The sequence below is a fragment of the Corvus hawaiiensis genome, chromosome Z (genome assembly GCF_020740725.1).
Source record: "Corvus hawaiiensis isolate bCorHaw1 chromosome Z, bCorHaw1.pri.cur, whole genome shotgun sequence".
NCBI lineage: Eukaryota > Metazoa > Chordata > Aves > Passeriformes > Corvidae > Corvus > Corvus hawaiiensis.
Window position 1 is genome coordinate 24,356,850 of NC_063255.1, and position 65,218 is coordinate 24,422,067.

Here is a 65,218-nt window from a genome sequence, read left to right on the forward strand (position 1 = left end):
ATCTTTTAACTACAAATTCACATGACTTAGCTTTATTACATAGCTCTATGACAAGCTTCTGTGGATTAGACTCACATTTTTAAGGAACTTACTCTAGCTGCTTGTACTTCCCTTCATTTTACTGCTAGGATATATTGTTATAGCTGTTAATATTAGGTTTTTAGATACTCTGTTGTCATTCCTAAAGATCTCAATTGTGTTTTAGGCATTACGTGGAACTTTTTTCAAAACCTAGGAAGACTTTAGCATGTAAAGCATGAGTATAGCAGTATGGAGGATCTTCCCTCCTCTGGTTATTGCACTCTGGTTTTTTGGGAAATCTGAAGATGCTGTAGCTTCTTACTCCTTTTAGCCAGATCTTAAGCAAAGGGATAAAGTTTTCTTGGTATCTACCAAAAATAGAGTTTAGTACTGGAGCAAGTAACTAGCATGCAACGTGCTCAGGGGTGGTAAAAGGCTAGGTGCTCTCTCTCTGACCCCTTGCTCTTTCAATATAAGACAAAGACACAGCACCTGTTTACACTATGAAAATGGACATCTAAACTAGGCAAAATCTCTACAAAGGAAGAATTTCAAGACAGTTCATAAGCCAGGCCAGTAGTCAAACATATCCATTTGCAGTAAACGCACTGGAGCTGGACAGCTAGAAAGAACTTGCCTCTCTCCAACAGTCTCTATAGAGAATTGGTTTTTTTAAATAAGCAAAACAAGGAGTTGTTATCTTTTTCCATACAGAACATTATATTATCTGCCATACTAATGTTTTGCCTGTTCATAAGATTCCTACCCTTTATTCAGATGCATGGCCAGGTCTCATGCGACTGCTCAGGATGCACCATAAAAAGGGAGAAAGAGTCTTATCCTTGATGCAGCCACCACCTAAAACAATGCTGAAGGAGAATAGCTATTCAGTCAGTCCAAGCATCCATTCATATTGCATAGGGCTTGTTGTTCTGCAGTCTCTCATCTCTCCATTAATTAATGGTGAAAATGCGTATAACTAGGAAAACAGCAAACATAAGCAGGGAATTAATTTATTTTTCATAAATAGAGATTGCCTCATCAGTAGAAAAGCAAAGACTTGAAGTGTCTCTTCATGTTCCAATTTTTGTTCTGAAGCTGCCTGTTCCATTGCTTTCTCATCTCTTCTATTTAAACTGAACAACAATCAATTGATTATGACATTAAAAAAATATTGTGGCTGAGGAAGAAAGTACTTTTGAGAGAGATTCAGGTTCAGCAGCTGGAAATGAGGGAGAAAAATTGGGACTACACCAGTCTAATTGGTTTTGTTATAGAACAAAATTAGCTGAAGCCAAAGAGCAGTAAAATGCACTCACCTTTATTGTAAGCATTTGAAGCTGCACTAAATGGAATGGGGGAAAAATATCTGCTCTTTGCTCATGGCACAAGGCATATATTAGAAAATAAAAATAATTAGTTGTTGAAACAACAATTGAATTGTGCAAAGTGTTTTGCCTGAATTCCAGGAATGGTGGCGTTAATGAGGCCCTACACTTCACAAATGCTAAAGCCATTCTTAAATTAGGTTTAATAGGATATTTTCACTTTCTTTCAGCTCTTTGTCCTCGAACACATAGGTACCCCAGAGTGTGCACATATTATTGAAGCAAGTTTTACGCAATTCATCTCCTCTACCTGATGAATATGCTACTAAACATACAATATCTCCCTATCAGATCCTCACACAAGAAATCAGTGGCCTTCAAATCAAATCAGAGGTCTATTTACTTCTTCTGCTCTGCATTACAAAAAAATATTTTAATTAGCCAAGAGACACAGTTCCCATTGCCTGTGAAATGAAACTGGAATCCTAATTTCTTAGCTACACCTAGGAGTAATTAACTTCTGGGAAACAATGTTCAACAAGCCACTGCTGACTGGAGTTAGGAATATGACCTGTCACCACGCAGGACCTATACGATGGGCTTTATGCTTTGGGTTGTGAAGATGTGTCCCTTGAAAAGGAGGGAACAAATTCAACTGTGCCAGAGCATTGTCTCTTTCGGAGAATCATTGAACCTTCAGGATTACTCTGCTTTGCTCGTCTTGAGGGACAATAGGGCAAACTTGAGGTGCAGATGGGCCATCACCTCAACAGGTACCAAAAATGTGAAGTCTACCGTTAGAGTAGTGCTGTCATAACCCTCCTAGTACCAGCATTGGGTCCTAATGCTTCAGGCCTCCTTGATCTTGTATAGGTAAGCAAAAATGCACAAAAAATAACCTCTGTTAGATTTTGATCCACTTAGAAAGCATAACAGAAATAATTTTTTTAACACCTGAAAACAGAGTGTGGGAAGAAGGATGCTGGTGTTGGTGTGGCATTATTCTTTCATTTTTTCTTGCTTAACAATGTTATTGGTTGTTTTTGTTCTTTCTAAAACAAGAGATGAGGATAAAATGACAGGAAAATAATTTCATGGTCTAATATCCTGTCAATTTCTGGAACAGTTTGCCCTGAGCTGAAATCCAGGAGGACGTTCACACCTTTTTAAAAAATCCTTTCAAGAAGTTCATATGGATCTGTGTGTGTGTGTGTTTGAAGTGGCTTGAGGGGTTTTGTGGTAAATTTTTAGATGCTTTACTTTTCCAACACCATTACTGTCTTTTCTGTTTGGGGAACACAAAAAAAATCTTCCTTCCAGCTGTCTTCTACCTTTTTGTTGTAACTATGATAACTTTCTTAAATTCTTCCTAGCATTACAGGAATATTTCTGCTTGTCAGCACATCAGAACACAAAATCAGCAGAATGGAAGGTACACAGTTAACACTTTTAAATTTTTTCTATGTTAAAACTGCAGGCAAGGGCTGAAATACTCTGTGGGTTGAATGGAGACTTCCAAAGAGTCTGTAGAATTTCCAGACTGCCAGCAGGCAACTGCTAGCCTTCTCTGCTGCTACCATTCCCTCAGCTGATAAAAAGGAGTGGTGGCCTCTTCCAAACTATTTGAAGTACCATTTCAGTTTCCAGTGGAGCAATTGCCCACTCTGTAAGAAACAATTACCAGACTGCATAGTAATTTAGAGAGGACACAGAATGGAAATGGAGACAGGGTGATGAAACAAAACGTGTCATCCTTCAGCTCAGAGCTGAGGTCTGTTAAGAGTGCTTTTGTTACTGGAGTCCACTGTGCTTGTGAATACAAAGAGGAATTTGATTATGAAGGATCTAAAGATTTTGAATTGAAGGAACTTTTAGACTGGATAAGCAACTAACACCTTGGAAGTAGATTCTCAAACTGCCTGTTCTTTGACTCATGCAAAAATGGTGTACAAACATCTCAACCACAACTCTTAATGGAAAATATTATATAAGTGATGTATCTGAATAATAGATGAAACAAGCATATAAACATCCAGACAGAGTGCTACATTCACTCAACTTTGGCTGTCAGGAAAACCTATATAAAAATTGTAAAGGTAGCTGTTTATTCCTTAATAGGTAACTGAACCAAAAGGGAAAGTACATTCTCTTATTTTAGAGCAAATCTGTAAAACAGCTACATACTTCAATATACTGCCTAATGAAAAGTCTTCTGGGTTCTGGTACAGATAGTGTGTCACTCACAGCAATGATGCCATAAAAAATGAAAATAAGAAATGTTTCACAGTTGAATATCCAGAAAAATCATGTACCTGCATTCTGACAGCAAATACACTTTGTTAGAATACTGTTGCTATTTTAAAGAAGAGGGGGAATTAAGATCTGAGGGGCAAAATTATTATATTTCTTATATTGTCCATCTGCTCTAAATCCAGATCAGCTGGTCAAATGTCAGCCAAGGCAACATATGTCTTGTCCATTTATTTACTTAGAATCAGAGAAGGGAAAAATACGTAATTGGATCCCTAACAGAAGCGCACTGTTACACTGATTATTGAATCCATAAATGAAATCTGAATGCTCTGTTACTCAAAGCTAAATAAATATTTACTGTTTTGCAACCATCACTTATGATAAAAACAGGTTAAGAACTGAGACTGGAGCTTAAATATGTATCTAACAGTGTCAGAAATACATACCATTTGAATGCAGGTGTATTTTTATCAGGAGGCAACTGGAAAGCAGCACAGCAAATGATGAAAGAGCCAACAAGATAAACAGCCGAAACACATTGTTGATTATGACATAAATACTCAAATGCAGTAATAAGATCTGGAAGTGAAATTATGTTTGTTTTCATTGGAGAACTGGAATAACAATGAGAAGGCTGTAGTAACATATCATCTATCTCTCCAGAGTGGCATGCACAGTATTTGGTTTATGTGGGTAAAATAAAGGAAAGGTTAGGTACACTCAAATACTCTAAAACTATTATATTTATCATGTATGTCATATTTGTAAAAGACACAAGAATAAAGAAGATTTCTTACATAGAGAATAAACTAATAACTTAGTAATTATCCTTTGCAGAACAAAGACATAATTTTATACAAAAGAACCTAAGGCTTTTATTTGTTGTCTCACTAAAACACTAAAATGTTGAGAACATAAAACATTACACTTTCTATCTGCTAATGTACTGAGCTTTGTGATGAGCACACTATATATATTTTATGATAGGGAGTTAGGGTCCACATGAAAACTTTGAGATTTACATTTTTATCCTGCATTGACCTTTTGGCTTCACTCCCTAATTAAGCAAGGCATGGTAAAGAAAGAGGTTATTATGAGGTGGCTGGGTCCCCAGGGTGTTATGAGGTACCACACACAGTTAAGCTATCTCAAGACAACCATGTTCTCTAGAGTTACTTTATTGCTATTATAAAAAATCTTTATTATGGGGAAAAATATGTATTTTTATGCTAGAAGAAGATGAAGATGACAGTTCAGGATGTTGAATGGTAGTTTCAGCTGAGCTTTGTGCCCACAGAGACTGTAAAACATTGAAGACTGGGCAGCCTTTGATTGGCTCCTTTGGATCCTAAAGGGGTAGATTAATCTTTGTAAAATTCATAGTTGGAACATTGTACCATTAACTGGCACTTTCCAGTTATCAAGATACTTTATGAAACTGAAAAAGTCCTATTACACTTTCTAAAAAGGCAACTTCGGGGGTGTGGCTCTCATGAAACCGTTTCATCTCTGGAGTATTAGGTACTTTCCTCTCTGCCCTGTGCTTGATAAAGCCACAGGATGTAGACCTTCATCTGATAACCTATATTAGTTTCTTCTCTGTTAGTCACACCCTATCTAAACCCACAATCATATAACATGAGCTTCCTCGAGGTCCTCTATTTTTCTGTCAGAATTGAGAACATATTTAAGACTTTGTGAGACCGGGCCTTACTCCTCATTTTTTAAATCACACCTCTGGTTTTAATCATGATGTCTTTTTTTTAACCTCTGCAACAAATATCTAGTGCACACACAGGAGCTTGTATCTTTTTTGCATCTGAGGAGAGTAAATATACCATGCTCCTGTTGCTTTTAAGACTTCTGCAATATTCCTCACATCAAAACAGTTGTGCAGGTACCCTCTGCACTCTGGGTAGAATATCAGAAATACCAGTGGGTATCAGAAAATATGCATGTATTTACAGAATTTTGAGGCTAGTCTTACTTGGAAGAGGTATTCCAGGAATACAGTGATTACACTATGAAACTTGGGCTCATTAATTGCTCTTTGTAGTAAAACAGTGTGTATGCCTCATGGATCAAAGAAAGATACAGAACAGACATATGTCTTTAAGACTAGATATGGCCTGCTTGACAACACATTGATTTATGCCCACCACTTTTCTAAGGCTGGCTTAGAGATATTTGATTTACAGTGGATAGATTGCCTCCTGCTAAATAAAGTCCTGTGTCATTGTTCATAAACCTGAACTGCATAGAGCAATCTCAGTGCTTTGTTAAAATACCACAGCCAAGTTCATAGTGCCTTATTAAGCTCTGTAGTTCAAAGATTAATTGTTGAAAGGATAAAAACCTTTGTGCAAACATCTAACAAGCTTCTTAAGTCGATGACAATTAGCCCTGTGAAGTACTTAAGAGCTGTCTGTCAAGAAGCTCAAACAAAAGTGACACGACTTGGTCAGAAAGAGCACCAGTTGCTCCCATCCCCGTGCCTGGTGGGATAATAGATAAGCCCTCAGAGACAGTGCTTGGCCATCCCCCAACTAACAATTCTGCTTGCCAAGGTCAGACATCACAGCTAATAAACGAAAGGGGTCCTAAGGAAGAACAAACCACCTATAAATGAAAACCAGTAAAAATTCTAATTAGTGCTCTAATTTTTCAGACAATCCAGAATGCTGGCGACACTTTTCAGGTGAGCCCAGGTGTTATGAGAGGTGATGCTGTTGCAGTAGGTGGCACTATTCCCCTCCTCCAGCCACAACAGCACCACCAAACACCGGGAAGTGCCATCTTTGGGATGAGACATAAAACTGAGGCCTTGACCAGTTGCAGTTATTAAAGGTCCCATTGCACTTTCCACAAGATTAACTGTGTTAACCTCAGTGTCCTGGCTGATTGCATTCTGTCTTCCTAAATTCCCCCTGTAGTTTCAACTGGACAAGTTAATCTGCACTTCCTGTTTTAGATATCCGTGCAACTGTTGCTGTGCTCGGACACACAGCTGCTGTGCTTCATCCTGTGACATGCTCCAGTGACAGCCAGTGCAGGCACACTGAACGTCGCATGGCCACACTGATTCCCCAAGGAGACTGGAAGAAGAGGGCGTAGTTGTGACCTTCATTTTCAACAAAATGACATGACATCCTGGAGAGGGAATGCACTCTTCAAAATAGATCAATCATTGCAACACCAGCAAATGGCAATAGTAGTTACTTGGTGGGACATCCTGCTGAGTCATGTAACTCCATCTTTCCCAGGCACAATGCCTTAAGGACCATCCCCTGGTGAAGGTGGTTGTTCCTGTTCACCTCACTCCAGGCCTCTTGCTTGGCCAAACCCATTCCTCGGTTTTTATCTCTGGACTGGAGAGGCTGAGCAGGAGCATGAGCGATTTTGGCATGGTTCTAGATTATACCGTTTAGGCCCTATTTCTGAAATTCTTCTTGTACAAGTGGCCCTTTCCAAAAGAGATGGGAATGAAGCTCCATGTGAACTAAACAGTCCTCTTACAATGAGAAATTTGCAGCAAGGGAACCTGCTATGTCAATCACCCTAGCTCATGCATGGCTTTCACTTTTCTCACAGTTTTGAGGTTTGCTAGCTAGACTCAAGGCTGGGCAAATTGCATTTTTTCTACCTATAATTCTTCCTGCTGTTGCAGTTGGATACTTCCTTTGTCACTTCATATCCCAAACTATTGAGTTTTATTGCTGGAAAATGTGTGTTTCATTTCAATGATTGGGGATTACACACACATGCCATTGAGTATAATGCAAGGACATCATGTGAATGTAAAGAATTATTCTTTTTCTGTTTATTTAGAGAAGATAAAAGTTATTAGGAACATCCTCTTAACTAGATGGGAGTAATATTAATATTCGAACTCCATGAGAAGCCTGAAATATAGTATGGCTATAAGCTGGCTGGGTGACTGGGTATTTAAAATGAGCCAGGTGTCAAGACAGGAAACACATCATTATTGTGGAATAAAGAGAAGTTTCTGAAAAATAAACCACAATTGGTTGTCTGTTTTCTACTTTATGACATTTCCACTGAAAATTGTAATTCTTTTTTGCTGTGTTCTATTCCCCTTGTACGGAGTGTCCCCTTGGGAAGCGGGGCCCAAGAGCCCTTTCTAGGATGGGACAGGATATTACAGCTTGGTTTGTGCACCAGCATCCTTAATATTTCCTTCCTTTCAGAAGCAAATAGAGCGTACCCTTATCTGAATGCTAATTTCCTAGTTAAAACCCTCCCTTGCTGACAAGGGACTGAAAGAGTTTTAAATCACAGATGTAGAGTATCAAATGCAATAATGCTCTTGCAATAGTGCATTGAAGCCTCAATTAATTAACCCTTGGGCTAAGTAGGCAGGTACATGGTGGTGGCCACAGGCGGTGGATGGATGAGATTTAAATGGGCATCTCATTTCCTCAGCACGGAACATGCCGTTTGGTTCAGAAAGGAGTCATTTTACACACTCGCCTCATTTACGCTCAGCTTTAATCCCTTTAATTCCACCTGAGATCCAAGCAAGAATAGGAAAAGAGAGAGAGGTGCAAAAGGCTACAGAGCTGGGCTTTGTTTACATATGTTTCCCTAGGGCCCCCCCCCCCCTCCCCCCCCAGCAGAGCCAAGGCTTCTGGCCTTTTCTTTTGGCTGTGGGGATCCAAAGCAGTTGTCATATGGAAATGGTTAAAGAGAGATTACAGGGAGCTCTTCACTGCAATCCATCCTGTTTAGAACCTGAAAAGCAAGGAGTAGGGAGAGAAGGCTGAGAAAATGGGCTGAATTTTATCCCGGTGGATGTTGAGATGCATCAGGGACTCAGTGTTGGCGGGTCAATTTGCAGAGCCTATGGTGGTGTGGGCCTCCACACAATGACAGCTGCTGCTTCCCCCTCAATGGCCCATATGGGTGCGTGTCCACGTATGATGTAAATTGTGTTCCATGGGTGATGTAAATCTCTGACATCCCTCTGGATGGCTTTTACATGAACGTGTAATGTGAAAGCTTCCCTACCCAGAAAGGGGATGCAATTCTGCCACACATCAAGGGTAACAGACTAATGCTGTAAAAATAAAAGGATCCCCCAATGATTTCCTTGAATCACTTAGAGGCTTTTGATCAGGCTGTGCTTTACTTCTCTGTTTAGTTTGCTTTCTGTAGTTCTCTTAACACAGGGATGTGCTAGCAAGACCTTGTGCCAAAATTTTATGCAGATGTCACAGAATATTTATGGATAATGAATTTTGAATTTATTATAGTTGTTGCACAGAAAATCTGATATCTCAGCACAGTGCTCCTTCAGTCAAAGATATGCAGACAAGTGCATGACCTATGCAACTGGTTAACCCAGGTACAATTTAAAATATCAGGTATTTGCAACAAATTTCACCTGAATAAGACTGGAAATTGTTCATGGAAATTATTCAGTGAATGGTTGAGAATAATGAACCTGTTTCTAAAATCTCTTCCTTACCAGCCACTGAAAAAAAAAATGCAAAATATATTGTGTTATTCACTATAGTTACGTTAGGTGCCTGGCTATGCTAAATCTGTACACAAGGAAGTGCTACTTATCTGAAGGTATATAAAGAAGGTTTGAGAGAGTGTCCTGTTTTTAAGGAGATCCAAGCTGTTTGTATTAAATGCTCTGCATCAGCGTGTGTTTGCTCCCACTGTGCTTAGCAGTGCTGTGGAGGATAAAGCTGGACTGTTCCTGGTGGGAATGTATCGATGGCATCTGTTTGTTTCTCCAGACCTTATTCTGTGCCAGCCCCATTTATGCACATCCAGAAGCCTCTGCAGATAAACCCAGCAGTGGGTGATACAAAATGGAAAGATGCCCAACACCCCACTTTTCCCCTCTGCCTGCACTGATGGCTGCTGAGGCCAGACACATTTGTCACACGTGTGGGCTGCTGTCTTTTTGTGCAATGTGCAGAGAGATGTCGCCTGGGTCTGCAGCTGTGGGATGATGCACTACTGGGGGTATGATGCACTAGTGTGGGATGATGCCTACCAGAGTCGTGGCCCGCCCTGTCCCACCTGCCACCCCCACTGGGCCACAGGACTCTTCATCTTATTTCCCTCTGCACGATTTACCATCTGTGAGCTTGTCTTTAACCTAATAAAAATCATCTCGCTTTTGACTAACAAGAAAAGGAAACAGTGCTCATTGTGGGGTTTGGGGAAAATGGCTTCACTAATCTGCAGGATGAGAATGGAGTGATTTATAGGCGGATTTAACTGTGGGCCATGATTAGGGGGCCGGTAGTAAGTGCATTAGATGTCTAAGTGTGGCAATAGAGTAAATAGGCGTTTTATTTATCGCAGTGCCAGGGGCCTCTTAGCGGAAGAGCGCTTCTCCAAATTGAAATATAGCAGAGTTTACACTCCTGATTAGGGCTTCCAGCGTAGAGCCCAAGGCTATCAGCGAGCAGAAACAACGCTCGCTGACACCTAATTGTCACTGGATTAATGTGCAAACAGGGACAGCAAACAGCAACAACAAATAACTCGGTGTCAGAGCTGCTGGTGGCAGTGTCCACTAAGTGACTGGGGGCCAAATTGAAGTTTGTATCTCAGAATCCACTGAGATCAATGCATCAGCTGGGTAGACAGGGCTGGAAATATTTTGCTGTTATATGTATTTACATATGGTACAGGTGTAGAGCTAGCTATAAAAAGAAAAATTTGTTTTCATGCCAGATGTGAACCATGTGTGTTGTACTGCCAGGTACCAGCAGAAGCTCCCCCTCCAGAAATCCATATCCCCCTTTGAATACCCCCACACTTACCCAAATTAATTCCTTATAAAGATGCTCAATGTTTATGTGTGATTGTGTCTGTAATAAAAGAAATAAGGCTTGTTAAGAAAGGTGATATATCATATTAGAGCAGCTGATACTGCATGAGGAAAGATAGACAAATTTCTGAGTGAAAAAAGCCTTCTTTATGTAGTAAAATGCATAATCCATAAGTGTGAATTCATATGCCTCAGAACAGGCTACTGTTTCCTCCTTTGAATTATTAAGGGGGTATGTATCAGTATTATTCTATGGATTCACAAATATGCCCATTGTTAGCATGTATATCATGTGAAGCAACATACCATATGCCTGTATACTAAGTATGGGCAGTATTGTTCAATTTATCTCCTTTATGCTTCATAGCCATTCAGGTAATTTATGTGAATAAGGTCTTTTGCTGTATGATCTTGTGACTTTCACTGGTATCTCCATATAAAATTTTATAACCCTGTTTGTGAATCAAATCATTCCCACAACTACTGATTCAATCTGGGTTGCCACCTGTCCAGCTTTGGACCGGAGGAAGCAGTTCAGGCATTTGAGCTCTGGATTTTCCACTTCTGAATCTGGTTTGGCTTGCTTGTTCCAAGGTATATCTACTCAAGATCTCACTACCATGGTAAAACAGACAAAAAACCACCCTGTTCTGTTCATTTACAGCAGTGACCTCTTTTTAAATTGAGAAATCAGTATAATTTCCTTGGAACAAACAAAAGTGATTAAAAACCGAGCCCAAAAACAAATGCAAGAATAGGTTACCAGCCATGGAGTTCACATATTCAATCTTTTTTCCCCATAATTAGCTATTGAAGGAGGAAAAGTCACAAATACATGATTTATGTCACTAAATGTATTTCTAAAGTTCTTAAGTTTTATTGACCATGAAAGTTGGTCTTTCCCTGTGTTAAGAACTGAAGAAGCTATAGAGCTAGCTAGTAGCTCAATGGTGCAAAGTCTTATGATTTAATCCTGACATTTGCAATTTTTTGCTGTAAAATATTACTTTCTTTATTTCAGGACTTTAGTGTAAAACCTCATAATTTCCTTTAAGCTCCATTTGATTGTCAATTGCACAACTCTCTCCAAATCTTAAAGCTTATGATTTTCATACACATAAGATTTATTTCTTTTGTACCACAATAGAATGTTCTTTGGTGCAAATTCTCCTTATTTCTCTTGCATCCTGATCTTTCCCTCCTAGCAGCTAGGACTTTTTGTGAGCAGGTGACAGACCTTGGGTTTGTGAACTTTGAACTTTCTGTAGATTCATTTAGAAACATTTCAAATAGCCAAATCTGGGATTGAACCAGCTGCATATCTGATCTACGCTGCTTAATGATTTCCAGGAAGTGGTGGCCTTGCTATTGACATATTTGGAGAAGGAATAGGATCAATTTTCAATATTGAAACCAGTCCAATAGCTATTTACACACAGTTTATTTCAGAGATTCAAAACCGCACAAAGCTAGGGAGAAAAGGTTTATACAGCAAAGTTGCAAACATTTCTGGTTTTCTCTTAGGTCATTTAGAGTCAGAAAATCATAAAACTGGGTTAGCAACAGGGAAGTCCCAAGTTCATTTTGCTAACAATATGCTTGATGAATTCAATGTATTTTTAATCCAAGTGTAAGACTCTGAGGACATCCAAGGTGCTGACTAGAGCATGAAAATCTAAATTAATGCTCTGCCAGAATGACAGTACTTAAACAACCAAAATATCACCCACAGGCATTAGATTTTCTGAGAAATTCATAATCTATATATTGTTATTGTAAAGATTGTGATTTCATGCAGAAAATAATTCATGAATCATAATTAACATCACTCTCAATAGGTGACCAAAGGCTTTAAATACACATTTTACATTTTGCTGTTTCAAAAAGCAATACAACTCTGTAATACATAATTACTACAATACATATCACATATATTGGCCTATACTGTTCAATACATCAGCAAAGACGCATAAATCAAGGGATAGTTTTTCTTTACTGTATGTAATATTGATATTTTATATTTTAATTACATAAAATCTGCCAGTTAATATCTTTTAACCATACAGATCCACATATATCTGTTCATAGCCAATGAACTATTTGAAACAGGTTAGAACTGGAAGATGCTCGTTTTTACAGACCATTGTAAAATGGATCCTGTTTCCCTACTTGGGCAAAATGCCCAGAGGAGATAACAGGAATTTTGCCTAAATGAGGACTGCACAATTAGTGGCAAAACATGCCAGTCAGAGTGTTTTGCACCAAGGAATTCTGAATAGTGTTGCCCAAAAGAAAATGCCCATGTTTCCCCTACAAACAGGAATGGGCCACTAGGTATGAGAATTTAGAGTCCTTCCTGCAGAGAGAGGGCAGGAAAAAAAAAAAGATTGGTTGATTTGTAGCACTAACAAGCAAAATCCAATTGCGAAGGACCTCACTGCGTCGTCCTGTCTGCTGGTGATGCCCGCTGCCAGGCTCCGCAAAGGCGCTGGGCTGCTGGCCAGCACAGCCAACTGCAGGACTGGGGCCTGAATCTATTCCTCACTAGCAAAGCTGACTGCAGAATTAAAGCTTTCAGCCACAATTTTCAAGTTGATAACACATGGACACAGCAATCCCACCCATGTGACAGCAATTGCAGCACTCAAACACTTGAACATAGGCTCCTCTGGGCAAAGAGTTTTTGTTTCATTTATATATTAATCATCCAAGTGCATCTATCATGCTGTATAGATGATAATAGTAAAGAGATGCTCATGACTTCCAGTACAGATGCAGTGAGGAAAACACTGGGAAGTTTCAGGTGGAATGAGAAAAAAGTGAGAAGACACTAAATTGCATTTAGTTCACTGAACTATTGAAAAAGGAAAAACAATTAAACTCTGGCTTTAACAAACCCTTATTGAGACCCTGATTGTTCTGTAACAGAAATAGTTGTGCCATGCTGACATTTGTTCATTAACCAGTCATGAATTTGTGTCACACATCAAATACTAGTAATGAAACAATATTAAAATGATGGTTTGCTTTTTAGCCCAAATACATGATGGGTATTAACATACCTACACAAACATTTTAAACATCCCATTAAAATATGTGTTTGAACAAATATGAGTTGAGGGTTGGTTTAAATCATTACAGGCTTCAAGAAAATCTCATTTGAACAAAAAGGGGTACTGGTGTGTAAAAAGCACGAGAAAAAAACAGCCTTTCAGGTACTGTAGGGCTGCCAAATTACTCTGCCAAAACACCCATTACAGAAAGGTGGGCTGAAGGAGGAACACTGTCTTGGCTCTACTGGACATTTTCACACAAAAAAGTGTTGTGGCATAAATTAAAGTCTGGGCATGGAAGATTTAATTGCAAAGTTTAATTTCAGTGTGTCAGCTTTTTTATTAATCTTTGTTTTTCTTATGACTGAGCAGCAGACTGTTAACTGTAAGCTGCAACTATTCTCTTCAGCAATAAAAGCTGTGGTTAGAAGCGTTAATAATGTGAGTTAACAAAGTAGAGTTTACCAGTGAGTTTGAACATCCTCAAAGAAATGTGAGTGATCTCTCTGATCAACTACTGGATCCTTTAAAGTGCCTTCATGTTTTCAGCAGCTTCAGCACTATGGGATCAGCCAATCACTCAGCCAGTCCACAGCCACGAGCAAGGGAAGGTCCTGCTGCCATTCCATTTCCCCCTCTCCTCTCCCCCTGCTCCCAGCCAGGCACTTCTGGCACTTGTCATGCACACTGACCCTCCCCAGGCTCCTCTGAGGACTGATTCAGTCTGCCAACCTGGCAGAAAACTAATGCAGCTAAAAGGGGGTGATTTTCTGCTGAGTGACTGAGCTGAAAGAAAAGGAGGGAGGTTTGGATGAGCAAAGAAGATGGTGCAAGGCAGGTGGTGGGACCATGTGGCAAGAGTGAGAGAGAGAGAGGGAGGGGGAGAGAAGAAAGGACTAGCAAGGAGAAGAGTCAAGATCTGCCTCTTTGGGAATCAACAAACCAGGAGACAGCTACTCCCACAATTGCAGATCTGGATTGTGATTTTGTTGTATGAATTGTCTGGTGACAACACTAACTTGAAACATTCCTGCTCCAAGACTACCAACACAAATGCCAAGTTAGTACCAATTCTATTAGCATTCACAATTAATAGCTTGTGAATTGGAGGCAATAGGGCACAACAAGTTCAGTAAAAGCACTGGGTTAAAGACAGGTGGCAGCTTGGTAGACTAGCAGAAAAATAATTTAGCTGAATCTCATGTTGACAAGTGAAAATAAGTCAAGGTGCAGAAACCACCTTTGGTACTTCCAATCGCAGTGGGGCAGTTTTGACTGAATGGGTCACCAGCACAGGGTCCTCTGAGAACCTCCAGCTCAGATGAAAGGGTTTTTCCATTGAAACAGCTGAGGTATACAGAGCCCTTCAACTTGAGCTACATCAAACAATTGTACACCTCAAAAAAATTCCCTTGCATCTTCTCTTCTGAATAGGACACCAGGACCTGGGTTGGAAGAGCATGTCCCACCACTGAGAGGCCAAAGAAATTCTAATGGGAGCAAACTCTAATTCTTCTGTAAGTGCATTTTTTCCTCTCTGCTTCTATCTGTGAGGGTCACTAAGTCCCTGTGTGCCGTTACAGCAAGACATGTAGTCCAAACAAGACCATTCAGAGCTCTGAAGGTGGTAAGATAACAGTCCTAATGATCTGATTTTGAGTTTGCTTTTTAGCATTAGAAATGCCTGGCTTAGTTCCAGGAAAATTAAGGTTATATGCAGAATAAAAAAATGACTGTTCAGGTGTAGTCCAAGTTTAGAAGAGGTTACCTGTTTGGTTTTTAACTGTGTTTTTTCACTGCCTTGGAAAGAAAACCATCTAGAACATAAGAAAACGTTAGTATAATAGTTGTAAAGGCCGAAATATATGCTTCCCAGTGACAGCAGTGATTAGGATGCTTCACATAAAGTAAGGATTATGCACCTGGGACAGGGCATGTATGGACAAACTGGAGAACAAGAGGCTGGAGAGCATCTCCATGAAAAGGAACCTGGGGGTTGTGGTAGATGGCAAGTTGAACATGAGTCAGCAGTGCCCTGGCAGGCAGGAGGCCCACCCACGTCCTGGGGGGCATCAGGCACAGCATCACCAGCCAGGCAAGGGAGGGGATTGTCCTGCTCTGCTCTGCACTGGGGCAGCCTCACCTCCAGTGCTGGGGGCAGCTTTGGGTGCCACAGGATAAAATTGACATTAAGCCCTTAGACAGTGTCTAAAGGAGGGTTATGAGGATGGTGAAGGACCTGGAGGTGAAGCTGTGTGAGGTGTGGTTGAGGTAATTTGGCTTGAGATAAGAGGAGACTGAGGGGAGACCTCAACCTCCTCCTGAGGGGATTTGGAGGGCCAGGCACTTGTTAAAAACTTGTTAAAAACACACAAGGTAGCAAAGGTGTGTAGGGAACACACTGGGTTTTGTGTATGCATACAGGTAGAAAGATAATATTAGAAAAAAGACAGTGGCTGGTGATGGACCAACATGCTTTTCGCAACCCCTGCTTTGAAATCCTCTAAACCAGACAAGGGTATTGTTTGGAGGTCCCAGTCTACGCAAAGCAGCTTAAATCAAAGTGGGACATGGCACTCTGGAAGCTTTAGTCTCTAGGATTTTTAATATGGATAGAAACTGTGATCATCTATGCTTTACACGGATGTGGTGTAGCCTCCTAAAGGGAGAGAGGAAGTCCCAGTGAGACACCTCTGGAAAGTTCCAACCCCAGGGAAGATGAACATCTTGGAAAAATTAAATTAATCCCATAATAGTATATAAATCTGTACAACACCGCCTTTTAAAATATTCCTAACTCTCAGAAGACTTAATCAATGTTATACAAATTACAGAATCATTTCAGAGTGTTGGTATGATGAAAAACCCCATACTTTTGTCCCTGTGGAACGTTAACAGTATCAAGACAAGCTGGCTATCCAAAATATCAGTAAAATTACATCTCTTCTGCCAAGGTTGATGAAATTATGATGACTGCATGTCAGTTTTTTCCTGTTAAAAGGGAAATCTATGGTCAAGTATGCCTTGAAGTTCTTCAGGTTCATTAACAAGGTCAAAATCAATGTTATTTTACTGTTTGGAATAATTTTTGGCGGAACAATGAAAAGAAACCATAGTAGAAGTAGTCTTAATATAATCATTTTCTTTTCATTGTTCTTTATGGGAAAATAATTTGGCCCGAAATTTAGTGGTCCCATCAGGGAGGTGATATCTTTAAAAAGGTGGTCTGAAGGACAGGTTTTACTGTACTTTAATAGGCTTATAGATTAATATAAATCTTAATATTCGTAATCTGTACTATTCCTTTTCTCAATATCTAGTTCATCTATACATCTATTTGTAATGTGTGTTTCAAACACATGTTAAACTTTATTTTATTGAAAGTACCGAGAGTGCTTTAGGGATAATAATTTCTGGAATTGTCAGCAGATCAAATGTATAGTCAGCTTTTCTCTTGAAAATAATTTTATTAAAAAAAAAAAAAGAAGTATTGGTGCCTTCTAGCTGAATGTTCCTTGAATATTTAGAAATATCTTATTGCCTGGAATGAAATATATCAATTAAACAGTTGTTATTGTTGCAATGAAATGCACAGTTATCAGCCCCATTTGTATTCCTGTGCAAAGATAAAAACCTGGAATAATTCCATGCAATTCAGTGTCAAAATTACCAGCCTGTTTTTAATAGAGCTATTTGTAAAATTCATCAAATAATTTTAATTTTCAGGCTAGAAATGCAGTATTGTAAGCTTCCTGTTACAGAACATCATGTAAGTGGTGTGTAAGCCCACTTTCTGCAGCATGATTTTTCAGAGGAAAAGAATGCTAGAAGGCATACCAGAAAGATGTCTAAGCACTTGAAATATTTGTCCTCAAGGACACCTAGAATATTTATTCTAGGTGCAGTGCCTTTAAATGGGAGCAGTTGTTGTCATTTGTTGTTGTTATTAGTTTTTATGTAAGCTGTACATAGGAAAATTTACAAGTGTCTGCTAATGCCTCTTTGTATTAACAGAGAACAGCACTAAGCAAATGCTGCTTGCGCGAAGTGATGAGCATTACTTTATAATATCCAGCCATTATCTACTAACTGAAAAATTAGTTGAGCTTTGGTAAATTGCATGCACAGGCCAGTACTTATCTACTTTCTACTGATTAGAGCATGAAATATTTGCATGATTTGTATTGCTTTTACAGAAATCAGGACAGAGCATGTCAAATATCCACAATACATGAAAAAGCAACATCTGCTACATGGAAGATACTGGACCAAATCCTGCTCATGTTCAGTGCAGATTGTGGTAACCGTGCAGGATTATTTTGCAGGTACAGCCCAGTTGAGAACGTGCCCACAAAGTCTGCTTATATTTTTACCTGTCACCTCCTAGCTGCAGAGAATCAAGTGATTAATGTATTACTCTACTGGCTATTACAGAGCTGTTGGTCTGTTTTGAATTTCTTTTAATATGAACTGAGCAGGAAACCACTGTTCACTTTCTAACATGAATACCAAAATGGATTTTGTAACTAATCGGCAAGATAGCCCAGATTTTTCTGCCAGCAATTAGATGGCTGATCTTGGACTGGATTATCATGTAGAGCAAAAAAAAAAAAAAAAAAAAAAAAGAAAGAAAAAAAAAAAGGCTGGCGAATAATGTCTGAATGCTGAGAAGCATTAGCAGAACTTTGCAGCCGAGCTGACCATCTGGAATAATGGACAGTATTGGCTGTCTTCCATTAGAGGGAATCATTCAAAGTCATAACGGGCAGTGGTCACTAGGGAAAGGAAAGGAGAGAAAGCTAGTCATTCTTTTATATTTGTATGGAGTATTAGTGAAGATTTATTAAAACACTTGTCTTATTCCTACAATTGACAGTCGTGGTTATTAATATCTTTAGCTACCTTTGATAAAGATACTGCTTGCTGTATTTCAAAATGGTTTACAACAGTATATCAAGTGCAACCTCTTTATTGTGGGATTTTGAAGTTGGAAAAAAAGGGTGCTAATATCACTGGGATTTCTGTGGTAGACAGACAGAACAAGATGCTTTGCTAATTTTTAATACCCAAAGAAAATCTGGTTCATCTTTTAGTTTTACAACCCTATATTTGTTATTGCATTATTTTATGTATAATTACTTGCCCTTTCTATTAGAAGAGTTTATTAATACATCCACACTTTGTGTGAGGGTTAAAAAGAATTCAGTTATTTGTTTTCTGTGATAGTAGTTTGCACAGTGAATTACAATGCACTTCAGTTGGCAACATCCTTGGAAAAAATATGATCATCAAATTAATCCAATCCTATGCAGTAGTTAAAATACCACTGTTTCATTTTGGTATTTCAGCAGAAGAATAAGCAGCACACATGTTTATGACAGAATTATTTTAATAATTTATTTGATGGTGTTTCTTTATGTGTGCATTTCCTTTTTTTTCTGTGATTAAAAAAAATCACAAGTGAAAAATAAAAAGAGAGCACTGAAAACGTTTGTAGGCTTATGGCTAATTTTTTGTTAAATAAATTTTTGTTCTCTCAAATCTTGAAATGCATCTTGACTTCTAAAATGCATCTAATGGGCCAAAGGATTAAAATCATAAATACTGGTGACAAATATTACTGAAACTTTACTTGACAAGTACAGGATCCCTATATTTAGGATGAATGAAACACTTTACACTAGTTTTAATGATGAACAATTCCTTTTGTGTGAATAATGTACATCTCTTCACACACATCCAAACCATATAAGGGCCTGGTCAAGTTCTCCCATTGTTTATGTCTCACAGACCCAGTGGAGTTAATGAAGTTGCAAGGGTATAGAAAATAAAGTTCTTTATGTCTCTAACCTCATCTGATAAATTTTAATATTTACCCATAAGTAAGTACCGATTAAACATTACCCATTTAATATTTACCCATATACAGATTGGGAATCTGTGGTCAGTTATTTAGGCCATGCTTAAGAACTATTTGGAATATACTTCTAAAAAGCAGAATTTTTTCAGGATTACCAATTTTAAAGTGTTGGTGAGCAGAAGAAAACTATCATATCTATCTTTCCTTTTCCAACCCCAAACCCAGCATTTTCTAATAATAGTATCTGAGGCAAACTTTAGCTCCATGGTACAGGACAGTAGGCTTCCCAAAGTCCATCTGACTATGTCTGTATGCATGCTTGTTGTTCCACCCCTCCAAGGTGTTGCATAATCAGAGGTGGGAAAGGAGCTGGTTTACTGAGCTTCATGGAAAACATTTGCTGTTTGCTGACACTTTCTGCACCCTTGTGTGTGTAGAGCAGTGGGAACCTGGAGTTTTCGCTAAGTTTTGCAGCAGTAGGATCTTAGCTCTTGTACCCTTCCTCATCTCCCTGCGTTCTGGATGTACCGTTAGCCGCTTCAATGATACTCATTTTAAAAGGTTAACAAATGAGAAGCTAAACCAACCATACAAATAACATCCAAAAGAACAGTTTCCAAAATGTGTTGCTGTAGTGCCATTTCCAATTTAATATTCAGACAGAGTAAAGCTAAAGGCCACCAAACCAGGTGGATGAAATAGTTCTGCATTTTATGACTCATTCTTAAATGAAATCTCTTAAATATTGCTAATGAAGCCAGTTATCATATACAGACCTGTAATGCGCCCTTTCTAAGCTGGTTCAGTTACATTTCCCTGTCTAGCAATTTACCCCAGGCCCCTATTAAATGAATTATCACGGCTCCTAAATCATCTCTGCGGGGGTTTACGCTAATCCCATCAAGACACTTACACTCCCTTTCTTTCCTCCTAGTGACATAATGAATTATTATTTCATGGGGAGCTGTTAAAGAGGCCCCTTTGGAAGAGTTTAATGTGCAGCACAGGGAAGGGGAGGGAGCTGCCTGCCAGGGAGGCTGTGGTAGGTACCTCAGCCCCGGGCTGCCTGGCCACTGATGAGAAGACAAAGGGCACCGGCGCCCCAGGCTCCCTGCAAACCTTCTGGGGCTGGCCTGATGATGTCTCCAGCCCCAGGGATGACAGGCAGCCTTGCTCCCCCCTCCCCACTGTACCCTGCCCTCTGCTTACCCTCTTTGTCATGAAAAGCAAAGGGAGAGGGAATATAAATGTTTTCCTTAACCAGAGGAAGCACCCTGCTCACAAACCACTTGCTGAATCCATTAGGTTAATTTATTAAACACAGTTTGCCTTGTGTGGCTGAACTGAGTAATGATAAAAAACATAAATATGGAGAAAGCAGCAGCACAGAGCCAAAGACTCTGTAGTTCCATGCCCTGTTACAATGTCCCTGACTTGGAGGGACCATGGACATGTTATCCTTTCCTTCAGACTTTTTGGCACAACCAGAGAGCGACACAGGGTCCAATTTCGGAAAAAGGCACATGACCGAGTCAACTTCATTCCTTCATTCAACTTCTGGATGTAACTAGCTGGGGTGAGAATTAATAAGAATCAAAGAAGAAGGAGGGCATTAAGCAGTAGTAGAGTATCTTGCCATGAAAAGGATTGCACATCGAAAATGTTCAGGCCTCTTTATTCTCTAATCAGAGTTCTGCAGATATCTTTCTGAACAGTGCTTTTTTTCTTCCCTGTGAAGACCCATAAAGTGGGTTGATAGTGCAAGGTTGGTCGCAGCATTGAAAAATCACCCAAGGCCAGACTATCATGCCATAGAACTCTTCACTGTCCACACAATACCAGCAGAGCACCCAGGTAGGGAAGATGTCAGAGCTTCTCCTGAGATTAGTGGCAGGAGAACAACATTCATAGACTGCAGATAAGGTTTACAGCAGATCCAGAAGGGCTATAGGGAGAAGAGCCCTTAAACAAGTCCTGTTGTACAGGTCAGATTTATTTTACCTTCCCTGTTCCCTAACTTCACGTGTAAGATCCAGCAGCGAAGTGATCACCTGTAACATGAAGATCAGGAGTGGAGCGCTCCTAAATGATACGTCTCAGTTCTCATTTGCCTCTCTATTCTGGTGAAGAGTATTAGACCTTAGTCTTGTGAAAGAAAATTTGTAGGGCTTGCCATTTTGCAAAAGCTTGTGAGCTCTCATAATTGATTTGGTCAGAGATTGTAAACTTTTCAGATTAAGGGTTTTTCAGTTTACACACTAAACTATATTAGCTAAGCTAAAATATATGAGAAGAACTCTGTGAAAGATCTGTCTACTGCAGTTTGCTTTCCAACAGTGCTCAGATGTACCTGCTTCTGTAAAGTATAAAGGCAAGCATTGTGATCCCTCTTCTCTTAGGCAATCAGCCATGTATGAAATTTAAGGTGTGTTGGAACCATGGATTTACTCACTTTTGGTAGCTCTACCTGCCACAAATGTATCTAATCCTCTACTAAATACATATATACTTGGGCATTCCTCAACAGGTTATGTTTGCAGGTTACATTCATGTTCTGTAAAAATATACTTTGTTTTAAATCTACTGACTGATCTCTCTGACCCTGTTTGTTATTCTATATTCATTTATTCATCAGTTCCTCAGCTTGATTTTACTTGCCTCTACTCCTCCTCACTTGTCTCTTTTCCAAGATGAAATCTCTGTGTTTGGAAGCTATTCTATGTCTATGATCACTCCCTTTGTCTTCATCAGTACATGAGTTTCTTCAAAACATGAACTGTGGAAATTAAAACAGCTGCTATGAAGGCAGAAGTTCATAATGGACTTTTGATAAGCTCCATATATTAAGCACAAATAGATGAGTCCAACATGTTGAAGTAGATGTGGAAGAGCTGTAGATTTATATTTGTACAATACAGACATTCTGACTTTTATTAATAAAATCAGTTAAGTGAGACTACAAGAAAGATGGAGAGGGACTCTTCATCAGCAACTGTAATGACAGGGCAAGAAGTAATGGATTCAAACTGAAAAAGGGGAAATTTAGGTTAGATATGTGGAAGAAATTCTTTCCTGTGAGGGTGGTGAGACAACAAGAGAAGTTGTGGATGCTCCATTCCTGGCACTGTTCAAGGCCAGGCTGGATGGGGCTTTGAGCAGCCTGGTCTGGTGGGAGATACCCTTGACAGCGACAGGGGAGTAGGAACTACGTGGTCTTTAAGGTCCCTTCCAACCCAAACTATTGTATAATTCTATGGTTTTATGATAATCACCAAGAAGCAGGAAAGTGCTGCTCACTCTGTAGTCTAATCTGTGCTCCTCACTGACTTCTCCATTCCCAACATACTATAGAGATGCCTAACCCTGAAAGAAATCCTACTCCTCCTTCTCAAAGCTAAGCTATGAAGCCTAATTTTGTGCAGTGGGTAGAGGAGATAATTAGGGATCTCATGAGTTCCAGGTGTGGTAAGAGACCCTGAGTGGGGGAGAACAGTGTTTTTTCTGTAATCTTTAGTTAAATAACTATAAACACCCCTTTGAAATTTTTATGCTCTGTCAGGTTAAACCAGAGGTGCATGAAGAATTGCATTTTTAATTTAGTATCCATTTCTGTTTGCAAGGATTTCTATTTTCTCAGATGATTTGAATCTCCTTCCTAGAGAGTAATAACAATGTCAAAATAAAATTCAGCTGTAAGCCAACAGATTTTGTCAAATTTCAGACTGACCAAATCACCTTCCAGCCTTGGAAACTTTAGCTTGATTTTTATGAAAACTAAATGCTATGGGTTTTTTCAAAACCACATTTTTGGCTTAAGTTATATACTCAGGGCATCAAAAAAATTGGTATGATTATTGGAGTTGTGGCAAAATTCTCGAAGTAGTTAAATTTAATCTGATTTCAAGTGAAATCTTGGAAGAGTCACTTCTGTCAGGCCAAATGTATTTTGCTGTATGCATGATTTTAAAAAATAAGAAGTAACCTGCTGCAGAGGCGGTTATGCCTGCTGCCAACAGAATTTTGATGGAATAGAGGCCCTACTTTAAAAACTATGGGGCTAGCAAAATTATCCTACTTGTAGATAGGCAATTAGAACATTAAAAAAATTAAATTTAAACCAATTCAGTTTGGGGCTCTGGTTAGGTTTTTTTAAATTAATAAATCGATTAGCCACTGACATCCGATTATCCTAATTGACTTGTCTGAGAGGAGTCTCTTTTACCTACTCACTTTTTGGAATGGACAGCATGCCTAATTGTGAATTGCCTCATCTTAGTGTTACCATATCTGTATCATCACGAATAGCTTAAAATAAAAGTTAAAGAACTGTTTGTGCCACTAGGAAGTATGAAAGAATAATTAGTTACTAAATATTTAGAAGATTGCAAATGTGATCTAGAAGCATATCCAGGAAGGGATGAGCTTCCTTTTGTAATTTCAACAGCTCTAAATAGTACTTCAGTTTTCAAATGAATAGAGAAAAAATATGTATCTTACTTTTAAATTGCAGTCATCTGTTTGTCTTCAGTATGAAATAATAGGTATGACTTTATTATCAGCATTGTTGTTATCAAATTTAGTTATCACAAATAGACAAATTGCCCAGCTGATGATGGACTTTCATCATCTCAGCTCATGTGGTATCCAGATTGATTTCATTGTGGAAATAGAGATTATTCTCATGGTCTCTAGATGGATAGGACTCCAGAAAGCAAACGCTCTTAACAATGGTTTTCTTTCTGATGCATATTTTCAGATCTCTTTAAGTGTAGCACTATGATATGATGTATTATGTGACTCATCAGAAAAACTTTGCTTGTTTTCTCTGTGAACTCTCCCAGACTTTTGTCCTGTGCTGACCCTACAGTACAAATTGTGTAACCACAATTCTAAAGGATAAATAGTGCCTGAGGAAGTTTTCATATTAATCTTTGCCCTTATTTCTTGCTTATGAAGTGTAAAGTATCTGATGCAGAGGAGAAAATTCATAGTTCAGAGTTCTGCCTCAGGAGAAGCAGGCCTGGTAGCAAAACCTAGGACATTTCAATGTCCCAGTGATTTATTACCAGAGCAAGTGGAAACATAGCAGACTACAATATCATTTATCATTTAATTACAGATCTCACTGAAACACCTAGTGTCTGACCACACAAATAGTGTGGGACCCTCCCTGTGTATTCCCTCCAAAGAAATGTCCTGTGATACTACCACATTTTAGATTTTAATTGACAGTTTTTCTAAGAACCTGTTCAATTAACTTTAAGTTTTATGGTAGACTTCCAGCTCAATCAAACTTTCTGTGCTTCCTTTCCAAAATGATAGGTCATTTTCCTTTAGTGATGTAATTCTACAGGCAAAGATAGAGGTCAGAACTCATCTGAATTTCTATTTTCCTTCATAGGACATCTTGGATAATGAAACAGGAGAAATGTTTGGTAGCTTTTTTTGGGGTTGGGTTCTTTTTAACAAGTTATTTCCTTTCAGTGTACACTAGAAAGGTGTGCAGATATTCATTAGTCCCACCGGATTTACAAGACACTGCAGGAGAAAAACCAGCTTCTAAGATATGTACAGTATTTGTGTTTTATTGTTATAGAATCTCTAATTATCTGTGGATTTCAAAATGTCATGAAAAACATTGATTGATTAAGATACACAAGGCCCCTGGTAGATAAACAGGATATCTTTTGTTCTGCAATGGAAATGGAAGTGTGTTGACTTATTCAAGGTCACATAAGGAATCCGTGGAAGAGCTGAGAAATTGGGAATTTTGACTCCTGATAAATATCCTGCTCAACCCAAAATCTTCCCCTGGAAAATATTTTTTAAGACTAGTGAAAATTGAAGGAATCCACTACATATACTAAGGGTAGCTCATTATGATTTTGTAGGTGTCAAAGGACATAATAACTGGAAGCTCTTTTGCACTGGCTTTGAATGCAAAACGTTGAATTTAGAGATTAAGTGAAGACAGATGTATTTGTTTTTGCATAGAGGAATAATCTGGAATCTTTCTTTGCACTTCTTTTTGGTATTGAGTTTTATTATTGTTAATATTTTTCCATTTAAACTAACTAGTTATTTGAAATATGTAGATTCCATATTGGATTATTTTTCTGCTAAAGACAAGCTGTAATTTATTATTTATGCATATTTAAATATGTTATCTGATCAGATTTTGCCTTCCAGTCTCAAATCAGAATTACCACTCCTTAGAATAAAAATTAATTTTGCATTAATTTGTGGATTACATTCTCTAATACTCCTAGGATATCTGAATTAGGGCTAAATGCTCCAGCTCTTACTTATTGGGAACAATTCAGTAGAATTTTTTTCTGAATAAATGACACAGAATTGAGAATTTAATGTTTTTATTTTCCTCAAAATAAAAACCATCTTCACTGTCCACAGAATCATTCCAAGGAGTATGAGTTGAACCTCATTTGGCCTTAGTATACAGGGGATTTATTAGAAAATCCTGTCTGCTAAGGGCAGCTACAATATCACACATTATAAACAGACCATTTAAAAGCAAATTGAAGCCAAATTACTTGGTGATTCTCACCCACCTTAATATTTAGCAGGTTTTTGTCATCATCTTCTTGTGCCTTAAGACAAAGAACAAATCTTGAAGCTGTGCTGAAACACCAGAACCAAACTCAAAGGTGATTTTAGAAAAGTTGGTCAGTCGTCAGCCTGGTCCCTTCTGCCCTGCCCCATCTAACCCCCAGTGGCATGTTCCGTCCACTTCCTGGAGGTAACTGCTGGTGATCGTGTTTCTGTGTGGTAAGCTGGATTGACTCAGTGACACAACTGACCACAAAAAACATTGTATTTCAACCAGGTTAGAGAACTGGTTTCAGTCTTGGTGTGGTCCCGCTCTAGAGACCACAGACACAAGGTGTGAGGCAGGACTACCTCTTCTGACAGCAGTGTGGCCTGAGGTGAGCTTAATTCAACTGGGAAGATTCACCTAATGGCTTGATAATATACCCTGAATACTGGGAGCTTAAGAAAGGCCTATTAAGAAAGCACAATAACTTTTTCTAAACAGATTATTTGTGAAATGCAACCTGCACCCACAGAAATTATGATTCTGATGTTTATGATCACATTTAATCATCTCTGATACACTGCTAGTATGATCTTATCTTCCAGCCCATATGAATGGGAAGATTCCAGCACCTACTCCTGCTCTGCCATTGTAAGGAAGTGATCTTTCATCATCGACAGGAATTTTTGTTTACTCATTGGGGATTTTGTAAAGCAGACCTGCCCTCAGTCACACAACCTCTGTGTATGCAAAGAAGCTACGTCAACAACATTAAACGGAGATGTAACAGGAGAAGAAAAAGGGTAATTTTTTTCTGGAGTATGAGTCTCCAGTGGACACTCATTGTAAACATAACTTTAAAACATCCAGCCTGATGAAATGTTCATAATGGTGTTTATAAACATTACGTTTTACTCCTCTGCATAAGGTTCAGACACTAGTAAGTCTCTGCTTTGAGGCAGGGTGGAATTTACCTGCAGAAAATGTCTCTTCTGGGACACATGTAAGCTGGAGTTCACTTTGTGGTAACGGTTGAATTTGTACCCTGGTTTCAAAATTCTGTTTAAAATAATTTTAAACCAGGAAGGCAAAAGAACCACAATGTCAGTAAAAAAAGTATATATATTTTGTGTGTTAGCATCCCCTCTTCAGCTGGGATACAGATACAATGTAGGTCGGAAAGATCCGCCTAACTTTATTTTGGAGTACTCAGTATTAGACTACAAGCTCACACTTAAGTATCATGTACAATCAGGCCCTGGATCTAAAGACTGGGTTATGAGACCCCGTATCATACATTTTCCTTTGACTGGCTCATATTTTGCAAGTCAGAGCCTCTCTGCCTCAGTTTCTCTCTGCAGCATATGAAGTGACCAGTAGATCTCCCATAGCCTGCCTTTTGCAGCGATCTAAAACCTCCGTGAGAAGGGTCTTGTACATGCAGAGTATTGTTTATTCATAAAGGGCTGTGGTTTTATAAACACAGTAACAGCAACTGTGTTTTGAATATTAGAAAACTTTATTACAACTGTCTATAATACTTATAATGTTCTAAACTTCCAAGAAATTGTTGCAATGTGAATGAAGTGAAATGCATTTAGGGCCAAATATTAGCATCCTTTATTATTCATGTTTCAAACGTAACCCTCTTTTCTTTACCTTACACAAAACAGCCCTATTTCCAGTTCCATCACTGCTCTGTTAAGTAATTTGCGAAAAGCTAACAAAGTCTGGCTACATCCTCATAGCGACTGTTTAAACCCATTACTTTCTCTTTTAATCAAATCGCTGTTGTGTCAAAATATACAATTCTCGCCATGAATCTCACTGGCTTGTTACAGTTCACCGGTTGACCTTGAAAATGTTTGCTCTCCTAAGCGTCTTCTCTTCAGCCTCCAGCTAAATTGCTCAAGACCAGACCTGATCATTTTTCTATATACAGAGACTTCTCATTAACATAAACAGAGCAGCAAGCTTAACTGCAACAAACAAAAAATCAGCGGTAGAAGAAGAAAATACAAGAGAACTCTTGGATGCAGGATGTGGTCTGTTCTATTTAGGGTCTTGTGTATATTAAATGATTATTTTAAAATTAATGTCTTGACTTTTGTATGGGAATAACCTCCCAAACTCAAATGACAATGTACCATCTCTGTAACTGCTTTACTCTGTTGCATTTCTTTCTTAGTTATCTTTACTGTAGAAAATATCTTAAGCCATTGAAGGGCCAAGAAGGCAGCATGTATATCCTGCAAAAGCCACTCATTCATTAGCATCAAAGATTTGTACAGATCTTAAATGAGGAGTTAAGTGCCAAGGTCTGTTTTCATTGTTTAAAGTAAATAAAATTGTATCTAAGATGTGGACACACAATTAGTTTTGAGTTATTTATCTGGAGTTTGTATGGTTTAGAAAAACTCCATCTTCTTGGCTGATCCTGTCCTAATGCATTTAACTTCAGCCATCAGCTATGATTAAACACCTGCTGTTGTGGGGAAACAAAGCACACTAATCCAATATGTATTTCTGACATCTTAAATATCACCCAGTCCCCTGACATCAGGCACAGCTTTTCAGCGGGATGGAATTCCAGAGCATATTTTTCTAATTTATGGATGGACAATAAATCAAAATTAAGCCTTGGGCAATGAAATATACATCAGTGCAGAATGAACTGACTGCAAACTAGGGCAGAGAACAGCAGCAGGGAGAGGGGTGCATTAATGGAGTCCTGAGCTGCAAACACTGATGTGAAAATTAAGGAAGTTCCTCTCATATTTTATTATAGAAAGGAAAAATAAAAAGATAGTAGAAGCTGAAACTAAGTTTTATAGTCTCCAGAATACTCTGCTCCTAGGGAAATTGTCCCACTGGTCCTGATGCCACCATTTTATACCCTGTCTGCAAAACGGATGACTTATTAGCACACCTCTGTTCTAATCCATTCAAATGCTGAGAGCTTGAAAGTTTAATTGAAATGTTCATTTTATGGGTTTATGCTGCATTAGGGGTGCTATGAAAGGAGTAGAAGGGAAAGTGGAAGAAACCTAAAGAAAAGGTGGGGGACAGCGAGGTGGAGGGGAGAGAGGGAGGAAGGGGAAAAAAAATTTAGGAAAAGCAAATTTCAGAGGGAAGGTAAGAAAAAGGTATAGACAAAATCTGTAGTGAAAACCTGAAGGTGATATATACCCTATATAACTCCTCCTAATCAGCACTACCCCGAGGTAACAGAAGCTCATTTTTCTGGAAAGTGAAATCCTGGCCATTACTGGAAACAATTTGGAGTTTTCCTTTCATTTAAATTAACAATGGCTTGATTCCCTAAACTTGTTAAATAGCATAGACTTCTTCTTTTCCAGAGAGTAAAGTGTTGTCCTTTAATTTAATATTTCTTGTGGAGGGGGAACATAGTATTAACTATCAGGAATAGAAAATCTGAAAGACTGAATGAGTTTTGTGAAGCTAAAATACTAGCCCTAGAGATCCACAAAATCTGCATCTTTACTATGTTCAACCAAGTAGCATCTGAATTATCTTAGAAGTTGCATATAGATGAACCTTTGTTTTGATGAGGTACTTGATTATTCAATGTCAACTGTTAAGCGGTTTCGTTTCTCTTGTACCAAGGTCTTCCAGAGCAGAACCGACACCAACCTATATCCTAGAAATGTTTTGCATGTCGCCTACAGAGGGAGCTTTCTTCATCTGACATCTTTTGAACATGTTAAACATTAAAAGAATTTCATGTGGTCCCCAACCAATTGCCCTACCCATTAAGGGACCCTCAATGAACATGACACTGAGAACATCTGTTGTATCATTGCTAAGGATGTGAGAGATCCTACTATGTTCAAAGAAACTACTTTTGCTTAAAGCTAAACCACGACCTGGGGTTTGTTAGATACGCCCTCAGGGGTTACACCTGGTCACATAAATATTCAGCAAGAGGGATTTGCAACACAGTTAACTCAGCTGGGCTGAAATGAGTGCTAAATACTTATAGGTCAGATATGTTTCTGAGGTGTGATTAATTTGTGAAGCACTGTGAGAACCTTGACCTGAAGGGAGGCCAGCATGGAGCACGTTGTTGTTGCTCTCTGCTGGAAGAGGTGGGAGATACTGGAAGAGTTAAAAGTCTCTTCATCTATTGTGTTGCACTGTGCCAAGGAACTGCACAAATGCAGAAATTAACCTGATCACACCTGCTTTGTCTATAGCTATGCAAAGCTGCAACTGAAGTACCAGGTTTAGAGACTTTTGTCCAGATTCAGATTGTCACATATATTCAACATCCTTGTTTTTATAATGTCTTCAGCAGTATAATATTTTTTCCTCCAAACATAAATGACTTTGTACGTTTTTTAATTTAGGACGAAATATTTTTACATTATTTCTTCACTGGTATTTTATATCTATTTATGTGTCCTTCTGGATGCATTTAAGATTAGGCAATGTACAGTCTAGGGTTCTGTGAAGTATTTAGGAGTCACTTAAAAAACATAAACTGAAGAAGTAAAACATTGCTATCCTTTAAAAATAGTAAAACCATCCCATTTTTTTTCCAGAAGCATCCAGCTGATATTAGAATATGACAGCTCAAACACTGTTGTACTCTTATGCTCTAGTTTTGTTTCATGTATTGTGCACCACTATGTGATGATTCATCAGTCTTGGAGCTATCACATCTCTCCTACTTTCAGGAGATGATTCCTTAGAGATTTCAAATTCTTGCATAATACATATTAATAGGAACTATGTCAACAAGCCAAAGATAACTTTTTGTACAAACCTGAAGGCTTTGTCATCACTTTTATGGATGGACTTGAGGAGACACAAAGGTTGAATCTTTTTAAGAAAGGAGGTAAGTCTTTTGGTTGCCAGCAAATATCTCCAGAATTTTCTTCTAAGGATCTCATGTTATCCAGATTGAAGAATATCATTAATGAGAATTACAGCTGCTTCACACAACTGTTTGTTCCTTTCCTCTTCACCTTTTCTTTATTGATTAGACCTAAAGGTAAAAAAAGGCAAACATGCAGCTGGATTTTGGCAGCACACCACAACGTTATTGATTTAGCAATGGAGAAGGTATACAGTCTGTCTGCCTCTTCTTCCACATAAAACACTTATATTAGCTTCAGCAAGGCCTAATTCTTAGCTCATGATAGAACATCTATATCTAGCCCTTGGATTCAGCTCTCACCCTCCCTTACTTGCGGAAGGTCCTGCTCCATCAAGTCTGCCCAACTATTCATATCTCTTTTTACCACTGACAATTCCACCTGCCGCAGATGTCAGCTCAGGAGGAAGAAAAAGCAGAAATCAGAGCTGTTGTCTGAAACACTGGTTCCTTCAGGACAATCATGCCTAGAACATTGGGAGACTCCCTTTTCTGACACATAGTATGTTTTGCAGGACGAAGTCATACTTTTGCATAGCCATTGTGTTGCTTCTTCTGAAGCACTCAGAGAGAAAACCTATGCCTGTGGAGGTGAAGCAGAACTCAGCAGGTCATTTCCCAGGTTCTTTGAGTTGCTTTGCTGTGATTTAAAGGCTAATGCCTACGAAATTAGATGCAGAGTAACCTTTTGGGTTTTTTTGAATGGTATGTGGTTGAGCAGGAAAATGGATGGAAAATTGGATTAGGTTGTTCTTGCCTATTCCTCATTCTTCTGCTGACCTAGTCACGGGATAAGTTAACTCCCTCTTCTAATTTAAGGTTCCCCAGATGTCTTCTCCAGGTGAGATACTGCAAAACCTTCTCTAAAGAGAACAAGTAACATTTAATATCCCCCTCCGTGTGAACTTAGTTTCTTCTAACTAAGCTGCAAGAATATTCTTAGGGCATTTAAAATTAAGCAGAAAGATTAATGAGGTGAATGTACATAAAGGGTTGAACAAGAGCTGTGACATAATATTTTTGTTTCTTTATCTGTCAAGAAAGTTGATCATCTCAAGAACAGACAGCTAAAGTAGATTCAGTCAGCTATTGACTGTAATAGGAGCTCTGTGGTAGTTGGACTACATCCTGACCTTGGTGAAAATCTGCATAATCTACACTGATTTTAATGACAAATTTATTATACCAAAAAAAAAAAAAAAAAAGAAAGAAAAATTGAGGTGGTACTCTATTGCAGTTATATTTTAGCAACTCTATTTAAAAATCTTAGTTTAGTACATTATACAGAAATATGGGCCGATTCTGGATGTTACAAAAGTGCTTTACTACACACATGGTCAACTTGTGCCTTCTCTTTTCATGGCCAGAGAAGGGTAGTCAAAGCAGCAGAAGGTATAACGGAGTAGTTGGACACCAGGAAAGGAGTTTGACAAGGCTGTCACATCTGTTCAATATGTATAGTGAAATAATAACGTGTATTGCTGTTGATGGTTGCCATAGTGGTATTAACATTGGCAGAAGGAGATGTTGTAATCTCAGGTACTCTGATGACATCCTTATTGCTGAGTCTGTGGTTTCTAGCACTAACAATGCAAGTGGCTGTAGCCAGTGTGGGCTCAGACACTGTGGATGACAGTTGACAGCAGCATTACTGAATGGAAATGAACAGGTGGAGCAAGTAAAGAAGTTCTGTTCCTCAAACCTGACAGAAAAATGGAGTTTGCCACATCCTCATGGCAAGAAGAAAAAAAAAACCAAGAAGTTTTCAATGACCCATTAAATATGTTAAATAATCTTCTTCATATTATAGTGTACACAAAGAGAAGATTTTAACATCTGCCAATTGTCATGAAATTCAGCATTATTAAGAGAAATGGTGCAAAATCTAGGCTCTTCTTGAAGAGATTCACTGTCTTCCTATCAGCTTGAGGTGATCTTTAGTGGAGAGATCTTTAGTGGTCTTCTGCTGCTACTCCAAATAATGGTGAAGCCAAACTTTGTTAGCAAGTTTACTATCTCATATGAATATCAAATCAAAACAAGCAAAGGCTCAGGTCCAAGGCTTTAACCAGAAAAGATGAAGATCAACAATCACAAATGCAGCTACTGTCAAGCTGGGTTAAGTCCACAGCGATGATGACATCCTCAGCCTGAGGAGAGAGTGACAACTGATTGAAGGGAGGTAGGGTCTGCTTCCCGAATCTCTGTTTCCTTCAGAATTACTTATTCTGAATGTTTGAATATTCTGACAGGCAGACTGTGAAGGAAGAGACTGAGATTTGCCAGGATAAACAGAAACTTGGACATACATAGGAAAAAATCCAGTGCAATGTGTTGACAACAGATTTATTGAGTAGTTTTCATGGTGAAAATTAGCAGTGAAGTGTTATATTTCAAAGGCTGTTTCTTCATATTTTCGGATAAAACACAGTGAAATGTGAGTTCGTGCATTTATTATTATAGAGTGCAGAAGGTCTGCTAATGTTTCACATTGCTGGTGTGCTGTGTTGTACAAATAGACAATGCCAGTTCATAATCACAAGAAAAGAGAAAGACATGAGAGAATAATTGACAGTGTATTTAGCAGACTTGATTTGAAATGGAATTTTAATGGTGTTTAAAGTTAGATTTCTTTTGAAGCAATGTAGTTAATTTAGAGTTTGTTGGGACATTTAAAAAACTTTATGCTTGTCTTATGTTCATTAATTAATTTCTTGGACTTCATCATTATTATCACAAGAATTGTTAACTATTTTCCTTTTTCTTCTCCCTTTATTAGAAAAGAGGCTACGAATGGCCAAAAGTATTGTGCATATGGTTGCTTAGTGCCACAATCTAAACAACCATGGTGCAAGAACTGAGCTGGGTTCAGTAGACAAGTGTTATTTCTTTGGTATTACATGAAACTACACATGCTCTCTGTCCTTAAGAAGATACTCTGTGACTGCCATGAGATGACCAATTACACTGAGATGTATCAACACTAGTTTAGTCTTGCGTATTTCAGGAAACAGATGCACTGAAGTCACCATTGAAAATTTTCTTCGTGTAAGCTGGTTAGTTCCTAGTTTAGCCTGAAATCCATGGTGGCTTTTTTTTGTTTTATTCTTCCTCAAGTAATGAGAGCAAAGCCTGGCTGCACAGAATTTCATACATTCATACTGTTGGTGCTACTACAAATGTAAAGGCAGAACCAAACATATCTCCAGATCAAATTTCAGATTATTTTTATTATTAGAATTCCATTTTCATTATGAATTTATACACAATTAATTTTATATGAATTTTGATAAAACTTACATACATTCTAAGGTAGAACTGTACTTATTGTAAAGGAAAACTATGATCTAAACAGAGAGTGGGCTGGCTTTTTAACTGCAAAGAGGCTTATAATTTGCCTAGGTAGACATGCTTCTCTAACAGGTGCATAATTGCCTTTATCTTTACAAATCTGGAGTTTGTGTCTAAGGACCCTAATTCTGGTGCAGTTGGAATTGCTCCTGTGTCTGCACAATTCACCTTGCAGCTTGTAGATCAGCTCCTGATTTTCTGTGAGTTACAACCTGCCATATCAAGGGAAATTAAAACCTGTGCCTGTTTCCCGTGCAAAACCAGACTGTAAACGATGGAGATTCAGCAGATCCTCTATGTGCAGCTGAACTTATTTTGCAGCACAGTACAAACTTGCAAGAGAGGAGATGCTTGACAGTAAGAAATTCGACAGCCATCCCAAGGTCAGTTACAAAGAGAAACTCTCAGAAATTATGTTTGTGTAATTGATGATAATGAAAACATGACAAGAAACAAAAATTACTTCGTGCTCAGGTAAATTGAACCCACTTTCCTAGGTTTACTGCTTGTTTTGTTTTAAACTTCTCTAATTCTTCCCTTCTTGTTTCATATTGTATTGAACTGTATTGGCACAACAGCTGGGAGGGCAAACTGTGACATTAGAGGTGGGGACAAGCAGGCAGTGGCAGGAGGAGATGCCATTTCTTAATCTGCCGTCATTGCTAAAGCAGTGTTGTGGAAGAGTAGAAATCCCAGCCTCTTCAGGACATGAAATAATACACTTCCACATGTGTAGACACAGCAACATGCAATCATCTGAAGTGGTATCAGAATGTGACAGCACCTGCCCAAAAGCCGTGCCAGCTATGTGACCTGTGAACAGATCAAAAGGCTTACTCATGGCTCAGACACAAACTGCCAGGTTATACTTTTGCCATGTGATAAGCAGTGTAATCGTGTTTGGAGCTCAGCCTCAATGCTGGGCATTCTTCTGCAAACTTCACTGGAAATTCCTTTCCCCCAGAATTTTTACCTTCAAATCAGAAAACACATTGTGTGGAAGACTGTAGTGGTGTAGCCACTGTCTCATGTCTGTAGAACAGATCAGGGGTATAAAATGCTTGTGGATCAGAATATGAAATCCTTTTTTTTTGATTGCAATCTACCAGGGTTGCTCTGCCAGAAACCATACTGCATGCAAAATCATAAGTAAACAGAAAACTCTCTGCAATGGGGAGGAAACACAGGGATTTTCCTGTGTTGCAAGAGCAGATGTTTAGAGAGGTGGACAGGTACCAAAGGGATGACCATTAGCTAGGTGCTTGACTTCCATTATTAAATATGTCATTTCAAAATACAACACTTCATTAAGGAATACTAATGTATTGAATCAAATTCTTACAAATTTTCCTTTTTCTGGAGAACTTTGAGAGCCATCTTTCAAAATTCTCCTGCTATAGCCAAAGTAGACTTCATATTATTTATGGCTTTACTATATATTTCTGACTTCATTTCTGTGAATTAGATTGAGATAGATTTGTGAGGCTGAAGCTCCTCAAACACATGGCAAAACAGAGGAGATCTAGTCCAATACTACACGAAGCACTACAAATACTTCAGTCATACTAGTAATAAATCAGAAATCTACCTCTTATTTAACAGTGAAAAGATTTGGGTTTTGTGTCTGAGTTCTGTGGAAATATTTGTCTGAATGCAGTGCAATCAGAAAAAGTGTATTTTAAAACATCAAGGAAAGTAATTTCATGTGCAAGGAGTAATGAATTTATAAAATTAAATGGACTTGAACTAAGAAGCAAGTGATGGGTTGCTTTGGAGGTTTGGTCTTGCACGTGTCTTTTTTAGATTAGAAAAGAAAGAATACTGCAAGATTTGTACTAATTTGTTAGATTTGGTGATGTATTGAAGATTTATTATATTTTCAGTGAAGTAAGACAAAATGATCCTCTGCAATATGGGCTGGAATAGAGAAAATGATAAGGAAATAATTGATTCTTCATAAGTAGACAAATGAGTGTGTTCATATTTTGTGTGTTCATTACTTACAACATTTACACATTTATGAGTAAGTATGGCAGATCTGTTCACACACATTGATTAGCTACATGTTCACTCAGTAACTCTTTCTGTCATACTTACCTGTACTGCACTTCTGTCTGTCGCATAAATAACCACATAAATGTTCATACTCTCCATCCTGGTGAGTGAGTTTAGGGTCTCTGAGAGGCATCAGGCAGATGGCACCATAAGCAGGTATCTTCTGCACAGAATAAAGATGGCATAGAGTGTGGTATTCATGCTACTTCTTCACTGCTGTTGTCTCTGAGACTGCCAGGCTCTCCTGTGCTGCTAATTGCTCTGATGAGAATGGGAGCTACCTACACAAAACTGAAGGGTTAATCAAATTCTTCTTCTGCTTCTGGACTGCAAATATACACAATGCCCAAAAGACCTGCGATGAGCTGTTGCTTGTTCTCATGTGTCTTTATTCACACGCATAAAATTTTGTCGTGTGGGGATTTTCTCTTATTTTTAAGAAAATTTACTGTGTTACTGGATTTTTACATGGCTCAGTTATAACTCTAGCATTTTATGTTTCATCTCTTCACAACTCATCACTTCTTGTGATGTAAGATGTGCTGCAAAGTTGATGGATGCCAATATTTGCATGGGCTGTTCTTTGAGGGAAGACAAGCCTAACATGAGGGTGACCCCAGCATGGACGGCACCTTTTGTCACCAGGCAGCATCTCGCCATTCTCAAGCAGAGCTGAGCTGTTTGGCATTTTTGGATGAGGTGAGGCAGTATGACAATTCTGCGGTCCTGCCAGGGACATCTGGAAACAGCACCAGGTAACATAAATTGTTTGTGGGCCCTATTGAACAAAGTTCACCTTGCTGCAGACAGGGTATTGTGGACTTTTCTATAAAACCAGAATGTTTGTTTGCAAAGGATTTTCTATAGATGTACTGTCGAGATATCCATACTCTGATTATCCATGGCTATGACTGAAAATGGGGAAATTTTGCTTTGGATCAAATGTGTGAATAACAACAGAAGTATTTGCATGCATACTCATGACACCTGAATAAAGAGTTTTTCTCTCCCTGTATCTGCTCTTAGTGCACTTTGAATCAAGCTGGTAGCAAATCTCCCAGGGCCTTGAGCATTACAAGACTGAGCCTTAAGGGGACTGCTGCACTTTGCACATCAAATGTAAAGACATTTATGTTGAAAGGATCTCCAGAATTATATTTTTTTATTAGACACTATATTTAATGCTGCTATCATTTTTCCTCAATAGAACAATTTTATTCTTTCGCAATCAAAATCATCAGTTTATGTTCATCTAAAAAAACCAGACATTAGCATATTCATTACCAAGATGGTTTAACTATATCTTAGAGCACAATAGAAAATTAGATTCACATATCAAGGATTTTGCTCACCTACTTGCTAATATTTGTAACTGCAAAACTGTGCTTTCTGCAGCGATGGCTGTCGTTGGCCCAAGGAAGTTTTCATCTAAACTATTCTCTTAAACAGCACTATTTTTTATGTTGTTGTGGTGCCTTTTAGCAGAAGCCTTGAAAATAATCAGTATCCCTGTGTTCTGCAAAAAAGGACGGCTGCAAAGAGCCCCCCCCACTTCAGCATATGAAATATAGCAAAGGCAGACATTGAGTAATTACACTTCATAATACAGTGGCTTTGTAAGATGCAGTGTTTTGGAATATTCTGGTGAAAAGGTACGGTTCTTTCTCTTGCAGGGAGCTCCTGACTTTCTACAACCTGTTTTATGGTTGTCCTCTTGATACTCCACCACTCCTTCTTTCCCAAAGTGCATTCTGTCTCTTACTGAGAACTGAACTGGTCCTGTGACTTGAAGGTCCACTTCCAGGAAGAACTTTTAATCCATTTTAATGGAAGCTGTGTGTTTCAATCCCCTGGACTACTCTGATAATCTCAGCTGCAAAAGTGGTGCTGATTATACAATTTTCTGCTGAATCAGAATGTAATGGAAATCCATGTGTGTTGTTAGGGGAAGTCCTGACTGCAGAAGAGCATAAAGCTGAGGCCTGCTAGCTCACATTCATCACTTCTGCAGGCAGAAAGGGAAGAAAGAGTTATTTGTTGAGAAGATTGGGTTAAAGTCTGTGGGTGTCAGCTGCAGGGTCTTAAAAACTGTAACATGTACATTTGCTTCCTACAGCAACTTCTTCTGGGCATTGGTGGTGACTTCTAGCAGTGAATGGCTAAGAGGTGTCACAGAAGACTCTCTTTCTGAAGGAAACAAATACAATACCGTAATACAGACATTGCACAACAGCTGGGAGCAAGGTGATCCCCAGAAAGTATTTTGTTTTTATTCTGGGACAAAAGGTGTTATTAAAAGTGTAGGCTATTAATACTAAAATTACATTCATTTTATATCAATGTCACTATATTACTGGAAATCAATATCCACATACTTCAGCGACTTCTGTTTGTGACAATATATTAAGCATAAATAAAGAAGTGTCCCTTCAGGCTGCAAGAAGTACAATGTAGCAGAGTATACTGCAGATTTGTTCTTTTTCTTCTCTCTACAATGTGCAAGGAACTGTGAGATTAAAAAAGGTTGGCCCTGTTAAGAACTAACACATGCTGGAGGGGATGTCTTTCCAAAGCACTTTCTCTGAGGGGAAAAAAAGCTATTTAAATATTGCATTGATAACATTTAAAATGATCTTTCATCATTTCTATCCCAGAGAATGATAGCGATACTATAGCAAGTGACAGAAATAACCTTTTAATAAAAGTGAATTTTTATAGTAGGACTGGATAGCTCAGGATATTAGTAATGGAACATAGAACCTCTCCCTTCTAGCTCATCCGTTCATGTCCGTCCCTGCCTGGTAAAGACCCGAAATTATTATCATCAGATGGCTGCTTGGGGGCCCAGAGGAAACGAGTTGGTGGTCTTGGTCCAGTCACTGGCACTAATTGCCATCCTTGCTGACAGTCTTGTTAGACAGGCGTGGAGGCAGCCCTGCCTTAATGAACTATTACGCAGGTTTTCTATTATGCCACTACATTCAGGCACCTGAATGCTTTGCAGATATCAGTCATATTATCCTCACAACACCACTAGTCAGCAGGGACATATTTACCCCTGTCTGCAGATGGGGAAGCAGAGGTACAATAGTACTTAGTCATGCGGGAAGCTGGAGACAAAGGTGAGCACCAGGTCCCGCTCTCCTGATTCAACCCTAGCTGCAATGCTATCTTCCCAGCTCGTCTGAGCGATAGCAGGGGTTCCACCAAACAAGAGCTGGGGCATGACGGAGAATGAGTACTGCAGCTTACTGTGTCCCATGTAGTGTTGGCTCAGTAAGTATTTCTGAACGTTTGCTCTAGTGCACGGGGAAGGTGCATGCTGCAGAGAAACATTGCAGGGGCCATGGATTGCTATAGGAGATGTATTTTCAATAACGGGAAACAAACTTGCCCACTTCTAAGAACAATAGACCCACAGACTGTATTTCTGTGAATCAGATGGCTTGTGACTGATGAGGCTTTTTTCCCAGTTTGGCATAATAAGCAATTTACTTCCTCACTGATACGGTTATTGTCACAGCTTTTGCACTAGTGTTTGATAGCATTGATTAGTTTGTGCTATGCTAATTTTTAGCACAAGGAGGGAATTGATTTACTTCAAGCTTAGTATATTTTAGCACTGAAGTGGAAATAATTCCATTGAAAATATGGAAAATGAGCAGTCACCTTAACAATTGAATAAATGACTTGACATTTGTGGGGCTAAAGTATTCGATAGATAAGAAGATTTTCATATTAAAAATAAATCATTGGCCTACCTATTATTTAGCTAGGCTTGGAATCATGAATAAAGGGTCTCCCACAGAAAGAGAGAAACGATTATTGATTGCGCCTCCATATTAAAAAAAATTAAATGGGTGGCATTTCCTGGTTCCTTATGGGGAAAAGTCAGTGTGTTTAGGATATGGTCAGAATAACTCAATAATTTTTAAAGCAGTTCTTCTATCACAAGATCATAGGTGATGTGATTTCCTGTGTCTTCTACAGATACCAGGTAGAAAATCTTTAGTAGAAAATCTTTAGTGAGGATTCCTTGTATGAATTATTCACAACTCAGAAGTGTGCTCCATATTCAACTAAGTTAAAAGGAAGCAAAGCATATTCTGCATCAAAGAACTTGCATGAAGCAGAGGAAAATAACAGAAGAGTGGAATCTGTCTGGGGAAAGAAAAAGCTTGCAGCAGTAAAACTGCTAGCAAAGGCTGCTGTCATGTCTAGTGGAACTAAATATATTGTGAAATAAATATTGCATTACCGTTCTTACAAACCCGAGCACACAGAATACTCTAAAAATATCTGAAGAAGGTTGTCTTTCCAGTATGAATTTCTTTGACTTTTATGATTGCTTTACTACTTAACATATTTGTCTGTAGGGATCCACATCATAGAGGGCAATACAAAGGAATAAGTTGTTCAGAAAAAAAACAGGGATGAGGACCATGACTCTAGTCTCAGCTCCATCTACTGCATTAGGTCATATACTGTGAAACAGAGATCATGTATCCCCTTATATCACCAAGGGCATTATAAATGTGACCCTCACTTTCTGGGTATGCAAAAAAGCCCTCTGATTTGAAGCAACAATCGGCTTTTATAACTGAACCCAAGCTCAGTGGGAACTTTCTTATGAACAGATAGAGTGCTTTTGATATATTTTTTACTCTGAAGAATTACTTCCCCAGTTTTAAAAAATTGGATATCCAAAATTACCTCATGTCTTGCTTTCAACCTCAGTGGCATATATCCTTAACTATAACTTGCAAGCAAGGACCCTTCGTCACCTCGCAGGGATCTTGCAAAGATAAACTACTCTGTATTTGTAAATCCCATAGAAAATAATACAGGAGCATTGTATAAGAAGCTCAGAAGGTATTTAATAATAGTGTATTCAGTGTTGCATTTGAACGGTGTATAGTAAACAATAAAGTTACAGACTGAATTGTGAGAATAAAAGAAATAATGAACTCTGAATGAGACTGGTTCCTGTAGAAATAAGTATGTAATCTTGTAATTATTATCTATCATAATGTATTCCTATAAAGGAGGCAGATTGAATTTACAGAGGAACCTGTGGTTGTAGACTTTTCAGTCATGGTCATATGGCCTGAACATGCTTTTGATGTAAGGGAAGTTCTGAGATACACTCTTCTTCCGAATCACAATAATAGCAATCTGGAACAGCTCCTTAAATGTGCCCAGCAGTCTCCTGACCAGTTAGAATTAGATATGCTGCAGCTTTAAGTTTCTTTTTGCATCTTTTTCCTAAAGCGTCACCATGGGGGGTTGTGGTAGGGGTGAGGTGTCCAAAAATATAACTGTCACAGGTATGAGTTCCTCAAAGACAGCAAGACGGCTGAGGTCTCTTCCGCGAGTTCAGGGTTCTCTGAAGATTTACCCTTCATAAGGCTAATTTACCTAAGAGCAATTATTGAAAACAGATTCCTGTTGATGTAGCTGTAGTCAAATGCCAAATCAGGGAAGAGGTCTGTGCTTCTCAAATATCTGAAAAGTCAGCCACATGGAAAATGTTGGGGCCCCATTCTAGTTGTATAACAGTTTGTGGTCTTGGGAGAGAAAGGAGAAGAGAAAACGACATTTCTCGCGCCGTGCACTGAATTACCTCTACTCAGTTAACTACTTGAAATTCTTTTGCTCCTGTTGTAGTGAGTTTTGAAAGAGCAGCAGGAACCTCTGTCAGTTGATATGAACATGTCTCTGAACGGCAATTTAAATAACAACCTGGTAGGGTTTCTTTCAATTGGTCTTGTTTTAGCATAGCATTGAAAACAAGTTTGTGGTGTCTCTTTGGTTTTGGAGGTGGACATTTCTTTAACAGAAGGTTAATTCTTGAATGTCATTGCAGCTGCCTGATAGATCCCTTTGAACGGAAAAATTTCCACGTGGCCAGTCTACGTGGATTGTCTGAAGTTGGCAGTTGTTTCCAGAATAGGTGAAACTCATACTACAAGTTTCTGGAATAAAAACAACTAAGAAACCAATTGTGAGGTTTGTCCAATATTGTCTTCTGGTGATTTTTGCTGGTTTTCTCTGTTCCACCATCTCTTCCTCTTTACCCTCAAGGTCTATTTGCTGGTAGAAGAGGTAGATCAAGTTCTCCACAAGAAATGCAGGAATAATTCCATTTGACATATAAAATGGACTAATTTTTAGAAAGTGCTGAACATCTACCCTTTTAAATTTGGGCTGCTTCCAAATGTTAAGTAGCCAGAATTACTAGACACTTTGAAAAATTGCACTTAAAATACTAATATCATTAGGGCTATAGCAGATGAGTAATCCAGCTGTGATTTTTAAACATTGGACATAAACTAATACAAATGCAGTAAAATGTCTTCAAAATGTAGATAAATAGTTTTGCAATATGCTATGTGTCTTCTCTTAGATATGTAAGAGTACGTTGTTGTTTATCCTGTCAAGTTCAGTGTGCCCATATTAAAAGATATCCTGTTGCTTCTTTTGCATTATAAATCCCTAAAAATATAAGAAGATATGAATTGATGTAATATTTGCCTAGAATTATAAACAGTAGCATCATATCACGTAGGAGAAAGTAGTTGAAAATAAGATGTGGTAGCATAAGGAAGAAGATAAGGAGCATGCAGAACAACCAGATCAAAGGAACAGGGTACTAAATCTGAAGTGGGTACTACTTCAGGCCGCCAGCATGACACAGAGAGTAGTGGAATACTATACTCTGTTTCAGGCAGCTGTCAAAAGGATAGGTAGTAAAGGGTAACATACAGCATGGGACAACAAAAATCACATATATTTATTAAATATTTGAAAGATGATTCCTGACAAAAGGAAGCACCTCGAAGTATATACAGTTATTGGGGCATTAATTACTTTGGAACTGTTCGACTTGAGTTGAAGAAGAAGCAATACTAACCTAAAATAAGAGTCTTTTACATGATACAGAGACGCAGAGCGCGTTTGTTACATGGTGAGTAAAGGATACATATTGAATAATACACCTATAACATGAACAACCACAGAGCACTGTAGAACAGCTGTAGAACTGTAAAGCAACTGTAACAATACCCATAGAGACAATAGCAAGTTGCTGCATTGACTTTTGACTTTTCTATATGAGCTCCTTGCTTCTATTTTTTCATACTTTTTCAGAAACTGTACATTGTATAAAGTGATCCATCTTCAACAGAGCATGGTCAGGTTTAGGTGAGGAGAAAGGGCCTGTATGGAGCCACTGCTAATCCAGAGAAGTGAGTACTTTGATAGCAGGTGATTATTCACCTCTTGCTCTCTGAGTAGTCCAATCATTAAAAAAAAAAGTTTTCACATTTTAGTTTCACTGGTTACAGACCTAATGCCCCTCTCTTGGGTCACATAATGAGAATTAGAGGCATATTTCTTACTGCAGTGTTAAGAGACCATTTTCTGGCAGCTAATTAATGCTCCATCCTTACCTAGACTCAGAGGAATTTCAGTCTTCTTATTTCTTAAAGAATTTTTTTTTAATAAGGGAAGTCTTTTGGCAGTTGGAAGTTATATCTTTGATGTTTTAGATATTATCATTTCTTCCAACACTATTTCAGATTTCTTTATAATCCAAAGAAGCTTATTTTTGATGTAAAAATTTTTAATTACATTTCTGAATCTCTGTGGTTTTTCTAATTCTTTAAATCAAAACACACAGCAATATTCTTGTGTGGGGATTTTTTTTGAAGATCACTTTTATTTCAGCAGTAGCATATTAGTTGATATAAATATATAAAAGATGAACAAAGGGAAAAAACCTGCATAGCAGTGGAAATAGTTTAATTAATTGTGTTAGAGAAGGTAGTAGATAATACTGTGTGTGATGCTTTATGTAAAGCACAAGTGACATCAGCAGGACCTGAGAGGATAGTCTCTAGCTCCACTTAAGTTTGTTTTATTTAAATTGCCTATATTTGTTTTCAGCTCAGGGTAAAAATAGTTGCTAACTCTTTGTGTTTGCCTTTTTGGGGATGGGGAAAAAAAGGTATGCTAAGGCATAGTAATAGACTACAAAGACAGTATAGAGCATGCTGCTTCCATATGCCTTATGTTTTTTGTTTAGGAGAACACGCTTAAAAAGAAAAAAGTTATGGGCTAGAGAAGCCAATGGTATTGGAGTGAAAAACACACATGGAAAGTCTTTGAATGGCTTGCAAAGGAACAGTGGAATAGCAGGAACTCTCAGGTGCCAGCAAGACAAATCTCCCATTGTCAAGAGAGTCCTGAACTCAGCAGGGTCTGCAAGCTTCTGGTTTTTTTTGACAAAGAGTGTCTCAATCCAGTGATAAGCACCACCTTTCCTTTTGCAAGATACTGCAGAGTATTTTACTGAGTTTGTATCAGTATGCTTAACTTCTTACTTAGAAAAGAAAAACACAGTTTGGCACACGACCGTCAATTGTTCCTCTTTTCTCAGCTAGAGAGTTCAGTCTGTCAGTGCCTTTATATCAAGATGAGGTTATAGCCACCCACTTCTTCAGATATGGCTCATCAGAGGGCTCAGAGGAGCAGCCATTCTTCAAGAAATTTTACCTTCAGGTAACTGATATCACCTGAGCAGGAGGCTTGGACCAGTCCATCCAGAGGTCACTTCCAACCTCAGCCAGGGTTTGTGACTCTGGTTAGGAATATGGTAACAATTGTGGTAGCACAACCTCACTGAGGAGTGCAGATGTGGGAATCAGGGACCCCCAAGCACTGATTTAGGTCCTGACAACAGCATGTGTTAGGCCTTTGGGAAAGTAGAGTTCCACCTCTATTGGATTTATCAGTATCAACTCTCATGGATACTTTTACATGACCTGACCTGGATTAATTAGCTAATATTTCTTCAGTGATTTGCATATGTAAATGCTATATAAATGCTAAATAGATATTAACTCTGAAACTTGCTGCTACTGCTCACATCACTGTAGTAAGAACCACTTTCTTTCTCAGTGTACAAAGGCCAATTTGCCCAAGGATAGAGCCTGCCACCACTGCAAGGCAGCACCTGATAGTCTTCAGTGTTGTTTTCAGTAGTCTTTGAGGGTTTGCATCAAAGGACACAAATCCTGTCTAACACCAGCATTTTATCTAAAACTGACAGTGAAATTTTTTAGTATGATTCCTACTTTCAAAATAGGATGGCTTTTCTTCCTGTATGCTTATTTTCCAGCTCATCAATATAACAGAATTTATAAGATTACATGCCTTCTTTTGTGCTATGCTTTTTTTTTATGACAGTAATTATGGCATCCACCTTGTGGTATGTGTCAGCATACCGTGAGTATGATGCCTGAAACATCTTCTCAGCTAAGGGTTATTTGAAGTGATGTACACAGCTCCAACTTACCTGTTTTTCTCTATCAGTCACTGTGAAAACAAGCAGCTTAGAAGCAGCAAATCTCTAAAACTTGCACCACTTAGAGAGGAAAGACCTGGGTGAAATCAAATGGTTTATGTTTTCAGCCAGAAATAAATAAGGCATGGACTATGGCTCTCTCATCTACCAGTGAGTTTTATTAAAGAGTTAGAGCAAGCTCCAGTTTACAAGATATTCAGAACCATATGTATGCATTAATTAAAGGAATGTGGAGGAGGAGGAGGGGATCTGAGAAAATAACAAAGCAGCAGTGTATGCGTGCAATGATTTTTCATTCTGTTTCGCTTCAGCTCTGCCCCTGCAACAGAGGATCTAATCAATCTGCCGGCTATTAAGTTTGTTAATTGATAATGCATACTAATTAGGCTGTGCGCAGTTACTTAAGAGACTTTGCTAAGGTGATTGTAGGCACAAGTCCAAATGGAGTTTAAAGTATTCTGTGTGAGGTTAAAACCCATCAACCAGAATAGATGGATTTTATATTATAACAGAAGGCACAATATACCCATAAGTATTTAATGTATTGCGTGGTTATCCATTGTTACATATCCTAAGTCTACCGAACAATTAAAAATATAAAAATAACCCCTAAAAAATGTAACTAAATAAGGTGTGTGTATGAATATGTAGAAATACTAGAGATGAAGGGAAGCTGAACCTGAACCAGTCTTAAAATAAATATTCATACTAATTTTCACACTTATGTCCAGGAAAAATAGTATGTAGTTCTGCTGCACGGAAGGAGCAAGCATAACAAGAACTCAGCCTAATCTAGCTTTATGAACTTTGACAATAAGCCACATAAAATTGACATGCCTTTCTGCCCCCATGCAATAGGGCAATAAACCAGTAGTCACAGAGTAGCAACAAAAGCATGTCAACTAGCTATTTGTGATACCTAGGGAAACTCAGAGCTATTGTTTATATCATTAGAATATTATTATAAACCTAAGAGTCTCCTTTCCATTTCTAGTGACTGTGTTTGAGGTGCTCCTGACCTTAAAGAGGTAATTTTTTACATATTAATAGTCTTGGTCTTCTTTCCCCCGCCTTCTTCTTCTTTTCTATGCATCATATAAAATGAAAGTTCTTTGCAATATAAATTTGGAGTTGGCAGGCACTACTGATGGAGGTAGTGGGCATTTAATTAGTGAATGAATTGTATTCTCATGGTGTGGCCATTGGACCTAAAATCCAAGCTATAGTGCTTTATTTAACTATATGAAAATGACTGGGTGACAGTATTTAGTATGTAGGAAACTATTTTTTAAGGACTGAATACTTAGAACCCAAAAGACAAAAAACAGCTAGAGAGAAAGCTGACTTCATGTCTTGCAACCTTGTTAAAGAAAATTTATTGCAATAAGATACGTCATATTGAAAGAAGAACTATTGCAGTAGAGATAATTTTATTATCTGCATGTAGCCAATGGATATAGTTGGAGTGACAGTATGTATGTACCAATAAAAAAGTTTAGGTAGCTACAAATTTGTACAACAATAAGGGTGAATTGCATATGTTACAATTATCTGTTCTGTATGCAAAGATTGTGTATTGTGTTGAGGATTATGGGGAAAATACTTTCTATTTGTTTCATATCAGCCAGTGGCTTCAATTTGTGTACAGTACAAATCTTGGTAGACATAAGGACACTCATCTAAATGGCTGAGCTGTGACCCAGAGGGGCCATGCACAAAGGTGGTGTTCACTAGGTTTACAAAAAAATCCTCCAAAAACTGTCAATAGGCTTTGTGACATTAGCAATGCAGCCTTCACAGTGAGAGATATAAAGACAACTTACAACAAACTTTCTTGAAGTTTTCTTCCTCTGAGAGTTCTGTAGGAGACATAATATCTCTTACCCCTTTCAGTGCTTCACTTAACAGTCTGTAATGAATGAGTAAATAAGAGGAGGTGAACTTAAAAGGCAATCAAAGTCTCAGGGAGTTGCTGGCATGAATGAGTGATTCTCACTAGACCAGTGCATCTTAAAGAGGATACAAAGAAGATAATTTTACAAGGGAGTGTGATAACAGGACTGTGGAAATTCTTACATATTGACACTGGAGACAATAGGATTTGAATTTTTCCCCCCCAACACCAACACTTTTCTGAGGCACATCCATTGAACATTATGTCACTGAAAGGCCTGCTTCTCCTTGATGGGGAAAGATGAGCACATCCAGAAGTAGTTCTGGTCAACCAAGATCAGAATTGCCCTCTGGAGGCTCCTGTTGCTCTATAGACCTCATCATATTCCAAGAAAGGATGAGGTTCCTAATGCACTGAAACATGTCTGTATAGGAAGTTTGGATGGATCGGACTGAAGAATTTTGCCTATTTCCATAGAGCAAGATGTTTCAGGGGGAATAGCTTCATCTATCTATCTATCTATCTATCTATCTATCTATCACAAATGTAAGACAAGTTACACCACTGGTCACTCCCTGTGTTTTGTCCTCTCATGTCAGCAACAAATATGTTGAAGAAGCTTATCTTAAACACCAGCAATAAGTTGATCACTGGTGATTATGAAAGAAGCTAGATGAATAACATTATTGATTAATGCTGAAGGGGAGCTTAGAGTGAGGTACAACATGGGTTCTTACATTTTAATGTGTGGTTAAACAATAAAGGGAGCTCACTTAGCTGTTGAACAGTCTCCTTTAAGGCTGTCTTCTGAACAAAATGAAAGTACAGAGCAGGTTAAATCATGCTATGCCTGTTCAACAGACCTGCCTCTTCCAGGAATATTGCACCTGCATTATTGAAGAGGTTTCTGCTCTGACGTCTTTCTTTAGTGCACATCAGTGAGATTTTAGCCCATAATGTCAACTAAAGTGAAGTAAATACTAGGAAAAATGTTCTGCGAATATTTGCTCAAAGTGGAAAGTGGATTTCAATTAGACCATGTTTGCAATGCTTTCACATTTGCTTTCCAGGAACACTTGAGTGCTCAAGCTTTATTAGTATGAATAACTCATGAAAAAGTGAATGCTAGTTCAAATATTCAGCAAAAGCAGATTTTGAAGAGAAAATTCACTGGAGAAGTGTGTGGCTAATTTTGAATAAGAAGTACTGCTGAGAATTTTACAATGTTACTATCTCTTTGTGGACAGCTTACAAAGAGAAATAAAGTTAGTATCTGTGGATAATTTTCAGCAAATTTTCACCCAGCTCTAATGTAAAAAACCTCCCAGTGATGTTGTCATTTCTGTAAGGTTAATATTCATTGTTTCTGGTTTCTTATGAGATTAAATTCTTAGCTTGTTGTCTAGGGCATGCTTCATGGAGGTTCAAGCACCTAGGGTTCTCATGAACTTAAATAAAATTTGAGATTGTTTAATACCCCCAGGACTAGATCACTAATTCTTGCTAGTGTATATATCTCCTGCTATAGGTAGCACAGGTTACACTTTTATAGAATTGTGCCTACTCTCCCACTTGTGTCGTCTTGGAAAATTTTCTTGATGGTCTGGGTGAAATGCACGGCATTTAACTATGTTTGTCAACACGCATACTTTTTACTTCATGCACTCTATTACTATATTCTATAGAATCGTATTTAAGATTAAAAAAGACTGTAGGAAATTTGCTGGATTGCAGTTTCATAAATTGGTGTGGGTTGGTGTTTTATTTCAGTGGCACTCCTAAGAGTTCAAGAGACTATTTAATACAAGCAAGACTCCTCTGACTTCAATTAGAGTACAAATCTTACAGCTAAGGACAGAGAATTTAGAAAGGAAAAGAGTGCCACAAAATAAGTAATATTAATTGTAATTCTAGTCAAACCATATCTGAAAAAGAGTTTTCTAAATTCCCCCTTTCAAATTCGACTGCTTCCTTTTACACTTTCACTCCCTTTCCAAGTCTTCCTCTCTTCTTTCATGAGGGGAAAAGGAGCATTACAACCATCTCCTACTGCTACTTTTGTTGTAGATGATATCTTCTTTGATATCATGCTTCCCTCACTATATACAAAGCCAGAAGCAGAAGCAAAACAAAACAGAAAAAAAAGAGAAAAATATTTTGCCTTTCACAATACACGAAGGAAAATTATTAACATTCAGCTTAATTCTCGAGTGTGAACTAAATTATATGGATTTAAAAATGCAGAAATGAAGATGAATGAAGCTCTCTCTTGCTTAGTGATCAAATAAAAAATAAACATTTGCCTAAAATGATTGCCATTGCTTAATACATTTTATATGAAATAAGATACTCTGTTGTACCATTTCTCACAATATGTAATGCTTTGTTTTTCTTCAGTACTATTTTGCTGATTTCTAAAATATTAAAATAGATCCTTTTGCCTGTTCAACAGCAATTTCTTTATATAAACAAATGCTTCTAAATGCTTTAAGAAAAGAGGTATTAAATTGGTTAAAACACAAACCATTAGTAAGCCTCACAGAAAAAAATCTGCAAATGTGAAAACAAGAAGGGAAGAGTACAATGCGCATAGTAATTATTGCAATTCATCAAATCATAGCATATGTACCAGCACTGAAATTATATCACCCGAAGAGCACAGACTTTTTACATAGCCTAAAAAATTCCTTGCTTTGTTACAGTTGTACAAATAATTCATTTGATCTCCCTTATGAAACATATATGCATGATGTCTCCAAGGGCTGTGTTGTATTTGCTGTTGAATATAGTTTACACGATTTCTATATAGATTTTTCCAGGGAGAAAATCAGAAAGCAACTGCTCAGATCCCATAACTGAGTATTTTACAAGGCATTGGAAGTACTAAAACTCATATTTTATTGTAAGATTTTATTTAAAAATTATCCACGGAAGTACGAAATAATGAATAAACTCGAGTCCTGAATCTTTCTGCGTACAACTGTTGCCCTGTGAAGACTCACTGATTGTTCAGAGTAAAATTTGGAACGGAGCATTCCTTAGGCACAAAGTGAGATGTCCTTTATCCAAAGCTTATTAACTTTTGAAAGTAGTGTCCACCTAAAATAGAAATAAAATAGAAATAAAATTGATCTTCAATTTACTTATCATGTTTGTCATCTAGTTTCTTTAAATTATGTTTGGAAAATGCCTTCTTCCAGTAAATATACAGATCTTTTTCCTTTCAGTTTAAACCAGAGTTTATCATTGATACAAGATTTATGAAAAAGGAGCAGAAGAGCTAAAGGCACATGTAGTAATTCTGGTTTGTTAATTTTTTTAGTTGGACAAGTGCACACAATGAATTTTACACATCAAAATTTAAGTCTCACAATTCCAGCTCCCAGATCAGGTGAACTAGAGAACTTCAATTCCTTTTTTCCCCACTTAAAACTGAAGTAAACTGGAATTGAAGACTTTGCTTTCTGTTTCGTTGTTCATTAATAGCTTCAGTTTACCTCTCGCTTTTATGAGTTTGTATGGAAAGTCATTGGCTTCATTAGGGTTTCTCTTGATTTATACCAGTTTAAGTAAAAACTCATATTGGCTCTTTTCTCTCACTGAAGATGTTGCCCATGAGATGTGTCAGAATAATGACTCAGGAAAATGAAGTCATAGACTAGACAGGGCTCCCAGAGAATGAGCGGCCTTGCACACTTCACTGGTCCCCAACATCAGTGTGCGCCGATCCTGCCGTGACGAGGATTACCTGGGGAGGTGCCTGACATTCTCCGTGCCTGCTCAATCTGTTCTGTGTGGCAATAGAGGTGATAACTGTGTTGTGGACATTTGTCCTCGAAGAGTACATTTCTCATACCAATAGCCTATTGACTTTCAGTAATTGCAAACTTAGGGAAGATTTTTATTGGTGTGCTGGAGATAAAAGATCTCTTGCCCCACTACCACAATCTTCCACAACGATTAAACTGCAAGTGGGAAAGAGACAAATTTGGTCCTCTCTTCTCACCCATCTGAACCGGGTATTGGTATCTGCCTACATAATCAAAGAATCAGCATACAGAGATTTATTTCACAGCGGGACTTGCACCACAAAACTGCAAGGCAATTTGTTATTGATCATTTGTCAAGTTTTTTTGTCATAGCTGGATGCTAATAAGGGATATGAAGGATGAGAAAAAAAAGAATACCTGATTAATAGCCTTACCTTTAAAGACAATTATAAAAAAAAATTAGTATTACTTTATAGAGTCAATAGTTTTGAAAGAGGAATTCGACCAGTTATATTACTTGTTTAAAATATAACAAAGACACCTGGAATTATAACATCCTTTGCACAGTGGATGTCATATTATGTTTTTTGGTGATTACGTCAATTTAATATTTCACGTATTATTAATAATTCCTCATTACATAAAATTATTACTAAACTGGCAATTAAGTGAATGTGAAGGATCCATATGCTGAAGTGTTTGTAACATTTCAATTATGAACTTCACATCAAATGTCTTCCAGTGTACATCAATAACATTAATGAACAATCTTTTTGCCAAAACCACCCAAATGCGTTCCATTATCTTATTATATTTTCACAGAGCCTTGCTACATCTTCATAAATATTAGCTTCAGGGAGAATCAGGTAGTCTAGTTTCTGGCTCTATAGCACAAACAGGTTTCCTCATATCTCAACAGTTATCAAATCTAGATATTAGTGTTTCAGCTAACGGCAACTTCTTGTTTCAACTTGTCTTCATCAACTTGATTTTACTCTTAATATTTTTCTTTGCATTTATATTTCCTCCTAATTGTTTAAAATAAAATCTCTCCTCAGTTAAGAACACTTCCCTTCTCACTGTTGCTCTTCAAAGACAGGTCTATTCTCCTAAATTAAACTAAATATTTATCAGACAGTAGCCAGGAAAATCTGTGCACTGAAAATCATAATGGTGCCTTTAATTCTTGCTTTCAATCTGTGAACCACATAGATTAACTGTCATCTTTCCTGTAAAAGCGTGTCAAACAATTTTGAAAGACAAACAAGGTGAAGAAAGGTAATAAGTGAATAAAACAGACAATTAGTATGCATACAAAACCCCTACTCATTCAGCAGTACATTTTCCCTTGCAAGGACATACTTCTCCAAAGCAAAGTGTGTTAGTAAGATAAGTGAACTTCAGAAATGTTCCTCCTTTCATGTTTGGCATTCTGGTTTAATCCGTCTGGGACTGATGCCATTTGTTTCCTTGTGCTTTGAACTGATGGACTGTGGGACTACCAGTGTGGCACAGATCTTGCCTTCCTGCAAAAAGACAAAAGAAGTTTTGCAAAAACCTGCAAAGAAACCTGCAAAAGTTTTACCAGTGGTCATTACTGACCAATGTTTATTAGACTGTTCCTCTCACTTGCCCCTCTTTAAAAATTATATATTTGCCCATATCAGTCTGATATTACTGCAGAAGGCACAAATATGAGATAAACAAACCATAGAGAATTTGTTTCCCATTGGTGGTTTCCATGCAGATTAACGTGTCCGTCTTTGTGTCCAAAAGCCTGGACCAATAAAGTATCATCTTAATTCTTGTATGATACAAATTAGCAGTAAGCAGAGAAATACTAATGCCTGCATTTATCCCAACAAAGAAAGATAGTCAAGTTTGAGGTTGCTTCTCCTGAGTTGGGTAAAGCCTCTAATGCAGGCTCCATACAGAAAGACATAGTTTATCTCTCATTTAGTTCTTGACTGAGGGTTTAAACTTCCACCAGGCTTCTCATCATTGTTATAAAACAGGATTCTCTGCATTTGCAGTTTGTACACTTTCAACTTGCCCGGGACATTTATGCAAACACAGGGATGATCACATTACATCAATGCCTTGGAGCCCATACCACACAGATAGCATGTGGTACAATCCTGCAGAGTGTCTTAGCACAAGGGCACTTTATTCTTTCCTGTTTCTATTTGCACACAGGTCCACTCTTTAAAAAAATTAAATATTGCGGTAACAATAGCCTAGACATGGGAGTACTATAAAGCAGAGATGTCCTGGGGAAGATGACAGAAAAATCTTCTTCAATACTATGAAATTTTTGGGTTGGGAGCAAGAAGATTTGCTCCTCCACAGGGCCAAAAACTACAGTAACCATTTAGAACACCATGGCTTTGTCAATAATGTTTCATAAAAACACTAAAACACCAAGTACCTCTTGTATTGGTGAAGATAATTAATTTTTAAGAAAACACTTCAGCCAGGATTTTCAGAAGTAGATACAGATTGTAAGTGTTCCAAAATTCAGATTCCTAGCATCTGATTTTCAAATCTTCCTGACAGGTTTGTGAAGAGAACATGAGTGGCAGTGTTTCTTTTCAAAATCATCTCTTTTTAAGCTTTCTTCCTTTGAGAACTCCAAAATTAATTTATCTAAAATTATTCTCATTTTCCCTCCTTACTTTCTGAGAATATTCATTAGATACAAAATTTCATGTAAGCATTTCTCTGCTTATATGCATAGATGACATAATGTTAGAAGTCATAACCTGTTCAGGTCTCCCATTTTGTAGTGGGAAAGTGGCCTTTTGGAGACAGATTTGGATTTTGGGTTGGTTGAATGGTGGACTTTTGTAGAGCAGCTATTAGCCAGAAATAGCACTGGCTCAGACAAAGATCTTCCTTCATATTTTTGTCAGTCAGCCAAATTTTCACAGATTTCAAACTGGCAATATTCAGTGTTGAATTTAGAAAAGGGAAAAAGGGGCAAATCAAAGCAGTTTTCCTAGTGGAGTTTTGGTATGTGCACATCATCAATCTGGTTAACTGTCCTCAATATTCCATCTCATTCTCCCTCTCTCTTTGTCTTTCACTTATGGACTTCACACAGACATTCATACATATTCTGCCCTTCAGCTTTGTTGCCTTAAGTGATCATCTATTCTGTGAAAATCCCTTTTCTCCATTCTTTTCCTGCTCACAGAACCCCTCTCCACAATGCAAAAAAAATTGTCCTTATTTGAGTCTAATTCATTAAAGAGCTAATTCAGGAAAAGCCAGTTGGAGTGGGAGAATCTACTTTCTATGAAGATTCCAGCACCAGGAAGTCCTTTGGTGATCCGTTATGTGAGCAATCATGCAAGTTAGAGATGTTCCAAAGTAACTTTCACTTCAGACTTAACTGAACTTTACAGGACTGCAAAAAGTTCTATTTGCAACAGAGCTCAAACCACAAAACCACAATATATAATAAAGGATGCTCTTTGTTACAGAAAACCAGAAAAAAATTAAGGCAGCAAGTAATTTTTTTCCAGAACAAAAACGACCTTTGCCTTTACTAATTATTTCACCACCAGTCACAGAAATGAGCAAAAAATATTAATGGTTTTTCTGACTGCCAATAACTGAAATTTAGCTAAGTGTTTTAGACAAAATTCTGATGTATCTCTTCCAAATCTACCTTTTTTAAATAAGCAAGTATTCATAGTTCATTTGAGACTGCCATTTTCTTGAGAAGCTAGGTAAATCCCAGAACCTTTGAATTTGTGCGAGGTTGATGACAGCACTGTTGTCTTTATCCTGTATCTTTTTAGAACTTTGAACATTCAAGCATTCTGGGGTTTCTAAAATTGCAGTGAAATCAACATTTTTCACATGAAAAATAAAACAAGCCTTTGTTTTCACAAAGTCTTGCTGGTATTGATATATAGAATTATTTTTCATCTCCAACCAAAGGTAGTAAACTATCCTCAAAACAGTCATGGCAAATGTGCCTTGCTAGAGGTACAATCTAATCATCCACTATTGGTTAGGTTTAGTCAATCCCACCGCATTAGCATTTGCTCCTTCAGCTTTGTAGAATACAATTTTCCTTTTGCTTTCAGTTATTTTTAATTTGAATCTATTCACTGTTCTTATTATCCATTCTTTGTAATAATGGAGTATATGCACTTCTTGTAATAACCTAGCACCTGAAATAAAAAACCAGCCCAGGACTCCATTGTGCAAGAAACTGTACAAAAGCAGAAGCATTGAGTCTTTGCGAAATATGCAGTCTAGATAACACATTAATTTTACCATGGACAACGAAAAGAGCTGTGTAATTTGATCAGTATGATGGGACATCAATTCATCCATTAGCAGCTTCAGCATTGTCAAGCTTATTTGTTGGCATCCCAGCACAAGAGAATTGAACAGTGCAACATGAGGATGGATGGAAAGTATCCATCAACATGTGAAGGGAGGCAGCACCGGATCAAGCTCTGACAAAATCCTGCAGGTATTGATATCTATCAGCATCTTTCAGCTCCCACAGAAGATAGCAAACCATCCTCAGAAACAATTGCAACAAGTACAACTTTGGCATGAAAAAATACAGCTTATATTTTCACCTAGGCCTTGCTGTGTTTGAGCCAAGGGACTTCATGAGGATTAACACCATGCTTAATGTGAAACATTGCATGAAGGCACAGCTTTGCTCTGTCTCCTGAAGGCCATATTCCCCTGGACCTATACTGGTAGAGCTTTGAGGTGTTTGTTGTGTGCATCTGGTCTCCATCAGAGCCCACTTGGAGGTCTCTTAGGCATTCTTTGTTGCAGGCTTCAGATATGTGTGTGTTTTATTTTGGATGTTTGGCTGTGAGTTACCTGGGCATGGCAGCTGAATGCAAGTGGAAAGGGATTCTTTTGGTGACCCCTCCTGTACACCCTTACAGTATTTCAAACATTTAGCAAACGTTTGCATATAGGTCATTTAAACTATCTGGATGAATCTAATTTTCTGAGAGATAAGTTAGCTTTTTTTTAGTACCTCCTTATTCCATTTATAATCTTATTTGCCAAAAAACATCACTCTGGACATTGGAAAGACCTTTGTGAGCCTAATTACATACCCTACTGATCCTGAGTCTTAAATGACTAATGCCATTTAAAACTTTAAAAAACAAATGTTTTTTTTGAAAATAAACCACAGTTTTATATTCAAATAGAGACAAAACGGGATATTCCCGATGTGCTCCATAAAGCACTGACATAAATCCTTGGATTTATGTAGACCTGTCATGCAACAGGATCCTTTGGATCTTCCACACTACTCCAGCACACCGAGATGAGAATTTAATCAATGAGAATCAATTCATAGCCCAGCTTCCCTGCAATTTGTTTTTCAGTATATGTGATGCAATGACAGTTTGTCTTTATAAAACTCTGATCGTAATTCCCAGGAGCTGCTGGGTGTGGGGAGACAGCAGAGTTTCTTCACCCCTGCTGCTACAGGATGTCTTGGCTATTGTAATTCCCAGCTTTGCAGGTGCCAGTGGTAACTCTTCTCTCCTCTTTCTCTGTGGGAGATGTTTCTCCCACTCTTCCTGGAGGGTGGGAGCACAGCACGAGGGAGAATCATCAGCAAAAATCTGCAGCACAGCTAAAGGAAGAAAGAAACCCTTCCATTAGAAATTTTACCTGAAGGTGCAAAAACCTCATAGAGAAGGGAAGGAAGCCTTTTTTCCTCCTTAATAAAATTTTTATTTAAACCAATTGGCAAACCAAGCTACAGCACCCCACACACCAACTTTCAAGTCAAAATCATTGTAATCAGCATGAGTTGCACATTACACACTTTTTCCACGTATATCTTACCAATGAAAAAGTAATGCCAATATAAACAGAGTTAACTGTTTGTAGGTGCTAAGAATAAATGCACTTCTTTCCTTTGTGAATGGCTAGTTTGGCAATATGTTGTAATGATATTTTTCTTTTTACGGAATCTACGCGTCTGGGGAAGCAGACTATAGAGTAACAAAATGGGGACTTACCAGAGGCAAAATAAAATATGCTTGATGGACTCCTGACAGAAATAAATGGTGTAAATCAACTTTATTAACCACTCAGACATGGAGGCCAGCTGCAGTCAGTCCCCAGTGTAATAGAAGAAAACTGAAGACAAATACTATTTGGAAAATACAGAGGTATTGCTGCCAGCTCTCACAAGACACATCATTCTCATCCACTTGGTTCTCTGCTCTGCAGCCTGCCCAGAGCTCCAACAGCTCCTATCCATCCTGCAAGGTGGTCTTGAACTGCAGAAGGGAAATTAAAAAGGCAAAGGACTGAGCTCCTGGTATCCCCAGCAAGTTGCCTTTGCTGATGCACAGTTTCCCCATCACTCCCTGGGACGTGCCTGCACCTAGAGCCCTATACAAAGGGAAATAAGGTCTAGTCTTGACCCCACATTCAATCTCCTATAACTTAATCCTTAGTCAATATGAATCTGGATACTCATCTTCCCAACACGTTTATTCATGGGGACAGTTTACAGGTAAATGGAGATATGAGATACTGCTATTGACATTGTGAAAGAGCGTGGTTTAAATTAAATCTGAGTTCATCCAACTTAATTAAACTTAATTACATTAAATTAAACTTCTAATTCCACTCTTCATGTTGAAACAATTAAGATCTATTTTAAGATATTTTTAGTAGTAGTAGAACTTTTATTTTTTGTTCTCATCCCCTGACCTCTGCCTGGAATCTGTGTGTGTCTCAGAGGAAGGCTTTCACTACATCCTCATCCCAGTGCATAAAAGCTGCTGTTTTTTCCTGGATATGACATAAAACATTGAAATAACATGAGGACATTTGCTTTCAGATAAAATATCTGGTATTGTTTATATCATATTATTACAGTAGATTAAATTTGATATAAGCTGATTTCCTACAGAGGCCTCTATCACTTCCACTGGCATGTTCATTCACTTCGAAGTGAGGGCAAGTCCTTTTTTAGATTAGACTTTCCCCTTTACAGATTTATTTCTCGTTGACTCCATAATTATACAATTAAAGCTAATATAGGTAATTTAAACATTTAATTTATTTAATGGCATTGAAGAGAGTGTGTAAGGTCAGAGGAGATCTGAGGTCCTAGAGATGCACAGAAGTCATGATTCATGAGTGATTTCCTGCCTGTGGTGATAGTTATCTGGGTGACATTGGAGGATAACGACCAAACGTCTGAGAAAGGAGCTGCCAGGAAAGCATCTGCTGCCAGAAGTACGAGAGACCTCAGAGAAGAAGTCTTGCTAATGTAAAAATAATACATTTTAAAGTTTATTTTTAAATAGAATGAGGCAGAATCCCTCTTTCTTTATTATAAGGAAGGCTTTCTCTCAAACACTTCTGTTTTGGTGTATATGTAGAAAATACCAATATGAACCATGTCTGTAAACCTGGCATGTCTCCTGTAACAGTGGCTTAGGAAGCTGACTAAAAGTACCAAGAAAAAAATTCATATAACATTAGTACCTATGAAGGGCTGAGCATTTGCTAATGAAGTGAAAATACATTAGTAGTATGAAAGAGGGAAACAAATGTAAACAAATAAATGCACAAAATCCAAAGGTTGAGCCAAATAAATTCATTTTCCTTCCACTGAAATACATGCCATGGAAATAAACACATAGAGAGAAGTGCCTACTCAGAAAGCATCTGGTCTTGTGTCTCTATCTATTGTACCTGTTTGTATTCCTACAAAATAAAAAAAAACCTCTCTGCACTCCATGTCTCAGAGGTGATGGGAATACATGGTGAGTCAAAGATGCCAGAGGCAACTGCCTTCAGTATCTTCCTGTAAAATGCCACTGGAGGAGTAGGCAGTGAGTTCTGCTGTGTTTGCACCGCCTTCCTGCAAGACTAGTGAGTAAAAAGCCCTCCCAGTAAGTCTGGGCATTTGGATCTGTGTGTGTTCAAAGTCTGTCCAGCACTGCACGTTTGTCCGTGCCTCACTGCCCTGTGCCCCATGATAAGTCTACTTGCGACTGGCTCTGCCATTGCTTTCAAAATGGGTTTGTCCTAATTTGTTCTCTACTGTGTTCTTCTGTGAAGAATAAGAGCCTGTACAGGATCTGTGTTTTATATCACACTCAGAAGCAGATTAGACCAATGCGCTATTGAAGTGTGAAGAGAAGGAAATTTTGATCTCAAGGGCCTTCAGTGGGGAGACCCTATACGTACACAGGGATTCAGGCATTACAGTTTAGTGTTACTAAAAACACCTGGAATCCCTGCTTAGCTCGTGTCAGGGTGGTCTGGACACTATGAAAAGTTAAAAACAGAAAGAGGTATTCCATGGGGAAAGCAGCTCAGACCTCAGCAAGAAAGCAGACATTTCCAGAATCCTACAGGTCCATAAAGTCTGCCCTAAGTCTGTACTAGGTTACAAGCCACATTAAGACTAACTCTCCAAAATCCCAGGCTACCACAGTATCACAGGATAACATAACTTACGTAAAAAAACACATCAAAATGTCTTACAGGCATGTTTTCTCTGCAAATATGCTGAATTCATGAAGACAAACTCTGTTTGAATGTCCCTTGCTAGAAATCACAAATTTGCTATGAGTTAGATTTTTAAGGTTGCTTTTCTTCAGAACTGCATTATTGTTTTAGAACAATATGAGACCATGTTCTATTAAAAGTCTTTCAAGATCAGGTAGATCAGATCGAAACATAAATTAAGACATTTGACATAACTTACCAATCCATCTAGATAATATTGCTGTGTAAAATCACAATGGGAGAAACTGATAGCTGTTCAAGACAAGTAAAAACTAAGGCAAGTCTTCTCAAAAAATGGTTTCAATAAAATAACATAATAAAGCAAAGTAAACTAAAACAAAAATGAGATTAAAGCTGTGCACAGACCTACTAATCCCAGAACAAACACCCTTTTCAATATCATCCAACCTTGCCCAGTTCAAGTTTTCATAGTCCCTTTCCGGTGCGCACCAGAGCCTAGGACACAGCACCGAGGACATCCTGATGAAGATTTGTGTACCCCACCTTTGTCTTTGGGGTAGGGATTGGGAAGCGTAATATTAATAAAAGAAATCCAAATACCATACTCACAAGAAAACACTAATTTGCAAAATAAACACCATGCTCCAAACAGGCCAGTTGAAAAGAAAAATCAGCTTTTTATGCAGAGGAGGAAGACATTTCCATCCATAGAAAATTTTCCCATTCTTTCAGCCCAGGAGGGAACACAAAAAAGCAGTAGTACAGCTCATGTCAGGATAAACAGGAGACAAAGTGGCAACACTTTGGCTGGTATCTGACAATGTGCATTTCTCTTCTGACAAGAAAGAAAATGTAGTCAATGTATTTCTGCAGGTTAAAAATGTTGAAGTCTACAGTACTGTCCTGGCCATGTCACTACCATCAGAGGGGCACAGATGAATGTGCCAGGTAAGTTTTGGGCTGGACAGAGCTGCCAGCAGTGGCAGAGGACAAATATTCTACTTCTTGCAGGCTTTTGCACTGTACCAGTTATTAGTCTCATTGCAAACATGATTATATAAAAGAGGATGTTTCAGAAAAAAATTGGTGTGAAAAGAAGAAAAAGAGAAACCTGTAAATTTTTCTTTAATTCACATTCCCCATTTTAAAGTTTCTCAACTGTTTCTAGACAGAGATGATTTTTTGTTTGTTTCTTTGGGTTGGTTGGGTTGGGTTTGGGTTTGCATCTTTTTTTCCTTTGGTTTCTCTCTTCCTTAGATCAAAGCATTTCAGCAATTTCATTTAAAGAAATTGGTAGGACATCAGTGATGATATTAATCCAGAAAAAAGAGAGGAGCAAAAAAGTAAAGACTTGTTATCTGAAGGTTTGAGGATCACATCATTCCTCAAGTAGATCATCACATCATCCAGGGTTCGAAAGATTATCTTTAGCATCTTGAATTGCAATCAGAAATCAAACTGAAAGTCTTACAAGAGTCTTGCTGTTTTATGGTTTGAGGTATCAGTATAAATAGAATAGAATAGAATAGAATAGAATAGAATAGAATAGAATAGAATAGAAAATAATTTTTCAGTTTGAAGGAACCTGCATTGATCATCTAGTCTAGCTGCCTGGCCACTCCAGGGCTGAGCAAAAGTTAAATCATGTAACTAATGGCATTGTCTAAATGCCTCTTGAAGAGTGACAGGCTTAGGGTATTGACACCCCTCTAAGAACTCCATTCCGGTGTTTGATTATCTGCTGGTAAAGAAATGTTTCATAATGTCCAGTCTGAACCTCCCCTGGTGCAGTTTTGAACATTTCCAGACATCCTATCACTGGATCCCAGGGAGAGGAGATGTGCACCTTCCTCCCCACTTCCACAGATCAGGAAGCTCTACAGAGCAATAACCCTTCAGCCTCTGTTTCTGCAAAACAGATAAAGCTAAGGCTGTCTCTAGTGCGACTTTCAGGGCTGCCTCAAAGAGTTTTGAATACACCACACACAGAAAACCAAGACCTTTCAGGACCCTGTCTACTGGACAATTAAATATGTGATCCCATTCTTACCAGTCTTACATTAACTACTTGCTGTAAGCATGGAAGCAAATACAGTTATCATCAGCAGGCTCTGTATTGATCCCATAATAAGAAATTTCCACTCAGTTTTACTTGCTTAACTTTCAAGATCTAATCCTTGATTACCTGTACCTCTGCTGGTGAACACAGGTTGTTTTTCAATTCATCCAACATCTTTTAGACTGTTGCTTTACAATGACTCAAACCTAAAGCCTGCCTGTTTCTCCCGAGCAGAGGCAGATATCTGCAGTGCATGAAATAAATCCCATCTCTATCTTTTATCAGGATCCATCCTATCTCATATATATGGGAGTATCTCCACCATCCTGAATGCAGCTTCTAAAATAAAGCTTAGCTCTCACAAGTCTTGATTTAAACTCTGCAAAAGCCAGTGGAAAAGCTCTTGTTTTCCAGGTGGGGTTGAGTGAAGGCCTATATAATATTTCTTATGTGTAGCACTCATAGCCTTTTAAAGAAAAAGTAAAGCATATGGTTCTGGTTTACAGAAAGGAAAATTCAAATGAAGACTTGCAAAGGGAAATCTGTTTTAGAATTTCTGCAAATTCAGGTACTGCATCTTGCAATAGAAAACCTAGATCTCACAGAAGAAGCTAAGAGACTAAAGAGCATATTGACTGTAGACATAATCGTGAATATTCAGCAGCTGAAATATTCATGCTTCTTGGGTCCTACGAAACAGTAAACTGTAAAACAGAAAGCCAGTGGAAGAGGAGGGATTGGAAAAAATGGGTTTTTTGGCTTTACCACTCAGACCATTCTGCCTCTTACATTGCCAGGCCACGAAAATGCTGAACTTCAACATATTACATAGAAACTCTAATTAATCCATTTTTATGTTGTTTTAGTCTGCTATAGGAACATATTACAATGAAAATATGAAATACTGCTGATTTCTTAATAAGGCAAAAGTCCTCCTTGCCTCACAAGAGTCTAAGAAATAATGAAGGGATTCATGATCCAGCCCAGTGATATCAAAGATTACCTTATATGCTGCCAATCATCTTCAGACTATCAATTACTCAAGTTTCCATTTTTCCAAGTACAAAAATAGCTCATATTGAAGATTCATAAAAATACAAAAGCATTCAAAACTGAATTTGATGAGCAACATTCAAGAGGCCAGCTTCTCTCTTCTCCTCAAACTGATAAAATTATTACTTCAAACAGTGATAAATAAATAAATTCCCTACTGATCTCTCTAAGCGTATGTAACAATATAGATCAGGTGCAAGGACTTACAGTCCCATAAAATGGCCTGAAAAGAAGTGAGAAAGTAACCTGTCGCCTTCAGTTTCCTGCTGGGTATCTGACTAGGCTGCATGGTTGCTTTCTGGAGTGCTTTCAATCTCAACTTGTTTGAGTGCTTCTCTTTGCAGGTTGCTTATTCAATTCACCAATATAAGCAAAATAAAATTGCTGATCCTTTGTTATTAAGTTAAGACAGCTTGCACTTTTGCTTCTTTAACATAATCCGAAACATTTCCTAGGAGAGAGAGACATTACTTCTACCTTTTCCTGCTTAAAGCAAGTAGCACAAGAATCTGAATAAATAAATCCATTTCCTACCAGGGAAGAAATGTTGCAATTCCTAGAAAAAGGGAACCAGCACACAGTCCTTTAGTCTGTTCTCTGTGATGCATTGAGAGAATATAGTATAATAATGTAATGACCATCTGAGGCATCTATATCTAATTATCACAAAGCACTTTAATTCCAAAAGAGAATGAAGTTTTTCCCTCATAGATATTATTATCTGATATTTCACATGGATTACTGGGAACAGAGAGTACTAAGTAATATAAAAATAGAACTGTGGCAATGTAAAAGCTTCCAATTGCTATCCTGAACCTTCTCCTCTGTATTCTCTGCTATAGGATGATCTTTGACTGGTAAAAATTTTCTTTACAAGAGAAGGCATGTCTAGTTTATTACATAAATCAAAATTCTATACTTCTTTTAATTTTATCCCTAAGTTCTTACATTTTATTATTTTTTGTTTTAAAAGTCTTGGTCATCAACAGGAAGATGGTTAAACAACGTCTGAATTGTGCAGTGAAACAGTTGAAACACATTCTGGTTCCCTTGAAACAGAATTTGGTGTTGATTTTGTGATGGCTTTCAACGTACTGAGTCTGTGGGACTCAGACTCTTTGTGGCAAAGCAGGTGTTACTAATGGACAGTACAGGCAAACTGCAGTGAAGGTACTAGTGTTCTGGTATGGAAGATATGGATTATCTGTATGTTGTTTTCCTTTAAGGAGAAGTTATAACGTTTTCCCCCTCCTGCAGTTATTTATCATCACCTCAATGCAAGAATCATATTGGGCTGCATAGCTCCAGTTATGCACATGTACCATGCTAAATGCTAAGATGTGAGACATAATTCATATCTCCCGTAATTCATTTCCGTGTTTGTGCAGATTTCTGCAGGCTTCTGACTTTCCAGGCTGCAAATTCTCTCTCTTTCTTTCTCCTATTGACCACTTGTTAAATCTTTTTGTTTGTTTCCCACCTTTCCCCTGGGACCCACAGACAGACAGCCTTGCCAGATTCATTTTCTGATCAAAGCTGTTTGATTTGGTCAATTTTGCCACATTGGAGACGTTCTCTATTACAGAGATAAATAGCCTTGGGCTAACTGTCAACGAAAACTTGTAAGCTAATAAATTATTCCAATTTCTTCCTGCGGATTTCTCTGGAGACAGCCCTAGGAAATACACTTTTTGATTAGTAAATTTCTCTGTGTGTGTGTCTGGACATTCAAATGTGTCGACTTTGATTAGCACCATTGCTTTTCAAGTAGATGCTGGCTGAGGGGCTGTCAGTTGCCGGCAGCCCTGATGCATAATGCATCAACTGGGCCCGGAAACAGGAGCCTCATCCAAGGCTGGAAAGGCGGGAAAATTGCCCCAACAGCCCTTTGCACAGTGGGAGCAATCTGAGTTGCAAAGACTCTGTTGTCTGCTGACGCAAGGCCCAGGAGAGCAGAGGAGCTCCAGGGGAGGAAAATCAGTAGGAGCAAAGAAGGGCAAGGACAGAGCCAGGCAACTTGCTGCCACTCCCTTCACTTCCACAACCTCCACTATCCCCATAAAATCACTTCTTCCCCTTCTTCTTTTTCTTCATCCTTATCTTCCTCCTCCTCCTCCTCCTCTTCTCCCTTCTCCTCCTCCTGCTCCCCATCCTCTGAGGAGGATCAGATTTCGCTTCACCTCCCACTTGGATTCCTGTTCATCTGCTGTTTGCCTAGTTAAGGACCTGCAGGTTGTTATAGAAACAATATTTTGGCTATAACAAATCAATCGGTGCGTGTGAACACAAACATACAGATCATTTATCAACTGCAAAATACCCTAAATTATGACCTTTCTAAAACCTATCAGAAGGGCGAGGGAATGCATAACGTAAATT

The 65,218-nt window shown here is 38.2% G+C and overlaps 2 long non-coding RNA genes across 2 annotated transcripts; both read right to left on the minus strand.

The window, feature by feature from the left end:
• Positions 1–8,270: 8,270 nt before the first annotated feature.
• Positions 8,271–14,059, minus strand: LOC125319417. The gene is made up of 3 exons (XR_007200726.1): positions 13,938–14,059; positions 10,412–10,459; positions 8,271–8,354 (listed from the first exon to the last, which is right to left on the minus strand). It is a non-coding gene; the product is annotated as an uncharacterized LOC125319417 (long non-coding RNA).
• Positions 14,060–43,977: 29,918 nt separating this feature from the next.
• On the minus strand, positions 43,978–56,856 carry LOC125319965. The gene is made up of 3 exons (XR_007200945.1): positions 54,515–56,856; positions 52,585–52,748; positions 43,978–50,551 (listed from the first exon to the last, which is right to left on the minus strand). It is a non-coding gene; the product is annotated as an uncharacterized LOC125319965 (long non-coding RNA).
• Positions 56,857–65,218: the final 8,362 nt, after the last annotated feature.